The sequence below is a fragment of the Macrobrachium nipponense genome, chromosome 22 (assembly GCF_015104395.2).
Source record: "Macrobrachium nipponense isolate FS-2020 chromosome 22, ASM1510439v2, whole genome shotgun sequence".
Classification (NCBI taxonomy): domain Eukaryota; kingdom Metazoa; phylum Arthropoda; class Malacostraca; order Decapoda; family Palaemonidae; genus Macrobrachium; species Macrobrachium nipponense.
The window spans coordinates 50959232-51021633 of record NC_087213.1 but is presented as its reverse complement, the minus strand read 5'-3'; the positions used below and the strand labels follow the sequence as shown (position 1 = coordinate 51021633).

The 62402-nt window shown below is 41.0% G+C and overlaps 2 protein-coding genes across 2 annotated transcripts; one reads left to right on the top strand and one right to left on the bottom strand.

Moving 5' to 3' along the window:
* Positions 1 to 7651: 7651 nt before the first annotated feature.
* On the top strand, positions 7652 to 42105 carry LOC135198393 (dynein regulatory complex protein 8-like). The gene is made up of 4 exons (XM_064225934.1): positions 7652 to 7801; positions 38390 to 38513; positions 39927 to 40074; positions 40681 to 42105. The coding sequence occupies exons 1-4, from the start codon at positions 7699 to 7701 to the stop codon at positions 40858 to 40860; spliced, it is 555 nt and encodes a 184-aa protein (XP_064082004.1). The 5' UTR covers positions 7652 to 7698; the 3' UTR covers positions 40861 to 42105.
* Positions 42106 to 45930: 3825 nt separating this feature from the next.
* LOC135198267 (uncharacterized) lies at positions 45931 to 46611 on the bottom strand. The gene has a single exon (XM_064225837.1). It carries the CDS (start codon positions 46609 to 46611, stop codon positions 45931 to 45933), a length of 681 nt encoding a protein of 226 aa, XP_064081907.1.
* Positions 46612 to 62402: the final 15791 nt, after the last annotated feature.

Here is a 62402-nt window from a genome sequence, read left to right as displayed (position 1 = left end):
CCTAAGTGTTTGGAGATCGTAAGAAACTCTAACACTCTGAATGCGCTAGAAATTCCGTAGAATTCTAAGCATCTGCGAAACCCCCACCGAATTCGTCAAACGATATCGCTGGTGGGTCCTCTCGATTCCCGTAGAAATCGAGAATGGGGCAGGATCCCTCCTCAACGACCGGGGCTTACGTCAGGTAGGACCCGAAGGTCCCCCCTGTAGCGCAGTCCCCAACGTGGGATCCTACAGAGAAATCTACTGTAGGATCCTTCCCTTTCCCTCGTAGCCGTAAGGAGAGAGGGAATGGGGAGGAATTGGATACTCGCTCGCCTTCCCAGTGGAACTAGCAGTTGGAGAAGAGTAGGAGCAGCCATCGCCTTGCGGCGATGGCCTCTCAGAGTCTGGGAAAACGTATCGTCAGGAGAAACGTTTTCCCGAGGAGGGTTACGAACTTCACTGTAGGTAAGGGTCTGCCGCCACTGTGAACGTCGTCTGGGGTGGGCTGATCGACACCTGACAGGAGAGCCGATACCGTCCTCCGACTCATTCCAGTCCTCGTCGAGGTCGAAACCTCTCAGGAGGACCGAAGGAGTATTTAAATACGGTGTCCGAAGACACGTAAGAAACGCGCTGTCGCAGTAGAGGTAGGTGGAAGTAGCTTGATCGACCGGTGCCGAACTGAGAGAGCCTTCTTGTCCGGAGACGAGAGACTCTGGTTCAAGACAGAATCGGCAAGCTCCGATCGCGGCATACCCACCGTCGGTTTTGGGTTCCCTCTCGGGCCCCAAAACGACTCGAGCAGAGACATGGGCTCTGCTGGTGGGAGCGGCGATCCTTCCCCCCGGTCGTTGTGCTGACGAAATCAGTGCAATAACCTGGGTAAAGTTTACTCTGAATCTCGGAAGTTACAGCGTCTTGAGGAGTAGGACCGTCCAGTCCCTCCAACAGAGCAGCTCCCAGGACCCTCCTCCTTCAGAAGAAGGACCAGCAACAGATCCCTGACGGTTGCCTCCAATCACTTGCGCGTACGTCCTGGTTGTCCTAAGACCAACCTGGCACGTGCGGCGTTCGTGACGGATCGTGATCGGCGCATCTCTCACGATCACTCCTATATACCCGTCGCTCTTCCTGGCGTACGCCGAGGAAGTTGAAGTATCGGAGAGACAGAACTGACGCTACCCACTCTCCCCCCTGACGGTCGCCTCCAATCACTTGCGCTACGTCCTGGTTGTCCTAAGACCATACGTGCACGTGCGGCGTCGTGACGGGATCGTGACGGCGCACCTCTCACGATACTCCTAGCTACCTCGTCTTCCCGGTGTAGCCCGAGGAAGTTGAAGGTAGTGGAGAGACAGACCTGACGCTCCCCCCCGCTCGCTGGCAGACCAGCGTACGTGGGGGGCTGCAGCCGATCACCAACCCGCGTGGGGATCGATCTGCAGGCCTGGCCGTGCCGCTCACCTGTGGCGAGCGGCTCGACTGAGCACGTCGACCCCGGTCCCGTGCGTCAGACGAGCTGCTGCTGGTCACCGTATCCTCCGCCCGGTCCCCTGTGGGAGCGGCGGTCAGGTGACTGCAGAGCTCGCTTTCGCCGTGAGACCGGTGACGTCCTCGCGGCACGTCAAACCGCTGGTACCAGCCGAGGCTGGTACCGTCGGTCGAGGGGACCTGGGGGACCTCTTCCCAGCCTCCACCCGTGGCCGGACCAGCGACCGTCACGTCCACCCGAGGTACCGGCTGGTCGCTGCGAGAGCGCCGCTGGCCTGGCGAGAGTCACCTGAGCGGCTCTCGACAGTCTTCTGCTCCGTGCCTCGGTCATGACGCTGAGCGAACTCGGAGTCTTGAACTTTGGTTGCACGGTCACCCGAAGGAGAATCGTACACTCGGAACTTCTCGCGGACGAGAAAGCCGAGCCGGTACCTGGCTTAGCAGCAGAGCTGCCAAGACCAGGCTAGGGTGTACCAGCGGTAGCCAGCACACCCCTTGGTCCCCCGTCTCTTCTTCTTCTCAGAAGGGGAGACGGGCCCCGTTCCCGAAGGAACAGGAGGACCAGCAGAAGAACCCCCCCGTCACACCGGAATGTGACGAGCCCTTCGAAGTTCCCGAAGGAGTCTTCTTAGGGGAATAACAAACCCGGTTACCCAGCTGGTCGCTGCGAGAGCGGCCGCTGGCCTGGCTTGAGAGTCACCTGAGCGGTTTCTCGCCAGCCTTCTGCTCCGTGCCGTGGTCTTGGCGCCGAGCGAACTGGCGCCGAAACTTTGGCTGCACGGTCTCCCGAGGGAGAGCGTACACTCGGGATCTCCCGCGAACGAGAGACCGAGCCGGAACCTGGCGTAGCGGCATCGCCGCTAGCACCAGGCGAGGAAGTACCAGAGCTAACCGATACTCCTCTGGTCCCCGTCTATCTCTTCCTTACGGAAGGGGAGACGGGCCCCGCTCCCGAAGGAGCAGGAGGACCAGCAGAAGGACCCCCCCGTCCCACCTCGGTGGGACGGGCCCTTAGAAGTTCCCGAGGAGACTTCTTAGGGGGGGGAGGCAGCCTTCTTCTTCTTCGGCTTATGGGCCTTAGAAGTCGAAGGGGAAGAGGCAGCAACAGACGAAGACGAAGATGACACCCTTCCTCTTCTTCGTCAGCTCACGCAGGACAGTCGTCAGGTCCTCCATCCAGGCCAGAGTCGGGCCTATTGCCGAAGCAACACGGCCCGACTGCACCTGTCCGGAAGGACCTGGGACTGGGGAAGACACACCATGGGCAGGACCAGCATGGACAGGCGCGGAACCAGAGCGACAGGAACAGCAACCAGCTCAGGAGCGGCAGGAACAGCGGCAGCGGTAAAACACAGAAGGGACAGCCAAGCCATAGTAGCGGGAACCACATCAGCGACAGGTACGGCAGGCCCAGCCATCGCCTCGTAGAATCATCGGCAGCCAGCGTGGTACTGCGGTCGGTCCAGGGGCGAGCTGCTGGAAAGCAGGAAGTCTGGGGCGGCAAACACGAAAAAGAAAAACACGGCGGCGGCGGCATACCCCTCCTCGTACGGGCGGCGACCGCCCCTAGAAGCGGCAGACGGCGTCACCCGACACAGCATGGGGAGTGTAGACCAGCGGGGGGAAGCAGCAGCATAAGCGGCCGTGAAGGGTTGTAGTGGAGACCACTCCAAGGTCACCGCCCCAGACCTCGCTAGACTCTGCAGCAGATCGGTGGATGCTAGGCACGCCCTGCAGCCGCAGTGGTCCATACCTGTCCAAGGTCGTCTCCCACGGATGTAGCACCTGCGGTAGCACAGACAGATTAGTAAGAGGGGTTCCCTCGCGCACGGGGGGGGAGACATGCCCCACCCCGACGGAAGGAAGGAAAGACCCCAAAACAAAATACGAGGAAGCTGAGCGGGGGGGCAGGAAAGAAGACGAAGAATCGGATACCAAGGGAGTCGCGGGAGAGCTTTCCGACGACTTCCTGGCAGACCTTCGCTTCCCCTACCCCGCCACAGCGAGTGAAAGTAATTATGACAAATGAAACAGAATACCTGCAACTTGCGATTTCACTTCAAGAGCAACTTAAAGAGGGAACAAATCATTCCCGTACAAGAGCGGAAACTTTGATCCATAATATATGATGCTATCGATAAATATATATGAAAATGAACAATACTGCACTTGCTATTTTCACTTCACAGCAATAAATCGTAAGGATTAATTCCCGGTAATAGCGGAAATTGATCCAAAATTAAATTTGATGCAATTAATAAATGAAAAGAAAACTGCATTGCGAATCCACTTTCATTGCATTCTATTCATACAAAATAAGAGGCTCTTGCCGAGCGCAATCAAGCTCTCGGCAACGAACGCACAGGGCAAAAATATAATGAAAAAGTGTACTTACATCTTTCAATTACACACTTTCGCCCAAAATACATGACTCGGCGCGAGTGCGCCGCCCTCGCACCGAGACATAATTCAAGGGTTCAATTCATGAAAAGAGCGGAAATCGCCGTCTCTACGGCGATAGTTCCATGTTGATTCATAATTAAGTAATGAAAATGAAAAACAGTGTACTTACAGTTTCATTTTCAAGTCAAACCAAACCATTAGTAAAAAACACAATATAAACAAAGCATACGACGATGAAGCGGGCAGAGAGCGATGACGAACACGTCCTTCCCCACACCCGCGGCCGAAAGCAAAAGTGATTCTTCACCTCTCGGGCGCGAGCGCGATCGGACAAGCAGTTAACTACCGTTCTCCCCTTGTTCGAAGCTTACGACCGTCCCAGCTGCCACTAGTTACCTTCCTATTGTTAAAGGACCGAGGGTTTGTATTACGTATCGGAACAATTGTTTACTTTACTCGTTATTTAGTTCAACTTTACTTTATTTAAAATTTTTAATTTAATTCATGTATATTATCCCTTTTTTGCAACCAAATACCCCCGAAAAATTACAGATATTTCTAAAGTAGATACAATCAAATTTTTCTAACGTTTTCGTACATCTGGCTGCCGAAAACCATAGAGGAACGACTACAGAGAAGTGCATAGAGGAACGACTACGGAGAAGTGCATAGAGGAACGAACTACGGATAATTGAATTATATATATTTTTTTTTGCTTTTTTGTTTTTGCTAGCACTTTTCATAGATTTCAGTCTATATTTAGTATTTGAATTTCTTTAATAACCGTATGCCAGAAATATGTAACCTTTACTGTTGCATGCTTTAATGTTTTGCATGCTAAGAATGGCAAAATCATCGTTGCCACATTAGTGGAGGCTTCACACATACGCTGTTTCATTATTATAAACTGTTTCCATGAATTCTAGTTGTCATAGTAATGCAATAATGATAAAATTGCTTTATATTACGTATATATACTTCCAATACATAGCCTAATTTCACCAATTTCAACGTTTTGTGTGTAGTCTTATACCAGTTTGGAGGGTCACACATACGAATACGAAGAGACAGAGAGAGAGAGAGAGAGAGCGAGAGAGAGAGAAGAGAGAGAGAGAGAGAGAGAGAGAGAAGGAAGGCGAAGGGATGAAGGAAAGGGGTGGCGGTGGAGGAGGGGGGGAGGGGGGTAGGTGGAGCTTTATTATGCGTGTTTCGTATCCATCTTCTGCATAATGGAGTTTTTGTCTCTTGGTACAAGGACAAGTGTCGTTATTCTTTACGTTTAGTGATTCACGATACCCTTATAAATTACGGCACTGGGTGTAATGCACTGTAGCAAAATCTCGTTCTGATACGAGTGTTCGTTACAGAAATAAGTATTGCCCAAAAACGTGCTTGCACTGTCTCTGAAACCCATAGTGGGTATGCTGCTTAGTTGTCAATCAAGTTTTTGGTAATCAAGTATTTTTTACAAAGCTAGCTATTGAATAAATTTGAATTTTTCTCAATCAAAACATATGCCCCTCAATGCTAACTTTCCACTTGTAACGACTTTCTGGTCATTGCAAATTCGGCCCCATAATTTCTTATGGTGCGAAAACTGAGGCGCATCGACCGAAATCGATTGCGTCACACTACGGCGATAATCCGGCAGTAAAACATCTTCATATATCCAAAAAGTAAATAATAAAGATATATATGCGCATTACAATTATACCAATTACATGAAGAGCTGATAATCTGCATGAATAAATGGTAAACTGTTCTGCAAGAAAGTTGAGTAAAGCAATTATTTACAATAGGTACGAAAGTCAAGATGTCGTGACGTCATAATACAGGACTTGAAAGAACGTTCTAATTCCAAAAAATAATTACTTAAATTTGAGTCAGAATCGAGTTACTTTTTCAATAACGAATATTTTCAAATTAATCATCATAAATATGTAAAGTATTGATGTTTTACTATTTATTTAAAAAATTATCAAAGTGCACGCTTCGTCGTCGTCTTCTACAAAACAGTTGTTTACTCGGTGAGGAAAAGTTTTCCGTTTGTTGTGATAAAAGTGCCCCAGTGTCTGTGGGCACAAATGGTGTGTGGATTTATCACAGGAAATAGTTAGTTTATTGACACAAGCGACTCCGTAAACATCGAGATGGCGTCAATCTTCTAGGTAAATACTTCGAGTTGTAAGTAAAAATGTTGAACGCGTTTTGGTGAGATTTGCAGTACGTTTGAGACCGTTTTCACTACCCTCTGTTTAAATCGTAAAATTTGGCCTTAATTTCTAACTTTGGAGAAAATACTTAGCCTACTTCGAAAGGAGAGTAGAGGTCTTTAGCTCCGTTTCTCACCAAGAAGAAGTCACGACCGATGCCCATCTCTGATGTCAGGACGCGTTATAATGTACTTTTTTTGGGATTGTACACGCTGATCGAACATGGTCCACTCTGGACCCTACAGTTATTTACCCTATTTACCCTAATTAAAGTTATTGGAAGTGCTACAGTTATTATAGGTAGTATTTGGGAAAGTGGTTGTGCAACCGTACAGATGATTGCCTGGCCGCACAGCAGTGTTTTATCCTAGTACCTAAAGTTTCTGGAATCAATTACACAAATGCAGTCTAGCCTACCCTACAAGTGGTTTTCGAATTGTATTTTTCCCCTAGAAAATCGGGGTACCCCGGATATTCTATGGCTTAGCAGATTATGTTACGCAATACGTGATCCTAAAACTAAGCAATATTACATCAGGGGAATCAAAGCTCTACGACAAGCTTCGTAGAGTGCACAACTACCTAGGATAAAACTTAGTCTGGGGTAGATGGGAGACGAATGTGAGGCTAATCCTCGGCAGCACTTCATGGCTTTTCTATGAACCTACTAGTCATTAATTCTCGACATACTGTGTTATCTACGACTATTTACAATACCAGCCATACCAGACGACCCTTGAACATCGCGAACTTACAGCAATATTTCTGAGGTTACGAGCGCGGGGTAGCCTATGTGTTGGTGTTGTTGATTATTCTGCCAGCTGACGAACCTCCAGCTCACCTGCCTCTTCTCAACTCGGATATCAGGATTTAGTTTTAGTACTCTGAAGCTTTAAGGAACTGCTTACGGAATTTATGATATTCGAAATTCAAATTAGAATTATGAAAAAAATATATGATTTCATTGTGTATAGCTATGTTATATTTTAAACATAAATAAAAATAAGGTATGCATAAGCCCATAATTATTTCCATTGATGAAAGAGTTACAATAATTATGAGTTAATTATGATATAATTTTATTAAAGATCCAAAATCGGATTGTAAACTTCAATGTTACTCAGTATTTGTGCGATGTGATTGGGAAAAAATTAACTGTCATATTTTACTGAATATTGCACGGGACTTACGGCATAAAAGAGCCAAACAAAATAAGTATGGTAAGCGTATTTGTGTTGATTTGTACATTAACCAGCGCCTGGCTTTGCGTTTTCACAAGGTAAACCTCTCCATATGCTTTATTTGTGAATTTATTACTGTTTCAGTAATTTCAGCAGTGACTTTTCAGCATAAACTTTATTGCAACAGCATAGGTATTTTGAGACGACTCTGCTTCAACACAGAGTATTTGTAAATCGTAATTATCTCTTCAATCTTTAGAAAATCATCCCCGTTTCACGAAATCATAATAAGACTAATATATTTTATAAATTTATGAACTAATTCAGTTGTTAAAATATTTACTATACAATTTTGCTCCCGTAGTCCCCACGCTGGTTATAGTGTGATTTGTTGCCATGGAAACAGCGTCACGCTAGTACGGACAATGTCCCTAGACAAGAAACTTACTGAGATATTTGCATTTTTCCAGGATAAAGATAAGAACGTGGTAGATGTAAAAGATATACCAACAATCATCAGAACTTTGGGTAAGAAACTCATCAATTCTCTCTCACTCTCCCTGTTCATGTGCGCTGCCAAAACTTATAGGAATGAAGTTAAGTTTCTCTATTTGTTTTGCACCTTCAAGACGCTGCTCATTTCAAATGTCTAAAGGATATGATAACTTCGTTTCATTATTCTCCAGCATCATTATTTGGGAAGATCGACACAGCATTCTAACAAAACGTATTGTTGTACGACAATACACGACATTTAACGTAGGCGTGAACAGAAACTTAAAAACTGCTTCAAGGCCATGTTTCATTGTTACCGCAATACTTATAATATTTCCTCTCCATGCTTCAGAAAACCAAAACAATCACACATGGCGCATAAAAGAAGACTAAAAACATGCCGTTGGTGTCATTGTTCTCAGTAGACTGCCATGTCATGTGTGTGCACTCTTAGCTGCTCTATATTATTAGGGATGAGATAAACATAATTCCTCTATTTGTGCAGTCTATTCGTATCTCAGTTAACGCGAAGTACACAACGGTATAACTTCAATCTATTCATCTATAATCGCAGGTCTACTTGAATCTCATGGCAAAACTATTTTACCTTCCGATGTAGTACCTTAGTGACTTTTCAACAGCGTCGACGATTTTCTCATTTGAATGTTTTTAGTTTTCTTTTTATTAGACAAGAGAAAAAAACATTAGAAGTCTTATGTCTTGAATAATTGATAATATAATATATATATTATAGATATATATATATATATATATATTATATATATTATATATATATATATGTGTGTGTGTGTGTGTTGATGTGTGTGTGTGTGTGTGTGTGTGTAATATATATATCTATATATATATATATATATATATATATATATATATATATATATATATATATATTATATATACATATATATGTGTGTGTGTGTGTATGTATGTATGTTTGTATGTATGTAGTATATATATGAATAATTTGATCACGAAATATATGAAAAGTGATGCTATCTATAAATATAGTGGCAAGACTGATCACAAGAATGAGAAACACAGTACAGATAAGCTATACACGGGAGGATTAACAAAGGGTCCAGGTCACTTCTTCGAATCGAAAAAATGCACATGGGCTAAATTTAAGATTTAAAAGCAGCCACCCACCGGCATGGTCACAGGTAATTTATTCAGTAAACAATACATTTTGTTTTAGGAACAAAAGTCGTATACAAACGGACAGTACAAAATTAGTAAAATCCCGAAGGCTAGATTAAGGCTTTAAAAGTGGTCAAAGTCAAACATACTGGCCAAAGACAAGTTAATTCGAAAAAAATACACTTTTCATTAGTAACAATATGAAATTTACAATTGTGATCAGACAATGAGTGAGAAACGGACATAAGTTATAAATATAGAGAGTATAAGAAAAAAATAATAAATAAAAACATGTGGGACTAATTAATTAGTAGTTAATTAATTTATTTTAAGGTCCTTTAGAAACATTTTACAAATATATGGGTCCTTATGGTATAATCCCAGACTAAGATTTAGTTTTTTTATCAGTAATTTGTATAATTGCTGATTCGAGTAATTTCAATCATTAAACCTATCAATTACAGAGCTATCACCCTAATTTATACAATGAGATTTTTTGCTCAGATGGATATATTGTGTATTTTGAAGTGTGGGCTGTTCTAACTGAATACATATTATGCTTTATTCGAACATATAAGTCTTTGCTTGATAGGCCAATATAACAAGACGGGCAATCCTTACAAGGAATTTTGAAAATGATGTTTGTATTAGGTACCAGACTATTCTTAATTAGGATACCTTTAATGGTATTGTTATAAGAGAACATAACATCAACATTAAAAGATTTAAATATTGATTTTATGGTTTGAAATCCACGGAAGTAAGGCAAGCTAAGTACAATGATAAAAAACCCTGTCTTAGTCTGGGATTGTACCATTTGGACCCATATATTGTAAAATATTTATGAGGGCCTGAAAATAAATGAATTAACTACAAATTTATTAGTCCCACATGTTTTAAGTTATTAATTTTTTCCCTCATGCTCGCTATATTTATATCAAAGTTCGTTTCTCACTCATTGTCTGAACCATGGAACTATAAACATAGAATGTACATGCGCGTATGGACGCTGATTATCACTGCGCTGCGCCATTAGAAAGGGTGGAGATGACGCTGAATTAAGCTATTAAAGCCTAGTCTTGCAGATGCTTTTTTTCACTCTGTCATCCTTAATTTTCCAACGATTTTAATAAAAGATATCCACAAATGCAGTTCACCTGGGTTCGCTTTTCAATTCAAGCTGAAGAACTTTATTGCTGAAAGTAACTGGACTGAGTATGCCTTCGTGGACTTCATGATTAATTTATCAGACAAACCAGTGGATAGTGCTACGACAGTGCCTTTGGGATATGGATTAAGCTTTGGTGTTTCTAACGGTAACCTGGACTATGTCGACATTTCAAAATAATTTTGTTAACTGGAAAAATTTAATCATAATCTATGCCCTGAGGGTATCAGTATTTGTAAAGGTATTGTGTATGGTGCTATGAGCAAGCCTTCTTCCCCTAATGTACCTGTAAGATTTCTCCAGGCTTATAAAGAAAAAAAAAAAGACGGAACAGTGCAAGTAACAAAGGCAAATAAGTAATGCGGTGGTAATATTGAATAAAAGTGACTGCAAATAAAATAATGACATGTTAAATGATACTGATACTTACACGAAACTGAGGTCTGATCCTACACAGGCAGTGAACTCCCATTCTAAAGGGCTTATATGTATGGCTTAGTCAAGACACAACATCAATAACCCCATCAGACCAATCATTAGTTCAGTGGGCTCAGTTACGTATAATTTATCTAAATGGCTTGTAAAATTTTTTACACCTTTAGTAGGAAACGTGTCTAACACGAATGTAAAAAACAATGTTGATTTTATAAACAAATTGAATAGTTTAAATTTGAATTTTGATTTTAATATGGTTAGTTTTGATGTTGTCTCTTTTTTTCAGAACGTCATGATATTCCCTTAGTTGTAGCAAACCTCATTAGTCTCGTAAGGTTATGTATCAAAGATAGTAAATTTTATTTTAATGGGAAATCTTTTGTACAAAAGTTTGGCATGGCTATGAGTAATCCATTATCTCTTGTCCTTAACAATATTTACATGGAATTTTTTGAGACAAAACTCTTACCAAGAATTTTGCCCCAAAAATTTATTGGTTTAGGTATGTGGATGATATTTTCTGTATTTGGCCAGTCCACGAAAATCTACAGGAATTCCTTATTCTCAATAATTTCGTACTTTCTATAAAATTTACAATAGAGGAAGAAAGAAATTGTAATTTGAATTTTCTTGATATAACTGTCCATAGAAATGATAGAAATTTCACCTTTTCAGTCTTTCGAAAATCAACTAACATTGCCTCTTTTTTCATTATTACTCTAATCACCAACAAAATGTTAAATTCTCTGTTTTTTCTGGGACGTTCCTAAGGGCTTAACGTGTCTGTAGCCTGCAGTTTATTGACGCTGAGGTTAAAACTATTTATGATATTGCTTTGAAACTTAAATCCCCAAGACTTTTGTAGATGTGGTATGGAAAAGAGCTAAAAACATTTTATTTAACAAATGTCAAACTTGAAATTAGTAAGCATAACATTCTAAAATTACCTTATGATGAAAGGTTTTTAGAAATTCTTAGAATTTTAAAGCTTTTTAACTTAAATGTCGTTTTCAGTAATACTAATGACAAGAGTTTAGTACCAAAAATTCTTCTAAAGACCTTCCCGACTGCATATATGAAATTCCTTGCAAAAAGTGTGATAAAGTCTATTACGGACAAACCGGTAAATCTCTTTCACAACGTCTCAAACAGCACCAATATTCTGTGGGAACTGGACAAATATCGAATGCATTATTCGTACATATGAGAGATTTACGTAGATCATCCTATTACCTGGAGTCAAGCAAGAGCCTCAATTCCATGTAATGACACAATTAAAAGGAATATCATTGAATCTTGCTTCATCAAGTCAAATCATGGAAATGTTGTAAATTTAAGTGTTGGTTTATTTAAAATCGATGCTTTCATAATGAAAAAAGTTGCAGATAAATATAAGCAACAAAATTAATATATTCAGTTTTTACATGTTTTGGACTATATGGATACGTAGTAGTTTTTGTTAAATCTATTTTTAAGTTTGTGACCGTGTGATATCCGGCAATCCTGGATTAGCTCTTTGATTTTTACCCTTTTGGCAATTAACCATCTGGTATTCGTGATATTTTTGTTTACCTGATAACTTTCTTTCCAACTGTATTTCATTCGATCCTTGACAATGTCTTAGTAAAGACGAAAGCGCTTGGATTTCTGCCTATCATTTTCCTGTGGTATTCTCTTATTTAATGAAGTCACGTACATCTACTGTTATTTTTAAGGTATATATAAATAGATTATGTATTTATCAATTTATATATATATATATATATATATTATATATATATATATATATATATTGCATACATACATACTATATATAGGTATATATATATATATATATATATATATATATATATATTATATACTATTATATATTGTGACAAAAGTGGCCAAGTATCTGGTTACTACACTTACCAATCATTAAATGTTACCTCACAACAGCCAGACACCTGAACCTTCATCACAGTAATAAACGACTGAATACTCTAAAGGCAAAAGTGATCCCTTAAACAACTTACCAGTATTGCAGAAAATCAGATTAAGTTTATTAAAACAGGTGTGAGGTAATCTTATATGTAATTAAATTAATTAAAGGGCATCACTCCATCAACAACTTTAAAAGTCTAAGTATTTCCCTGATTTCAGAAGTCTAAGTACTTCCCTGGTTCTAACTCACTTCAAGTAAATTGAAGGGAAACAGCTCAATTACCCTTCTGTTTCTACCTAAATATAATCATATAATTACTTACTTATACTGGTGAAAAAGAAAACACTTATGAAAATTTTAAATACAAAATTTATTATAAAACTCAAAATTTATAAGTGAAATTCACAATCTCAGGGAAATTACTGTTACTTGAAAACAAAGTAAAGTTTAATTAATTCTTCAATTAATGAAGTAAAATTAAATCAAAATTAATTTATCACAAAATTCAAGAAAATTGACTAATTTAATCGAAATTCAAAAGTGTTAGGCAATAATTGAAATTTGGAAATTAATTAACAAGTGCTAAACAACAATAAAACTTTAAAAGAATTCTAAGTAAATGCAAATTAATTCACAAGTGTTAAATTCAATTAAATGTGCAACGATTAAGTAATGAAAACAATTAAGTCAATCAAATTGTGAATGCAAATGAAAACACATCATAGAAAAAAAGTACTAATCACACAGAACATTAAAATAAAAACCCACACTTCAATAAGAAAATGGATATATGCACAAAAGAATCACTTCAATAAGAAAAAAAAGACACAAAACACAAAAATTTGCAATGTGTAAAAATTTTAACTTTCACCAAACCATTGTAACTATTAGTTGCAACTAATAAACTTAAAATAACACGTTACCTTGGTACCAATTGTTTCTTTCTGCTGCAGCTTGTTAAAAAAATTTCACCACACAATTCACAATATTTCTCAAAAGAAAAGGCGCCGTTAAACACTTGTACAATGTTTGTTCAGATTCCACAAAAAGCAATAATGCAAAATAACTCTAAGAAATCCGAAATCTAAAAGTTATAAGGGACCAATGATTATGTATAAAATCTTTACGTTATGTTAATATCAAGTATGGCGAGAGAGAGAGAGAGAGATCCAAACGGTTTGAGGATCTAAGTCTGAATGAATCTTCCTTTCTTATGGATGCTGTGCAGTGAATTTTGCACAAAACATTTTGGGCTTGCGAAAGATGGTGCAATCCCTCTAGAAGCTTCTAATATGACGTAACTTTACAGAAAAATCGTGAAATATTCACGTGGTATTCGACAAAGAAGTATGTGTCTGAAACCAGTCATGTACGTAGTATGTTCAACAACGACACGTACTCGATCAGAATAGAAGTCCCTTATCAAACGTGATGACAGGTTATGAAAACAAGATGGAGATCTCGAGTTCCTCTAATCAAATGTGCTGACATATTGCGGAAACAATTCTATCTTGGGATGGACAAAGTTAATCTCTCCCTTTCTACACTCTATGTTTTATTAACTTTTAAACTATGTTATGCGAAATCTGAACATACATTTTTAGATATCCTATAACTCTAAGCTAAATAAGGAATCTGAAAATGATGCAAAACTCTTTTCTAACATTTCATACAGTCAAAGAGAAGATATATGCATTATTAAAGTGGCAGCATATAATATAATAATATATATATCTATATATATCTATATATTATATAATATATATATATATATATATATATATGCCACGAAGGAAAAATAAACGAAGGAGGATCTGCAAGTTCTTTTGACGTTAAACGTCCTTTACTGAGCAGAGACTGACATACATACGGGAAAAGACAATACAAGAAGACTCGTATAACTGACAGACAGGGATTATAAAGAGATTAGTACCAAGAATCTGACACACCTGGAAGATGAAAAACCTTCCCAAACAAGCATAAACAATGGGTGCAATTAAAGGTTTAAGACAATCATCTCAGATACAAGGTCCACACAATTAAAGGATTATAGGTGACAACTATTCAGAACTTGGTAAACAAAACCATATTCACAATACATGACAGACATACATTACAACAAAAATAATAACTCTAAGGCAACTGATTTTTATTTAAGTCAGTAATTATATCTTTGAGGTCATTCTTAAACATGTTACAGATACAAGGGTCTAAATGAAAAAGGCCACGACTAACATTGAAATTACAATGAAAAGTAAGTTGTATTAAAGCAGATTCTAAAAGATTTCGTGATAAGACATCTCTTGACCTTACAATTACTGAACTACCATACCAATTTATTCGGTGGTTGTTTTCACTTAAATGAATGAATATTGCATTAGATTTTTGCCCAGTTTTTACAGAATATTTATGCTGGCTTAGCCTTACTTCTAGGCATTTGCTAAACTGTCCGAGATAAAATGAGGGACAATCTATACATGGAATTTTATATATTATGTTGTTGCTTTCTCTGGGGCCATTTTTTATTAACATTCCTTTTAGTGTGTTATTATAGGAAAAAACAAGGTTGACATTAAAAGCTTTTAACAATGATTAAATGGTTTCAAATCCGTTAAAATAAGGCAAACTGAGAATGTTCTTAGAATTTTCTTTCTGCGTGTTACTTACACTATAAAACTTTTTGCAGGCTTTATTACAACAAATGTCTAATATATGTGAAGGATAGCATAAATCTTTCCCTATTTTTCTTATGTATTCAATTTCTTGATCCAAATATTGTGGACTGACAATGTGCAAGGTCAAGAGATGTCTTATCACGAAATCTTTTAGAATCTGCTTTAATAAAACTTACTTTTCATTGTAATTTCAATGTTAGTCGTGGCCTTTTTCATTTAGACCCTTGTATCTGTAACATGTTTAAGAATGACCTCAAAGATATAATTACTGACTTAAATAAAAATCAGTTGCCTTAGAGTTATTATTTTTGTTGTAATGTATGTCTGTCATGTATTGTGAATATGGTTTTGTTTACCAAGTTCTGAATAGTTGTCACCTATAATCCTTTAATTGTGTGGACCTTGTATCTGAGATGATTGTCTTAAACCTTTAATTGCACCCATTGTTTATGCTTGTTTGGGAAGGTTTTTCATCTTCCAGGTGTGTCAGATTCTTGGTACTAATCTCTTTATAATCCCTGTCTGTCAGTTATACGAATCTTCTTGTATTGTCTTTTCCCGTATGTATGTCAGTCTCTGGTCAGTAAAGGACGTTTAACGTCAAAAGATCTTGCAGATCCTCCTTCGTTTATTTTTCCTTCGTGGCATATATCTTTATTTATGGATTTATCACGTTCCTAACTTTCGTGATTCAGTTATTTACATAATACATAACATATGAACATACAATACATATGCAATAATATATATCATATATATATATATATATCTATATATATATATATATATATTGTGTATGTGTGTGTGTGGAAATGCTAAAAACTTACCAAATTATTAGAAGTAACGTTGTCATCATGATCATTATCATCATCTGTAAGATTTTATGATTACTATTAGTATTATTGTTATCTTAACTTTTATTTTTATCTAATGTTACAGTACCATCATTATCATTACTAGCAAACATATGTATACAGAAATTATATATGAAAATTTTAAAAGTAATTAAGTCTATGGGCGAAAACAACCTCGTTTCACGGGCAAAACCAGCTCCGTTTCAGGGAATCCCTTCTCACCCCCACCCCCTATGGATGGGGGGCGGTAGGATGAAATCCCATTATAAACCATCTTAGGGATCCCCACTATAACCCTGCCAAGTTTCATACCCATCGAACCAGCTTTTTGGCAGTGATTGAATGACAGACGGACAGACAGACATTACGGCCATTATAGTAAGATTACAACTATTACTAGTATTGTTATCATTACTGTTATTTATGTTATTATTATTTAGTAGTAGTAGTAATACCATTACTAATAAAAACACAAATAACACTAATGATAACAGTACTTATAATAGTTGTAATAATGATGATGATGATACTATAGTGTAGATAAGAATAAAAACTACTACTACTACAACTATGATGATCATCATCAATTATATTTTCATTATTTCCATTACCTAAACATATTTACCAATATATTACCAAATCAATCTACCAAGACATTATGATGGGGCCAGATGCTCCCCCAATCACAGTGGGGGGTGGGGGGGGGAGGCTGGTGCATTGCACCTCCTGCACCTCAAGTGGTTCCGCCACTGGTTGGTTGAATATGGGCGACTAAATAATGATGGCAATAACACAACTCGGCAAAACGTATTTGATATATTTATCAAAAGCATCAGATAACTGTTGGCTAATGTGCGTCTGCCTGCCATTTTTTAGTTTGCCTTTAACGCAAAAGTTCAGTGAATAATTAAATGTGATTGCCATGACCACGGCGTATTAAGCAATAACTGTAGAATTTATATGAAATTCTTAAAATGAGAAGGTTTGTTCAAATACGCAAATAATTCATCTTACTCTGTTACCCACGAGAATTCCGATATACAAGCTGCTCCTGCCTTCCAGTCTACACAGTACTCATGGGGTGAAACCATCAATCTTGAAAACGAAAGGATATCATCTGAATTAGTTGGATAACTACAATACTTTAAAAAATATAACCATGTTTATGTGAATAAGTGCTTGTGCCCTAAACATCGGTAAGCACATTTAAAAAAGTCGCATAGCCAAGTTGTGCTTGTTTTATGTAGTGCATTATAGATATACATATATATATATATATATATATATATATATAGATATTATATATATATAATATAAATATATATATATATATATATATTGATCTGAATTAAGTCTGGTGGCTCCTGCAACGGATGCTTCTTTAGTTCTGACCACGACCAATCTGGAGACCAGTCAGCTTAAACAGATACAAAAACAGCGGGGCGGGGGGTTGCTGAAGGGCAAACACAAGTTAAATACTGGATTAATTGCTGGGAGCAATGAACACGTGTCCAGGACATGTGGGATGATTCGCAGCGTGCAATTTCTGGCCTAGAGAAGAAGGACAGGGAAAAAATCCACTTCCACAACAGGAATTTGAAATAGACCTGCAGTACAAACATCGTATAAATATGTGTGCGGCGGGGTGGGGGGTGGTCGATTATGAGCTAAACATAAATCGTAAGATTCCTCAGAGGGCAGAGAAAGATCGAATAACTGCTCAACTCTCCACTGTACTGAAAAGGGGAGGAATTTAGTACAGTCACTTTTCTAAGGAACCGCAGCTCTTAATCAAAAGGTCTTCCTAAGGGAAACAGCTGTGGCAATCAATGAATCACTATGGTGGGTCGCTCAAGCACCGATTCGAGAAGAAAATGAAACAATAGATTGCCACCACTCTTTTGCATGTTACTTTTCTCCTGAGATATACCTTCATAAGATGGAGGCTTTTTAGGTGGTGGCCCACAGCTACGCGAGTTCAGTCGTGGAGCCAGGTGGATGCCCGCATGGCCAGAGGGCTACTTGATCAGGTGTGACCTGACTCGAACTGGGGTTTGGGAGAAAGTGAGGTCTTTCTTTCCCGGGCAGCATAGGCGAAAGAAACAAAAGAACCATGAAATGCATCAGTGAGAGGAAAAATAAAAAAATCAGAGGCGTGTGCTTTTTAACGTTACTTTACATGGAGGAAGCAAAAGGGGTTTCATAATATCTCTCTTTCTTAATAGTCATTTCAACCCTAAACGGGATGAAAATAATGGCAAGAAAACTTTGCTTTCACCAGATATAATTTTCTCTCTCGCCTCTGAGGCACTTAAACTACTGTAATTTGTTACATTCATTTAATACTAACATTACTCTTATTATCAGTATGACAAGTTGTCCTTAGGTTTTTTTAAAAAGATACACGCTACTCATTAACAATTATTTAAATTCCTCTCAGGAAAGTTCCTTGCGTATAAGTGAACACAAACAAAAAGGAAAGGAAAACTAATACAAACACATTGAAAATTATACTGAATATTATCTTTGAGCAGGCATATTATTCCCAAAAGTTAACTAATAAGCTTAACAATTATTTTAAAGAAATAGAGAATAACTAATTGTAAAATCTAAGTAAGCATATAATTTTATCTTACTGAATTCTTCTTACTCTAAGGTGTTAAGTAATAACTTAGTTCTATCAAATCTGAACGCCCTTTCAGCATAAAACATTTCATGCGGTTAATTTGCCCAGAGGGGCATTACAAACGCACGTCCGCAAGGGTGTCAGGGCCCCTGCGGTTACATAATACCTACATATATAACTCTAGCCCGGTGCAAGGCAGACAGAGACAATAAAATAAGATAGAACTAAATAGTGACTGTCGATACAAACAAACATAAATAATGAATCGTGGGGATTGATGTACTACACATTAAAATAAATGATTAACATCAAATTCTCAATGCCAGGTCCGCTGGCGAATGGGCGCTGCTTAAGTAGAGCATACAATAGAGAGAGGTGCCTAAGAGGCGAAAATGAAGGAAGGAAATCATAAAGAAGAGGGTACGTAAAGTACAAAAGGAAGTTTATGATATGGTAATTCATATTTCATTAAGAGAGAGAGAGAGAGAGAGAGCAGCTTAGGACAAGAGTGTTCACTGGCTTAGGTCAAGAACAATAACAACGCTGTGTTGTTTACATATGAAATTCGTATTTTAAATATTTTCATTGCTTAGAGATGAAACATCAATAGTGATAAAATATTCTCTTGCATACTGTTATAATATGTGTGATAATCATTGAGTCAACTATTAAACTTGTATTAACACTGTACTCTACTAGTAAATTACTGTGTAATGTTATAAATGACTCTGTAATATCATTATTATTATATGTTTAGACTGAAGTAATTACTTGGCAATTTATAAGAAGTTACTGCAGTAAATGAGTAGAAATGAGAGAGAGAAATGAACCAAGCACCTTATACATTATAATGTAATTTGGCATTTAATTAGATAATTAACCTTTGAAATGTAAGCTTCTATCCTAATGTCTTTTTTGTAGATTTTCCAGCTTACCTTCTGTTGTGGAATAATTAGCATTGATATGAGTACATAGCAACTTCCGAAGCTGGTGCAGAAAGGAATGAAATTACACCCAGTATAATGTGTATTTGGGCATTATGCATTATGTTAAATAAGAGTAACAGTAAGACTTTGACATCTTCTATCATAAAATTAGAAGCAATCTATTATAATGCTCATAGTGGGAAACTGAAAAACAATTCCATCTTTGTTTTCGTAATTGGATGTGCAGCCCCTAACAGTACAATTGCCAAGGATGTTTGATTGCCGCAGCCAGAGTTCTGCACACAACACTGGCTCGTTGCTGATTGACTTTGTTCCATGTAACGGACCCAGCATTTGCGGGCTAGCTACTTTTTGCAGCAAGTGAGGAGACGTTTTTTTTTTTTTATCAGACTTTGGAACTGACCACGTGGCATCGTCGTGATTATGGTATCACGTGTTCGTTTCCCACTAGAGGACATCATAATTTCTTCATATTTCTTTGAACTTGGATCTTAAGGCTTCGTAGTGACAAGCGTATCCAAAAAATCGCGAAGAATTCAAGAAGAGAGCATTGCGGCTATTACAGTATATTATATATATATATATATATATATATATATATATATATTAAATCACATACATAAAACAAACAAAACTCGAATGCGTGACTTTTTTTAATGTGCTAACTGATGTTTAGGGAACAAGCACTTATTCACATAATCATGGTTATATTTTTGTAAGTATTGTAGTTATCCAACTAATTCAGATGATATCCTTTCGTTTTCAAGATTGATGGTTTCACCCCATGAGTATTGTATAGACTGGAAGGCAGGAGCAGCTTGTATATCGGAATTCTCGTGGGGGTAACAGAGTAAGATGAATTATTTGCGTATTTGAACAAACCTTCTCATTATGAGACTCATATGTATAATCATATCTCTAACTATAATTCAACAGTGCACTATGGAGACGAAAAGGCTCATGAAACCTATATACACGTTGCAACGTGTATGCTTTTATGTCCTTTATTTTCATATATATATGTCTGTGTAATTACTTTTTAATTATTTAATGATCACAAACCATGGCACACGACTTCAGAGTTATTTGCTGTAAATTTTGTTAACGCTCAAGTTATACCAAGGACTAATCTAAGATCGTTAGCAATGTATCAGAGTGACTGACAAATCAATGAACGCATGTAAACATGGTTATTGGCTTTCTAATTCTTAATTCGTTCAAAAGTTATTCAATGGCATTCATTTATTCTTATTCCATAGATCTGAATAAGTGAATACCAAACTCTCATCGCTCGTACAATGAATCATGGATGACAATTAAAGTCGAGAGGTCCATTTACCAAGGAGAATGTATTTGATTTGTATTTTCACCCGTTAAAAACGCAAAGCTTTTTTATTTCTTATCAATATTCTATTTAAAAAATGAGACAATCAATTGCAAAAATGATCTGAATAGTACGAATTTCTTTAGTCTAAGTGCGGTCGGATGAACGCAAAGATAGACAACTGGGACGTTCCTATTTTAGGAGCAAGGCTTGAACTTCGCCCTACCTTTAACCTTTTGTTGCCTCCTTGTTAAAATTAGGATGATTTTTCCTCCATAAGCGCCATTGACTTTAGAAGGAACGAATTTGACATTGCTCTCAAAGGTCAGTGATACTTTCCAAGGAAAGAGAAACTCGTTCGAAACACAAAGCAAGCAAAGACCGAGTGTTAAAACACATTTTCAACGTAAAGAAAAATTCATTTTTAGTCCAAGTAAGGCTTGTGGTTTTAGCAGCCCGTGACTTACTTTCACTCACCTTGGTACCTTTCACGTGCTTTAACACAGATAGCGTCAGTGGCCGTAGTTGTAGTTATGTACTAGACATTTTGGCGGCCTCAAACCGCTATTCACAGGTCTGCTTGCGACATGTTTTCACCTATCTATTCAGTTGCAGGTCGAAAGGAATGATTATTATACAGACTGAATGCTTTCTAGTACTGAGCTCGTTCTTGTCGTAATCTAAAATCATCAGCATGGGGTGACTGACCTCTCCAGCTCAGTCCCAATAGGCTACCCTATTAATAAGGTCATCGTGGTTTCTTTGTAGTAGGTTTCGATTAGTCAGCAAGCAATGCTGAAGTCAGTAGCACTGCAACTTGTAGTAAAACTGCTTTTCAGCGAGTTGAATGGCTACATTTTCAATGAGAAAGATTGTACTTCGCGGTTATTCGCCGCCAAACTTTAATCTATTTTAGTGAGTTATATAACATAAAGATAAAAGTAGTGTCACATAATATTTGCTCCCGTACTTTTTTTCTCTTTCATTACTCTGGGGATTTTGTGCTACTACTGTTATGTGCGCTCTTACTGCAACTTAAATTGCTGTTATCATTGTCATTACTAGAGTTAACAATAGTTGAGGTAACAGAAGTAAAAGCGTTGGTTCATAGTCAGAGCTATGAAGTGTTAATCATGAGACTTCATTTGTTATGTTACGTCAAGAGCCAACCTCAGATCATGAAAAACACTCGTGCTTAATTTGTTGACTAGAGCTGAGGGCTCAAAACATCACGAACATTTATTACATCTATCTACCATACAGGTTCACACTTATAGCGTTATTGAATATAAACAAAAATTTTGATTTTTGGAAACTCATTTGCTCAGGAGGCACGAACCTTGAAGGTCCCATTATCCTGAATTTTGATAATTAAGCACTAACATTGAATTCGTGGTTATGATTCGTTCGCACTTGTCTCGGTTATTCTTAGACTAGAACGTCCTTCTCCAGCGAGTAATGATTTATTTCATTTGATTTAATCTCCTTTGTTATTTATTGTATTTGTTTTCCTTGGTCATTTCTCTTTTATAGTTTATTCGTTGCTTCTCAGTTTCTGATGTCTGGGTGCTTGGTTGTGTTAAAGCTTTAGGAGAGTAGTAACTAAGGCTATGCGAATTCCCAAAGCATTGCTCTTATTGAACTTTATATGATATGTCATGCATCGAGTGCCAATGAAGGGACTGGCAGTTTGAGATAAAATACAGCAGAAGTACACTACGTTGTTTGCTGACACTGGAGAGAGAGCGAGAGAGAGAGAGATTCGAGAGATGAGAAAGAGGGAGAGAGAGAGAGAGAGAGAGATGGAAATAAACCATGGCCAAATAATAAGTCGTCTCTCTACGATATATATTAATATATATATATATATATATATATATATATATCTATATATATATAGATAATATATATCTTTTATATATATATCTATATATATTGTATATATATATAGATATATATAGATATATATATAATATTATATATATATATATATATATAGTAAAAATCTCTCACACAATACTTTCAAAAGGATGGAAAGTAAACGTATTATGCCCACCAGAAATAAAATTCACTAGGGTGATCAAAAGAATAACAAAATTACAGGAGCTCTCACTGGCTCCATGGCACTGTATCACTACTAAATGTTATGTAGGAGTACAATATCAAGAGCAAATGTGCCACTGGGTTGCAAGCAAAACACTCAATCTAGTGAGCAAATATGGTGCAGAAATCAACGATAGAACTCTTAAGACTAACACATAAGATGGAGCATTGTAAGCAAGGGTTGCTCTCACTGAGATTTTGTGAACCTTGTCCCAAAAAATGGCATAGGCAGTAAGTGTTGAGCGGCACTGTTGAACAACAGAAGATGACACACAACAAGGAAGTCTTCACAAATCTGCAAAGCAGGTAAAGTTGTAACACATGGGATAACACGGGGAAGCTTACATAACTGATCAATACTTAAATAGAAGAATGAAAGATATGGGAAATATCAAAATACTGAATGAATGCTGCTAAATTACTCGATTACTGTAAGCTTGACCAACAAAGATCTTAAGAACACTTTCACGATGAACAAAAACATGTCACAAATGCACAGTAAAAAATCACTGGAGGTCTCTGAAGGAGACAGGATAATAGGATCATGGGAATCGGAGAACAGGTGGAACAAGGAATGAGTGCAAAGACTAGTAAATGAGGGCCAACAACCAACTTCCAACTCACATTACCCGAGTCCGTGGACAAGACTCGAGTAGAGTTGAGCCAGAACATCAGAGGAAGGGCTTCATTGCTTGCAGTTCTTCACCAAGAAATAAGATAAGAGAGCACTCCGGATTCCACCTTGGGCAGTGTTCAGGTAACTTCAGGGTGACAGTTTCAAGGTTTCAGGATCTGACGAGCAGAGTCACAGTTGCAGACGGTATAGTAAGAGTGTAAAATAGCTGGTGGGATCTTTGCCAAGACAGCAGTATGCTATGGTGGATTGCAGTGTTGAAAGGCTAGGGCAAAATGCGATTTGAGAGGGCACCCAGGTCCTTATAAATACCCAGTTCGGGAGTCACCGGAAGTGGTGTTGTTGACGTCTGTCAAAATAGGGGTGACATCTCTTGTTCCTTTGTTCTTGCTGCTAATCACTGTAGGAACCTGAAAAGGTCATTGGAAAGTCGGCAGAGAAGGTTATGGAGGAGAGAATAGGAAGAGGTGCTAATCAGGTTCAAGAGAGTTTCCACTCGTGGGAGGAGATGCAGGTCAGTCACGGTAGACCACCTGTGTGAGGGTGTGAGACTTAACGAGTTTTACGGGTCTGACCCCTCCAAATGACTTTCGTGAAATTTGACTGGGGATTTGAACAATGGTTCAAAGGGGGCGAGATCCCAAAAGATCTTCCATCTTTCTCATAAAGGTAAGGCGCTTTTGGCTTAAAGCTGGTGTCTGAATTGGATTCAGGAATGGTGATGGCCATGGCGGGTGTTTGACAGGCAATAGATGAAAAACGAGAGGACATAAATGGACATTTTTGCGGGAGGCTGATGGCCCAGTCGTGTTTTTATACTCGAGAAATTAAGGCAAAAGGGGACAGTCAATGAGTCAAAACATCTCAAAAGTCAAAACAACACTTTTTGTATTACTCTACATTTCCGTTCTGACTCAAGAAATTCTCCAAGATCAATTTCTCCATTTCTTCCATATTTTATTTTATGTTTTTAAGGAGGAAAAGTTAAAACAAATTTCAGGTAAGCGTTTGTCACAATATATATATATATAGATATATATATATATATATATATATATTATATATATATATATGTATATAAATGAATGTGTACATGTTAATGTTTAATATGTGAATTTCTAGTGGATTTAGCATACGAAGTTCAGCGCTTCATTTTCCGGTATAACTTGCGGTGCTTAATAAAATTTAAGAAGGTCATGCATTTTTTTTTTTTCACTACAGCATTCGACTTCTTTCTTGAAATAATTCGCTGGAACTCAAGTGTATATTTGTTACACTGACCACTGCCTCTTTTACCCTCATTTTTCTTCAGCGGCCTTTTGATTTTCAAAGGTTCCAGTGAGTCGCTGGTTCATAGTTCTTCGTTTGTTTGTTTGTATGGTGCTTTTTTTACATTGCATGGAACCAGTGGTTATTCAGCAACGGGACCAACGCCTTTACGTGACTTCCGAACCACGTGGAGAGTGAACCTCTATCACCAGAAATACACATTTGTAACACCTCAATGGAATGCCCGAGAATCGAACTCGCTGCCACCGAGGTGGCAGGTCAAGACCATGCCGATCACGCCACTGAGGTGCTCCCTAGTCTTCGTCTATCACTGCAGAAACAATTGCGGCCAGCCGGGCACACCATGCTTATGCAGCTAGGCGCGAGCGAACTGACTCCCTAGAGACATCACAGGTTGGCCACTTATCGTCAACACATTTTCCAATAGTTGTTCCAACATATTTCATTTCGTGCCTTGCGTAGACAGTCAGTTTTACTCATTTCGACTGTCTTTTTCTCACTGAGATATGTATGGCTTGTTAAGTTTATCAATAGTACTTCGATTATTCTGGCTGTTTTGCCTTTTCGCTTTGAATTCTGTATATGACCATTACATTTTCCTTTTAGAAAGATCTCTTCATAATAAGTATCATGCATTGTTTAAATCTGGCCGCATCCGTTACTCCATATTATTCTATAAAAAGATATTTATTCATTTTTGAGCACATTACCAGGCCTTTGTTTATAAACATTGTCATGTCTTTATCTATGAAAACTAGCGTCTTCTAAGCAAAACTATTTTTCAACCCTAGTTGATTTGCTCAGAAATTCCTCCAATTTACAGTTAGGAGATTCTAGGGCCTTTAAAGATATGGCGCGACCCCTTCTTTACTTCAATGTCTTCTGTGAGGTTAGATCTTCTGTAACAATCACACCACTCATCCATGCAGTGAGCACAACTTCGCATGTAGTGCATTGCCCATACATTTTTGTATTGGATGGATGCCATTTTCTTTTTCTATTTGACGAAGTAAAGTCCGGATTCACAAAAATACACGGAAATTTATACCTTAATGTGAGCAGCACTGAAAAATAATACACGGAAATTTATATCCTAATGTAAGCAGCACTGAACAATAATGGCAAGATTATTAAAGAAAAATATAAAACCTTGATAAGCATCAACGTTCTACACGACGTTTCCGGTATTTTCACTGAAGCAGGAAATGAATGTATTTTCACTGAAGCAGGAAATGAATACTACTCCACTTTGATATGCAACGGAAGTGCGGTTGGCTGGCTGTACGCTGTAATAGAGAAGCAGAAAAGAAAATGAGACTTCGTGAAACTTCAATAGCAGTATAGTGGGCTATTTGGAAGACATTTGAAATTATACACACGGGAACAAGAGATGGAAATTACTTGAGCTGTCTGTTTACAATCAATAAACGAGAGCACTAAGGCCGAAATTGCAAGTTCATGCTATAAAAGGTTTCACTGCTGATTATAAAATTTCAGTTCCAGTAGCATAAGATTCGAGAGGGCATCCTTCTGAAATTTGTGTAGGTCCCTTTGAAAAATGGCCATAGTATATTCCGGTCCGTATGTAGGCTACCAAATCAATCTTTGCGCAACTCCTCATTTTGTGAGATATGTTCATATCTATGCTTCTAATTGTCATAGAAATATGATTTTTGTGTCTGAATATATGATTTCAGGGCCAAGGACTCTCTTAATACTAATTTCAATACTACTGGTGCGTTTACGATATTGTTATGGATGAGAAATTTATGAAAATTACTTGTCGTTCACATAAAGAATGCATTGCAACATTATTATTATTTTAACATTTGTTTTCTCCGAGTCTCTTCACTTCAATTATTCATTATTACTATGATAATACAATAATAATGTTTATTATGTACTATCTAATGCTTAATTTTTATCTTCAGAAGTACTCAAGGAAAGTGAATCATAATGGATCCTGCACTAAATATCGAAAAGTTAAATGTAGTGCCTAGTGCAGGGCTCTTTAAACTATGGCCCGCGGGCCACATCCGGCTCGCCAAACAAATCCCTGTGTGGTGGCCTTGAAAAAAATAATTATCGCACGACTGGCATCGCTGAATTATTCAATGCTGAAAATCTTCCAACTCAATTTCAAATGGAAATTATTGATCTCCAGGCAGATGACAGACTGAAAGATAGGTATAATGAAGGAAATCTGATTGAGTTTTATAAATGCCTGCAGCCAGATCAGTTTCCAAATTTGATAAAGTTTGCTTGTAGTTTTGTGTCATTTTTGGTACAACATACATGTGTGAACAAACATTTTCCAAAATGCAGTATGTGAAATCTAACTATCGAGCAAATTTGTCTGATGTTCATTTTGAAATCAATTCTTACAATTGGCTCATCTAATCTGGAACCTGATTTCAATGAAATTTTGAAGTCAAAACGTCAGTATCATTCGTCACACTAATTTGGTTGCATAACACTAAAGGCAAGAATTAATTTAGTTTACCCTGATTTTTTCCAACAAGATATGTTTTAATTTTTTCATGTTTATACTCTAATATTTGAGGAAATTAAATTACTGGTACTGATTTGTTTTTTTTCTTTTTTTTCTTTGGCCCGGATAAATGTGGGAAATATATAATGTGGCCCTTACATTGAAAAGTTTGGAGACCCCTGGCGCCCCTAGTATAATGACAGACTTTTCTAAATGTATAATATGTCAGAAAACCATTACAGTTGAAGGCACACTACAAAAGGTTAGAACTTCAGACACTCTCGTAATGCCATGTAAAAAAGGCAAGATTCGGTTGCTCTGAGGCTCAGTGGACAAATATCTTCAGAGAAACTGATGAAATGGCACGGTGACTGCAGAGGATGGTATACCTTGTAGAAAAGTTGTGCCCTGGTAGAGAAAAGACGCAAGCAGTCATCATATGAAAGGTCAAATGAAGAAGAATCAAGTTTTTCATTAAGTGACTCTAAGCAGAAGTTTCTCATGTCTCATATATCTGCTTTCAACTATTTAGGCCAATGTGTTATAATTTTTGAAAGTATTTTTCCTAACTATACAAACTTGAGGTCCTTTACAATAGGATATACTTGCGGCGCAGCAGCCGTATACAGTTGTAAAATCTTGAACAAGGTGGTTAGGCAGTAACTACTGGCCGGTAGGCGGGGAGACCCGCCTGGCTGGACGTAAACACTCCAATTTACTTGCGGCTCATGTTTCAAATTGAGGGGTGGCATGAGGTGGGCAATTAGTGTAAAGAGCCTCAGGTTTGTATAGTTAGGAAAAATACAATTTACCTTCAAAAATTGTGATTTGTTCCTACATGATATACAAACCCTCGGTCCTTTACAATAGGAAGACTCACTGTTTGGAGGGAAGTCTCTAGAACTGACTGGAGTTCAGCACACCTGGGCTATTCCTCCTGGTTATAAAAGCGAGGAGGAGTGTCCAACTTCTGACATGTTAATCGGAGTCTAAAGAACGGCAGGATCAAAAGTCAAACCTCTGAGCCTTTTCGTAATGAGTGAGGAGTTGTAACTTATACAAAAAGCAGAGAAGAATATAAACAGAGTCGGAGGGATTAAGGCAAAGAATGAGACATTCGCCCCTTATTACCCACATCTTCCTCCCCTTGCTGTGGGAAGGAGCGGGATTGCTTTTGTGATTCTGATAAGAAAAATAGAGAGGAAACTCGACGGGGAGGGGGAAGGAGGAGAGACCAGTCACTCTCACATCCTTCTTACCACTAAAACTGCACACCATAGGAGAGAGATGCAACTTGTCCTCTTGAAGGAGCTGGGTAAGCAAACAACTTGTTGAGTATCCACCACAGGTCCAAGAAAAGGGAGTTCTAAGGACCTGTGGGCAATTACCCAATGGAAGAAAGATATAATGTGGTCCTCATTGGACTACATCTATCTTCAAGGCCGACATATACTTTGGAGTAAGATGAAAAGGACCAAGCTACTGGCACTAGAGCGTACAAGGGACATAACTATCTGGAGAGGCGAAGTTCACAATCTCGAAGGACTCGAAGAAAGCCATGTCCTTGGACACTTCTCCACTGGCAAGCCCTTAGTGGAGAAAGGAGAACTGACATCCAATGATGGGTGTCGAGTCCCTGCAGGTCCAGCAACCCATCAATAGGACAAAGAATGATTGATCTGGATCAATCAAAAAACAAAGTCAGCGCCTAGTAGCGTGGTTGGTATGGTCTTTGCCTGCCACCTCAGTGGCCGTGAGTTCAATTCTCGGGCATTCGATTGAGGGGTCAGAGATGTGTATTTCTGGTGATAGAAGTTCACTCTAGATGTGGTTTGGAAGTCACGTAAAGCCGCTGACCCGTTGCTGAATAAGCACTGGTTCCATGTAACATACAAGTACGATACAAAGAAACAAACAAAAAACAAGGTCCAAGGTGTAGGGAATCATGAAGGAATTGACCTGTTCCAATAGATACAGAATGATTCGATACCGGAAATGAAGTCACGACCTGATAGTCTGCCTCGGACGGGTGATGCTGAAGATGATTCATGCAATCCATCTACCCTCTTCGTCAATGCCACAGAAAGACGGGATGCAGGCCTGAAAAACAAAAACTGTCGAATGACTCCCTGAGATGGGAAGACAAAGAAAAAGTTTATCATCAGTAGCAGAATCTCAACCAAGGAGAAACAATACTTACGTGAAAGACTAGAGCGAGTGTGCATCCATGTCTTCTGCAGTCAAATTGGAAAGAAGTTATTTTTCATGATTCTCACAGAGAAGTCCTGTCAATGACGCCAACCAAATAGGATGGTACTAATTCCTGAAATTTACAGAGGACTGAAAGAGAATTTCAGCTATTTCATTGCTGTTCGGCACAAAAGGCCTGTGCTTGCAATGAAGGCTGAAAGTCTTTAGTCATGTAAAATACAGGAATGTACTACCTGCATGAACCACTCCTCGGCACTGCAAAAGTTGGAGCAGGGGGGGAACTTGTTTCTATACCCTGACAGCTGCATTGCCAGAGTGAGCAGCGCTGTCCAGTGAGCAGCACTGTCAGGGAGAGCAGCGCTGTCAGGAATGCATTTGGCTAGAGAACCTGCTTGTTAACCAGAACGAGATGGAATGAGCTCTCATGCTCAGTGATAATGTCAACCTTTTGGGTGTGGTGAAACAATACCACTAGTTGTCTAAAAATAAAAACCGGCAACTCTTGGAAAGCCCGAAAGGCTGTCCTGAGTTTCAGGTTAATTAAGGGAAGGTACTGTTCATTTCGGTTATATACCCGAGAGCTAACTTACAGCTATGCACCTGTTACTCAGACAGTGCAACTGATAACAGAAGCATGCTGCGAGGAGAATATATAAGTATATTCTTAGGATCCTGTTAATTGAGCGCCAGCCTAATTCTTCTTCGGTCAAGAGAGAAAAAGAATAAGGAATAGTAGCAAACCTCCTTCATTCTTTAATGAAGAGAGGGATGGAGAAGCTGTCCTGAAGGGAGGTTTCTACTGTGATAACAGGACACCGAAGATGACTAGTTTATGCTGAACTGGCCATTCCTAACATGAACACTGGAGTGGTGGGGTTCAGCTTCTCAGTGATATCCATCCCGAACAGTTTGAACATATGTTCGGTGAGATCCTAAGATCGAACCATGAACATAGTCTCTCGTATTCGAACTCTGGGAAGTAGACTCCGTAGAACTCCTCCCATTGTATCCGTGAAGTAGAGAGAAAAAAGAGGAGGAATGGTTGTTCTTGTCTACTCTTCTCTAACATGCAATGATGTCAGCAATGCACAGAGTGGGAAAATGTATTTGCCTCAGCAAAAATGCTTCCTGCAGGGAGAGCAGAGGTTCTCACTCAACCAACAAAGCATTCTCTTCATACAACAGGTTTGTTTGTGCAAAGGTGAGGAAGAGTTGAGTGAAGTTAAATGCGCCAAAAACTGGGGAGAACCTAACATGTCTTGCTACATATTTATCCCCCATGATCAAACCTCATGTAGAGGACTCCCCAGAGAACCTCCTCTAGCTCCTCCAGATGTCTTGTCCTGAGGAACAGGACATCAACCTTGGCACCTGAACGAGAGCCATCCCTGGCTTTCACAGGTGTGTCCAAGTCACCAAAGTTGCTCAGTCCCTTCTCTCACTCTGCGCTGCTTGTCATGATGGAGAGAGGGCTCTCCATTAGTGACTGCGGAGCTCCTGGGGATAGCATCACAGTTCCCGCTCCCAAAGAAGCAGGTGAGCTGATGAGAGAGCAAACTACTTCCTCCCTTGGGGAGGATGCAGAGAGAAGCCATCTTCCTCTTCTTAGGTTGGGAAGCCATTGAAGAGGGAGATAAGGAGGCGTTGCACAACAAAGATGATGACCCCTTCTGTGATGAGATGACACCACGACTGCAACACTGGGAAGGGAGGGTGCTATATCATGGCAAGGAACTGCACTGATCAAGAGCATAGAGTTTGTTCGGTGAAGCCAAGCACTCGATTTGGCAGACCTGAGCTGGCCGAGCCGAGTCTGGTGAGCTGGGCAGATCACCAACACATAATTATGAGTGGTAAACCTCACCAAAGAACTAACACTTCTTCCCAATTAACTATTCTCTTTCGAGGCTGAAGCTCTCAAAAGAAGAGTAAAGGGGAATTCTGTGTCTGCTGTCCTACGTGTTTGGACCCTAAGGTCCAAGACACGAAGACGGAGCTTGACCATTCACCCATAAGGTGAAGGCATGTAGCACCAAGTCCTGTATAAACCCAAACTAGACTGAAGAGCGAACTCCTCTGTACTGGTAAAGGCTGGCTTCACTATCCAAGCACTCGTGGTAGCGAGCACTGGAATTTGTAAAAATCCCCACACCTGGCGAGATTCTTAACTTGTAAAGACAATAATTGGGCAAGTCTCTCGCCCTGGTACTTGCCTACAAAAAAGCCAAGCACTCGACAAGCACTACTGAAAACAAGGGATCCTGGTGCTCGGCAAGACTCCCGATTCTTGTAATAACAAAATTGGGGATACCCATCTCGCCCAAGTGTTTGGAAATCACAGAAAATCAAACACTCTGAGTACGCCAGAAATTCCATGTATTTCAACCACTCAGCGAGACTCCCGACTTTTGTAATAACAATTATCGGGCAAACTATCTCGCCCGAGTGTTTGGAAGTCATAAAAGACCAATAACACTCAGAAAGGGCCAAAAATTCCAAGGAACTCAAGCGCTCAACAATACTTCCGAAATTTGTCAAACAATCATCGGGGAGGGGTCCCTCTTCGACTTCCATAGAAATCGAGGAGGAACAGGTATATAAACCAGTCCTATGTGTGAGCATTTAAGACTGGATTAAGGGTGTAATTCAACAGAATATGCACTTGAGGCTCTCAAAACCCAAGAACCCACAGGGGACTGTGAATTGGAATCTGCCTAAAAGACAGAAAGAACCAAGGAGAACACAGGTGTTTGAATCCTAAGAATCAGAACACCAGGTGTCAAGACAGTGAGCAGATGATCCTTCCTCAACGATGTGGGTGTGTGCCTGATGGAATGTAAGGCCCCCAATGCTGAATCTTGTGAAGAACACCGCAGGATTCTTCCCACTCGCCTATCCCCTCCCGGTGTTGCCCAAGGAAGTAGAGGGAATAGGAGAAGAGGATCAGATGCTCTCATTCCTCCTCACAGCGGCGCTGTCAAAAGGAATGAGCTATGTCCTGTAATCAACCTGGTGGTGGTGGTGACAGCGACGTGAGTCTAGGAGAGCTCAGTCACCTTGGTGAGAAGCTTTCCTGAGGAGAATGCAGAGGCTCTTGTGGCACTGTAGCAACGCTGGTAGCAGGAGAGATAGCAATGCTGGTAGGAGGATTAAAAGCATGACTGGAGGCGGCGCTGGTAGCAGGACTGGTAGCAGCGCCACTGACAGCCATGCCATTGCTAGCAACAGTGCGGCTTGGCCTGGTGAGAACATGCATCGTCCTCACGACACATCCCAGTCCTCTTTGAGGCAGAAACCTTGTGTGAAGAGGGTTGTATAGAGGACCCCTTCTTAGTTTCTCCAGATGTCCTATTCCGGGGGACATCAACATCAACCCTGGCACCTGACTACAGCCAGTTCTGGCTTTCCCAAGTGGGTCCAAGCTGCGGCTTGGTCCCTTCTCTTGCCCCACTGTCATGACAGAGAGAGGACTTCTTGTCATTGACTGTGGATGTACGACGAACCTTGGTTCGAACTCCCTAGGCTCCCAAGACACTAGACCCTGGGGACAGCATCATGGTCCCACTAACGAAGGAGCAGGTGAGCCAACAAGAGAGCCAACTGCTTTCTTCTCGGGGGAAGGATGCAGATGCTTAGAAGTCTCGTGACGAGACTTCTAAAGGGGTCAGAGAAGCTACCTTCATCTTTTTAGGCCGAGAAGCCTTTGAAGAGGGAGGTGAGGAGATATGAGATGGCGACGAAGACAAAGACGAAGACAACACCTTTGGGACCTCTTCTTCCTTGGCTTCTTCTTCGCCAACTTCTGCAGGACTTCTTCTAAAGGATGAAGCACAGTCATCACTGAAGTGGAGATAACAACCACAGGGCAGTTGTAGACGCTGCCAGTGATGAAATCCTGGGATAACAGGAGCAAATCAATACCATTTTCCAGCAGGGGAACCGTATACACACTTGAGGGTTAATGTCATGGCAAACAGCGTGGCTTGGCCTGTTGACAAATACAATTCCGAAAGTTAGGACAGCCAAAACGAGGAGATATCCAACCACCCACTGCTGTAATACACTATTGCTCATTGTTAGCCTGCAGAAAAAAGAAAAATTGATTAAGAAGGATACTCCTTTCGCATCAAAGGGCACTGCCACCCGAAATGAGAGGAGATCCCTCAAATATCAACACCACATGCACCATCCCCCCACAACTTCTTCATCCAATAAGCTAGCAAAAAGGGGCAAAGGAGATGGGGGAATGTCAGGAAGTTTCCCTCGGTAACTCTCCAAAGTGCAACATAAATGTCAATAAATATACTGTCATGCTCCCACATTAAAGAGCGAAATTAAGTGATAGCAGCGTAGATACAACCTGCTGCTTACCCTTAACACACAAAGGGGAAAAGCAGCTAGCAAGGCTTATCACAAGAAGTGGGTTTGTATATCAATTATGAATGTTAATTATCTATTAATATCAAACACAGTACATTCAAAACATATAAGAGAATGACTCCACCGGGAAACTCGTGATTAACAACCAGTCAGCAAGAGCTCTCAAAGATGGCAGCAAGTAAATTGTGGTAGTTACTGCCTAACCACTTGTTCAAGATTTTACGACTGTATCCAGCTACTATGCCGCAAGTATATCCTATTGTAAAGGACTGAGGGTTTGTATATCGTGTAGGAACAAAGTAAATTTACAATTCGCAACAAAGCTAGTAAAGTAATGACTGGAGCTAGACTAAAACACTAAAAAAGAAGGCAACTGAACTGGGTGACAGAAAGATGGTGTTCAGGATTCAAGCATTTAAAGACTCAGAGGTTGACCAGTGGTAGTAGACATATAGTATCACAGGAAATGTATAGATGCTTATATGGTGAGAACTGTCATACAATATTGCCAGCCTACCAGATAACAATCATAACATTCACCCCCTTGTCAAAACTACTCAAACCATATGGCGGGGTTAACGGATACATTTGGGCTCCTCAGTATTGGACATTCCTCACTTGGAGCTGAATTTGGAAGTGGTAGAATATCTTGCCAAACAGGTTCCTCAGCCTCAATTGGAGTATTGTCCAATGATTTCTTTAGAGACTGCAGAACATTATCCACAACTTCTACTGGAGCATTCTGGAATTCCTCATTAACAGGTGTCTCCACAGGAGCTAAATGTTGCTTAGATACTGCAGTTGTGTCACCGCTCTGGTAACGAATGTGGGCATAATGAGGGTTTGCTTGAAGGTATTCTACTTCCTCCATGAGAGGATTTGTTTTGTTAGCTCACACATGACGTTTCAAGAGGACAGGCCCTGGCTGACATAACCATGTGGGTACAGAAGTTCCAGTAGAAGATCGTCGAGCTTAACCCATTAGTCTCTCATGGAGTGTTACATTAGTAACAGTACACAATAGTGAGCGTATAGAGTTATGAGTACTAATTAACTACAGTGAGAAAATATCTGTTCTTGTCAGAACTTTTAAAATCAATATTCAGTCGTTTAAATGGTTGCGTAGCCTTTATGAGGTGTGTCCTCTCAGGCTGGTGAAAGTTTGGCTTACACCAAATAAGCGTAGGTTCCTTTGAGTTGCCCTTCCTGTACAAAATTATCCATGATCCTCTGGAAACAGGTTACTCCATTGGTGATGCCAAAAGGGACTCAGGTAAATTGATATAGGCCACCATCTGCTTCAAATGCTGTATATGGCTTATCAGCACGCCTTATGGGAACTTGATGATAAGCACTCCTTAAGTCTATAGTACTGAACACGTGATACTGAGCAATCTTATTTACTGTATCATCAATGCGGGGTAAGGGGTACCCATCGAGCAGTGTGAATTTGTTAATAGTTTTGGAGTAGTCAATAGCTAACCTTGGTTTCCTGGAGTCATCCTTTACCACTACTACTTGTGCACGCCATGGTGAATTGCTTGGTTCTATAAAACCTTCTCTCAGTAGCTTCTGGGTTTCCTTCCTAATAAACATCCAATCCTCATAAGAATACCGTTGTGACTTGGCTGAGATAGATAGGATAACAGTCAGTTGTAAGGTTAGCGAACAGCTTTGGTGGGTCCACCTTTAAGATGCTAAGTCCACAAATGACCAGGGGAGGTAGCTCACCATCATACTTTATGGTAACACTTCCATGCAATCGCTGGAAATCTTGTTCGAGAATCACATCTGTGCATAACTGGGGCAGAACAGCTAAACGTACATTGTGATAATCCCTGCCACTAACCCTGAGATCCACTTGGCCAAACTCTGCAGTCCCGGTTGAAAGGGAAGTCGATGCCACAGATACTTTACCTGATCTGGTGCTATGAGTGATTAGAGAGAGATGCTGAACTACATCTGGATGGATAAAGCTTTCAGAGCTGCCACTATCGATAAAATCATCTTTTTCAGTTCCTTTAATAAAAACTTTTACTACTGCTTGCGAGAGGGTGCTTGGAGAAGCACTAGTAGTTGGTAAGTTAATGCGGCATACCTTAGCAGAGTGTTCTCTCTGTGTAGGACATTTCAGGTGGGGATGCTTTGAAAAACTACAAAAGAAACATTTAACAGTTTCAGCAGCTGTCACAGGAACCAGCTCCTCAAAAACTTCTGGATTAACAGATCTTTGTTCAGGTGTTGCCACACTTACCACTTGACAAGGTGGGTGTGTACAATAAATCTCAGAATGCTTTCCAATAAACGCTGCCTTATTAATGGAGACTATAGGCCACTAATAAATGCATCCCTAATAGACTCCTCACAGTACTGAAAATTACATTCTTTGCTGAGTAGTCTTAAAGCTTGAAGATATTCATCTATGGATTCTCCAACTTGCTGACGACGGGTAGCCAGACGATGTCGTGCAAACACTTCATTGGTAGGTTTAACATATTGTGATTTTAAAATCTTAATAGCATCCTCATATGTAGTACATTCAGAAATATTTCCATAAATTTTAAGTGACAAAAAGTTAGTGAGAAGACTTAGCCTGCTCGAACTGCAGTACAATATTGCCAGCCTACCAAATAACAGTCACAACATTAACGAATGAAAACTTAGCAGTTCAGATTTTCTCTTTGCTGATGAAAATTCTGGGAATCTGATGTGGAAAAAAAAGTCCAGATATAGGGAACTAAAGTGAACAGGGTATGAACAGCATCTCACTAGTCAAGATGAAGAATGAAGAACACAATGAGAAAATCTCTAATGCCACTAAGAAACTGGAACCAGAACAAAACCATTGGGGAGAAAGCAAGTTTATTCCAGTATTTGACAGAAAAAGTAAAGAAAATAAGACACCAAAATGATAAAGAAAAATGAGAGATACCGGTGAATGTGACTGCACATGACAAATGGAGGCAGAGAAAACATTACGTGTAGGCTCAAACTTAGATCAAAGAAAAATTAAATTAAATAGTTAACATTTAGCTGTAGGGCGACAACTATCTCTTTCTCTCTCTCTATGTATATGCACGTGTGCACGCGCACGCACACACACAAACACACACACACACACACAAACACACACACACACACACACACACACACACACACACCACACACACATATATATAATATATATATATTATATATATATATATATATATATATATAGAATAGATATATATAATATATAGATATATATATATATATATATATATATCTATATATATAGATATATATAGATTATATATATATATAATATAAATATATATAATAATATATATATATATATTAATAGATATATATATATATATGCACGAAGCTGCAAATGTCCTTTAATATATAATTTACACTACCTCGGAATTAATATATTTTCATATATGTTAACTGAAGGGGAATTTTTTAGCAGATAAGAAATTCGTCGGCTCATGGGCTCGAATCATGGAATCAAGAATTAAGGACATACAGTGACAGCTCTTTACCCACTAGACCATCAAGAAGGTAAAGAGTTGTCATGGCGCGTCCTGAATTCTTGGTTCCGTGGTTCGAGCCCATGAGCCGATGAATTTCTTATCTACTAAAAAAATTCCCCTCCGGTTAACATATATGAAAATATATTATTTCTGAGCTAGAGAAAATTATATATTAAAGGATATTTGTAGCTTAATACATGTATATGAATCACAGTGATGTGATAAAATTCATATATATACGTACATTTCTGACCCATATTAGGACCAAACCCTGGTCTTTCAAAGGAAAGGCCAAGCTGTTACAAATTCACCCGCACAAGCCATAAAAGAACTTGAAAACCTAAGTACTCTGTACCTGAGGTTTTTACCTGGCAGGCTGCCGCCTAACATACCAGCGAATTTTACCCAACTTCCCGACTTAGGTAGCGAATCAACTGGTAGGTACCATTTCATTCGAATGAACCCCTTCGTGGTGAATATGATGGAAATAATGAGCACGTGTTTCACAGAAACGCTAGCAACTGACTTGCAGCCGAGGTCGACAAGTTGGGTAAAATTCGCTGCCTGTTTGAGAAAACCTCAATTAAGGAGTACTTACTAGGTTCCAACTTCTTTAATGATGATTTGTGTGCATAAATTGGTAACACCCTGGCCTCTCATTTGAAAGACTGGGGTTCCGGCCTGATGTGAGTCAGAAATTTATCTCTGTAAAACACTTGCGCATGTGATCGCTATTTCTAATATATATATATATATATATAATATATATAATATATATATATATATATATATATATATTATCAAGGAGAATGTCACTACTGTCTCTAATCAAGACCACCGAGATGGTCTTGCTCTAATCCCATTTTTTTCCTCTCACTCACAGGTCTGGTGCCAACGGAAGCAGAAATGAGGAAGACTGTTGCTGCTATGGTTGGGGAGGAGAGCGAAGACACTGTTCATTTGGCTGCTTTCCTCACCATTGCCAAAAAGCTCATTCTCGACAGAAGGTAAAGGGTCTGTTGTTATTGTTTCTCTCAGTATTAAATTTGGACGTTGATGTAGATTCACATCAACCATGCGTTTGATGTCTAGGCCAGTCCCTTATGACGTTCCTGATTGGCTGTTGATAAGCCAATCATAGGGCTGGAAACTCTCAGTCTCTCTCGAGAGTTCACATGGGTAGGATATATGTTCCACCTCTCCTGAGTGATACTTTTGAAAGACGTATCCCTCAGGAAAGGCGGAACATAGATCTTACCCATGTGAACTCTCGAGCGAGACTAAGTTTCCAGCCCTGTGATTGGCTTATCAACAGCCAATCAGGAGTGTCGTAAGGGGCTGGCTTAGACATCAAATGCACGGTTGATTTGAATCTACTATAGTCATCATATTTACACCTCGTCACTTGCTTTCAATAAGCCTTCATAATTGTCTTACTGCCGATTCACAGAATGAATTGGATTTGTTTTCATAGGTTCTAGATATGATGCAAGCGATATCAGAGACTACAGAAATAACTGGTCACAGACTCACAGTAAGTACCTCTAGCCCACAGAGATTTTAATAAAAAAAAAATAAATAAATAAAAATAAAACAAAGAAGCACGCATTGTGTTTCAATGAGAATTTTACTTTTTCTGGATTAGATATGGGTTCTGATTTCTGGAAAAACAGAGTCTTCTAGTTAACATTTCTATAAAAACTTTTATATACTATTCTGAAATTACAGAATATCGTAACTAATGTCCCGGAGAGAGTGTATTTATCTTTACAAGGGATAGCTAATTAGTAACTAGCACATCTGCTTGCAGTCATAACTCTTCATGAGTTTCAAAAATGAAAGTAATTAACTAACATTTGTTGTTACAGGGCACAAGCTTATTTCGTTGAAATGATAACTGATAAGCAACTTATTGATAGTATACTTTCAGTTCAAGAGCCCTATGGATAGTAGACCGATGGAGTTGAAGAAATTCGAAGGTTCTGATTACTAATCAGCTTACGTTGGCATTCCAAGGGATTTATCGATCCAAGTATCTATTTATTTATAGGAAAGTAACGTTATGGTTTGTGAACATGTTCTGTGATACTTGAAGAGGAATTACAATCCTCCATAAAGAAAATAAGACGAAAGGATAGTCTATTATGAACAGTTATTTCTGTATAAAATGTAAGCCACCGTGTTCAGCTAGAAAAAAAGAACAAATAAAAATCGAAACTAATTTTAATTTTTTCGAAAATAATTTATTCCGAATACTAGTTTGCACAACTTACGATGCATTACCTAATTGCTACATAAATTGTGAGTTTCGCCAAAGCTTAAAGGAAGGGGAATGCGTCTCTCCCTTAACAAGGCCTAGTAAATGTCAAGGCACATTCTTCCTACAACGGTAAGCTTTGACGCTTTTTTTAATTTTTCAGATTTACCAGTAGCAACAAGGACGAGCTGAGTCGTGCTCTATCAGTTCTGGCTAAAGAGGGTAAGAACCACCTGGCTGAATTTCATCCAGTGCCAGAAGCCAAAGGAGGGGGATCAGGGGGTGGATACGGAGAGGGCAAACGGACTGTGGTGAGTAGTACTTATGTGGAAAGAAGGGAGATGATGGGCATATTTCACTGAACGCTCTCTCTCTCTCTCGTCGTTGCAAAGTCAGATGACACCAAAAAAATCAGTCAAACTCAATACCCGAACGTGGTACACGCGGTCGACCTCGAACCTGGAGAAGAAATCAAGAATATCTCGATTTAACCTTGTTCTTCGACTGCTGTGGGTCCCAGCTGTAGGTGAGAGAGAGAGAGAGAGAGAGAGAGAGAGAGAGAGAGAGAGAGAGAGAGAGAGAGAGAGAGCCGTGGATGATCAGGGTTCTGTGAAAACGTTTTGCTTCTTATATCAAAAGGAGGAAAACCTCCACGAGGCGATCCACCAACATGAATCCATGCATCAAATGCTCTCTCTCTCTCTCTCTCTCTATTTTTCATGAGTCAAGCACCAGTTCTAGTGAATCATGCTTATTCTAGAATTCCAAAGATAGTGGAACAAATTCCGGAAATCCAAGATAAAGTTATGTTTATTTAGTAGTCATTTCATCGAGTTTTTATTTTTTATTTTTTTACCCGACTATGAAAATTTTCTTTTGGTGTTCCATAAATTTAATTTTCTAACGTTGTTTTTCAGTTCCACCCTGCTGGTAGTTTAACCCGAGATGACCTGATGCGTCTCATCACCCTCGAAGGCGAAAAACTATCCCAGGAAGAGGCGGAGGAACTGATCCTCACTCTCCCCATGAAGGACTCGGAGCTTGTTGACCTCGACCAGTATGCGGCACAGCTTGTTCCCCCTCCCAAATTTTTGTAACGCTTCTCCATGTAATATATTTACATGCAAGCTCAAGGCTGGCCTAATCTAAGACAATGACCATATGTATATAGATGTAAGCGAATACCACAGGAAAATGATAGTCAACACAAGATCAAGAATACCAGATGGTTAATTGTCAAAAGGGTAAAAATTAAAAGAGATAATCCAGGGTTATCAGATATCACGCGGTCACAAACCTAATCAGACTGACTTTAACCGAAATTACAAAGTTTCTTTACAGTCCAAAACATGTAAAAACTGAATATGTTAATTTTGTTGCTTATATTTATCTACAACTTTTTTCATTATGAAAGCATCAAGTTTAAATAAACCAAGACTTAAATTTAGAACATTTTTATTATTTGACTTGATGAAACAAGATTTAATGATATTCCTTTTAACTGTGTCTTTAAATGGGATTAAGGCTCTTGCTTGACTCCAGTTAATAGGATGGCCTAAATCTCTCATATGTACAAATAAGGCATTCGATATTTGCCCAGTTCTCACAGAATATTGATGTTGTTTGAGACGTTGTGAAAGAGATTTACCGGTTTGTCCGTAATAGACTTTATCACACTTTTTGCAAGGAATTTCATATATGCAATGTTCACATATTAAACGTTTAACTTGGGTATAAAACGTTGTATCAGTGATAAATGGGACTCTAGCAAAGAATGGCATTCTAGGAGCAGTTGGTCAGTTATTTTTGTCTATTAATTTATCATTCAAAAACTTGCTTACATATTTGAAGAAAACCTTAGCTGGATAGTAGTAATCAATGAAGTATTGTTGTAAAACAGTAATCTCAAGGCGAAATTTGGACCAACCAGAGGAGAGAGAATATTCTCTGTGGAAGAGGGTATATAAAGTGTTTACTTTAAAGCTAAAACTACAAAAGCTGTAAAAATTTGTCCGGTACAAGTCTTTTTTCTAAAAATTGAGGTGTAAAAACCGTCTGTATTATGTAACACTGTAAAGACGTCTTTTCAATGTTTTTATTATCATTTCAACGACTTGCTAAGATCCCAGATATATCAATCAATGTAGAATTCTCTGGCCTTACCTCCAATATAAGTATCATGTGTACATACAGACTGTGTCTGTGTATATTATCATTTATATGTCTGTAAAGAAACAAATTGTTGGCCTCAGCGTTCGGACCTTTGTTGACCTGACCCAGGTACTACATGTCTATCTGCACCTGTCATTGTATACCCCGCGCTCGGGCAATAAAGCATCAGTACCCAGATACCTGTCAATCTATGTCCTCACAACTGGTAACCTCCTGGATTGGATGGTAAACACAGCAGTTTTGGCATTGCCATTAATGGACTCACTATGGCTGCTTACCTTCAGTCTAGGTATCAGACATCACTAACAAACTCATTATGGCGCACCTTTCCAAGTGTGCTCTGGCGTCTTCGAACAGTTTGGCTCCCACCGTTAACGACACTACATTAAGAAGTCATTAATGGAACCACACGGCGTCTAGTCTCGACTTCTGACAAACCTGACACCATTCACAGACTAAATATGGCTCTTTTGCATTTTGGTGTGTGAGGCAGCCGCGATGACAGAGTCTGTGGTACACAGTTCTTCCGACAACAGTCAGATCCTCCCCAACACTCTCACATCCACGAGAGTATCAATCAGCCATACAGTCAAACTGTCACCATTCTCACAACAGAATACGGCATCATGGTTCCTGCGGGCAGACATCCACTTTAGGGTGGCAGGATTACGGATGAGGGAGCCAAGGCCGACATCATCATGATGATGCTTCTGGAGGAGGTCTTCAACTGCATCACCCCACGGTTGGACACACAGGCTGGATAGATAACCTATGGGGACCTGAAGAATGAACTTGTGAGGGTCATACTCCCTTCCCATTCCAGTGAGGGCCACCTGAGTCCTTGATCTCATCAACCAGCCCCTGGGAGACACAAAGGATGCCTAGGACAAGCCAGTTGCGGGAGATTTTCCTACGACGCCTTCCACAGGACATGAGGGCTCAGATCACCGAGGCGGACAGGACCCAGAAGTTCCACAAGGTTGCCAGGACCTCGAGATATTCAGCGACGCCTTCAGCCAACAGCTCAGTGGTGGAGGAACCTGATGAGACGGACGTGAATGCAGTCTATCGGAAGAAGGGGCCCCCGCAGCAGCAGAAGAAGAATAATTCACCCTAGTGCTATTATCATAAGAGGTTCAAGAAGGATGCCAGGAATTGCAGATCACCCTGTTCCTTTCCAAAAAACTAGGATGGCAGCCACCCACAACAGCAGCCCTCCCTGACTGGTGTTTGCCCCATGGCCTCGATGGCGGCTGCAGTGGAGGAGTTCCCAACACCAGTGACAGGCAAGTCCCTGCAGGAATTCACTGGCATGGTGAACTACTACCACCGATTCACACCAGACTTTGCCTGCATCATGTCTCCCTTAACGGATGTCTTAAAGGGGAAGCCAAAGATGCTGAAGTTGGAAGGCCCCAACAACGGGCCTTTGAGCTAACAAAGGCATCCCTCGCTGAAGCAGCCACATTAGTATACCAGGATCCCGACGTACCTCTGAGACTCACCACCGATGCCAGCAACATCGCCTGCAGAGCCGTGTTGGAACAGATTGTGAATGGTTCCCCTCGACCACTCACATTCTTCAACTGAAAGCTCAAGCCGCCTGAGACCTGTTACAGCATGTTTGACAGGGAACTGCTGGCCATCTACCAAGCCATGCAGCACTTCAGGTACCTCCTAGAAGGCACCATCTTCACCATCATGACAGACCACCAGCTGCTGGTCCACGCATTCATGAAGGGGGAAGACTCATGGTCAGCAAGACAGCAATGCCACCTAGCAGCCATCGCTAAGTTTGCCTGCACCATCAATGCCCCTGCCAAGAGGAACCCTGTGGCTGACGGCTTGTAAAGAATCGAGATCAACTCCATCCACCTGGGCATCGACTACGAAGATCTGGCATGGGAACTGCCAATCCTGAAATGGAAGCCTACCACACTGAAGTGGAAAGACATCCTTGTGGGCCCATCCAGCTCTATGCTCCTCTGTGGCACCAGCACAGGCCACCCACACCCATTGATACCAGCTTCACAAAGGAGACAGGTGTTCGATGTGATACACGGACTGTTTCATCCATCAGGATGAATGACGATGCAGCTGATTGCGGAAAAATTTGTGTGGCACGGGATCAGGTAGGATGTATGGGAGTTGGCCAAGAGGTGTGTGGCTTGCCAAACAAGCAAAATCAGCTGACACATGAAATCAGGCGTGGGGGAATCCTGCAACCCAGGCAACAGTTTGGACACATCCACATTGACGTCGTGGGGCCTTTGCCTCAATCAGGGGATGCCAGATACCTCCTGACTATCATCGACCAGTACCAGTCCACTAGGTGGCTTGAGGTGACTCTTATGACAGAAGCCACTACTAGTGCGTATGAGGAGGCCCTCCTCTCAAGCTGGATCAATGTATTGGACGACATCACCACAAAATGCGGTCCTGCCTTCCTGTCCAACCTGTGGGCCTCTTTGGCTCACCTAATGGGAATGACGCTCCACAGCACCACTGCATACAACCCCACAGCCAATGGGATGGTTGAGAGGACCCACTGCTCATTAAAGGCTACCCTGATGGCACACTGCACGGACGAGAACTGGAAGTCACAGCTACCCTGGGTCCTGCCGGGTCTACGCACCGCACCGAAAGCAAATGGCGAGGCATCACCCGCACAGAAAATCTACGGTGAGGCATTAGCTGTACCTGGCAAATTCTTCCCCACAGATGCGGCCAAATCAGATATGACAATTCCATGGTTGTGGGAAATTGCAGGAATGTTCATGCCCTGCCTGAAAACCTTCTCCGACAGGCCCAAACACTTCAAACCCATAAAAGGCCAACTAACCTTAAGAAACCCATTAACTATTCGGTCTTTATTTACATATAGAGAACAACTGAGCCCTCTTTTGACTTCCAGTGCAGTCTATTTATTTTCGTGTTCCGAATGTAGTTTGGGAAATTATGTCAGGGCCTTATGTAGGCTTCTTAAAGTCTGCATTGACTGCCACAGGGGGGTGAGTTATAGTATAGGTGTCCGTTGTCTTCACCAAAATTCTCGAACATTCGAGAACATTCAAAGAAACGTAAATCTAATATGGAATACAAACACTTTAAAATCTTCTCCTCAACAGCTTGCTGTTTTCGAACTGCTTTCCACTAAAACAATAGTTCCAAAACTAAACAACCAAACTACCGGGCACTACACTTCTTTACCTGGCATAACCCTATGTACTTGGGACCTTTCCTTCTTCTGGTCACTCGTCTTCTTCCCTTCTTAGCATTGTAGGTTTTCATGAATTTTAGATGTATGTAGGTTATTAGGATGAGTCTTTTTATTATGTTTTATGAGTATTAATCCTTTTTACAGCTGTGATGATGGGGCTGGACTCCAAATGTCACTCAATAAAGCTTTGCTAGTGTGAGGTCACAATGAAACAGAACTGGGTACTGATAATTTATTACGTTGTTTTAGATTTAGCTAGTCTTATGCCGGCACGGGCTCTTGCTCCTAGAGTGGCCTGTAAAGTAAATAATTTATTACCCGGGCACGCGATATACATAGCAGTGTGCTGATGGAAATGGAGTGCCTGACCCCCAAGTCCCACAGCTTGCACACAGATGGAGAAGAATTTGTGTTTCTTAGCAGTCAATAAAATGATAATAACAAAGGACATAATGTACATACATTGAAGAATTACATATTGGTGGAAAGGTCAGGGAATTCTACATACAAACAATGTGACTTTTGCTGCTTAGCTAGACGAGATGCAGGATTGTGATTAGTGGGTAACGAAGGTCTTGACACAGGTCTTTACAATCTAGATGAGATACAAGATCATGATTAGTGGGTAAAGAAGGTCTTTACAAGTACTCCCCCAAGACCATTATTAATGATTAATAATGAATAATTAATTAATGCATAATTAATAATTGGAAGATTTGTACAGTTAATCACAATATCTTGTTGGTATCAGGAGCCGTCCCCGAGTTCTTGATATCTAAGGTTGTTGGGTGGTCTCGACTGTTGGGTCATCCGGTGGGCCTACTGGGATGTCTTTCGTCCGGCCCCTGGGACAACCTTGACTACACCTCGGGACATTGGTTCCTTCACTTGAGGTCTTGTTTCGTGGAGGAATTCTCGGACAACTGCCAATCTCTTCCCGGGTTTCTTTGTCCATTAGCAAAGCTAGCTTTACTCTGTCGACGGATACCCAGTTTTCCTGCCCATGGATGTCGACGAGGTAGGCCTTGGAGTTTCTTGTGATGACATGGTATGGGCCTCTGTATGGTATGGACAGGGGTGGGTGGCGGGCATCATCCCTCAGGAAGATGTGTTTGCAGGTTTCTAGGCCTTCTGGTGTGTAGTCCTGTGTCCTGTCTGTGAAAGTCTTCCAGCAGGGCACGAATTCCTTTGCTATTTCTCTTAGTCTTCTGAGGGGCGTATCTTGGTCATCTGGTTCCGTGGGGAAGAATTTACCCAGTACTGCCAGTGCTTCCCCATAGACTTTTTCGGCAGGGGATTCTTTGCTGTTTGCTTTTAGTACCGTTCGAAGTCCAAGCAGGACCCAGGGTAGCTGTGCCTTCCAGTTTTTATCGGTACACCATGCCATCAGTGCCACTTTTAACGAATGGTGGCCCTTTTCCAACATTCCGTTGGCTGCAGGGTTGTATGCTGTCATGTTGTGGAGTGTTGTCCCCATCAGGCATGCCAAGGAGACCCAGAGTTCTGACAGGAATGCTGAGCCCCTATCCATAGTGATGTTGTCCGGCACACCGAAACAGCTTATCCAACTTGATAGTAGGGCTTCAGAGCAGGTGCTTGTAGATGCTTCTGCCATCAGTGTTGCTTCCAGCCATCTTGTAGACCTGTCTATGACTGTAAGGAGGTAACTGGTGGCCCCCTGATTGTGGCAGAGGTCCTACGACGTCCACGTGAATGTGCCCGAACCTTCATGGTTGAGGGAAGTCTTCGATGCCTGATTCTGTGTGCTGGGTGATCTTGTTTGTCTGGATGGTATCCAGTTCTGTGCCCATTTCTGCACCTCCTTTTTTCTTCTGTGCCACTTGAACTTCTCGGTCATCAAGTGCGTTGTTGTACCTCCTGTTGGATGGGAGAGTCTCTGGATGATGTAGAATACCTATGGCCTGTGCTTGTGTCACAGAGAAGTGTCGATCCCTGCTCTCCTACTGGGACATCCCTCCACTTCAGTGCAGTGAGTGTTGTGCAGTAGGCTGGCGTTTCAGGGTCTGTGGCTTGTTCCTTCGCCAGGTTCTCGTAATCGATGCCCAGGTGGACTAAATTTAATTCAATTCTTGACAGGGTATCATTTACTGGGTTCTTCTTCCCAGGGACGTAGCTGATGGTGCACCCGAATTCGGATATAGCGGCCAAGTGCCATTGCTGTCTTGCCGACCACGTATCCCCCACTTTTGTAAAAGCATGTACCAAAGGCTTGTGGTCTATCAGGATGGTGAAGGGGCTGCCGTCTAGGAGTTATTTGAAGTGCCGCATGGCCTGATACATTGCCAGCAGTTCCCTGTTGAATGCACTGTAGCAGGTCTAAGGTGGCTTCAACTTGTGGCTGAAAAAGGCGAGAAGGTGGGGGGGACCTGTCCACTATCTGCTTCAGTACGGCTCCACAAGCAACGTTGCTGGCATCGGTGGTAAGTATAAGGGGGCCGGTGGAGTCCTGGTAGGCTAGGATGGTGGCTCTGGCTCTGGCTACCTTCGTCTGCTTGAGTGCCCTCTGCTGCTGCGTTTGCCACGTCAGCGTCTTCGGTTTCCCCTTCAGTACCTTGGTTAGGGGATACATGATATATGCGATGTCTGGCACGAATCGTTGGTAGTAGTTGACCATGTCGAGGAACTCCTGCAGGGACTTCATCGTCTTTGGTATAGTTAAGTTGTTTACTGCCTCTACCTTGGAGGTCATGGGACAAACACTGTTCCGGGAAGTCCACATTCTCTACGCCGAAGGAACATTTGTCAAATCTGCCACATAGCAGACGCAGAAAGGTAGGTCCCCAAGGATGCTGTCCATCCGTTGTTGGAATGTGGCCCCAGCATTCCTGAGGCTGGAGGTGGAGTAGGAGAAGGTGTATGTTCTGAACGGCGTGATGATGGCTGTCTTCGGAATGTCATCGGGATTTACTAGCACCTGAAAATAAGATTTACAAAGATCCATTTTAGTAAATATTATGGCTCTGTATAGGGATCCTGTCAGGTCCTGCATGTTTGGCAGGGGGTAATGGTTAGGCATTGCACCAGGTTCAATCAACAATAGTCCCCACAGGGCATCCAGGAACTGTCTGGCCTCTTCACCATGTGAAGGGGGGATGGCCATGGGCTTGATGCCTTCTTGCAAATACCCATTCTCTATATTTCTGCAAATGCTTGTTTAGCATCCTGGAGCTTCTTGGGCAGCAGGCGGCGAAACTTGGCATGTGTCGGTGGGCCCGAGGTGGTGATGTGGTGGTAGATGCCATGCTTGGCGTGTATTCTCAACACCTGGCGTAGCTCCGGCTTGAAGATGCTTGGGAATTCGTGTAGGAAGGTGCTGTATTTGGATGAAGCAGCAGCACATAAAGAGGGCATTCCTGGGCCAGCAGCAAGCAGGCGGGAGTGGCAGGTTTCAGTGTCTAGAAGGCGTTTATGGCCGATGTCCACCAGCAGGCTGTGTTGTGCCAGGAAATCGGCGCCCAGTAGAGGGAACCTGATGTCCACGATGACGAAGGGCCATTCATACTTATGACCCAGAATGGAAATTCTGCGGGTCTGGGTTCTGTAGCAGCGGAGTGAGGCCATGGCGTTGGGCAGGCAGTTGTGGTCCTCTGTTGATAGTGGAAAGACAGACTGCATGGCACCCGTGTCTACCAGCATTTGGTGCCCCGAGATTGCGTCATGGATGAATAATCCCACTGGTTGGGATTCCCTGCTGTTTGTGGCCACTACTGTTATGGGTGGCCGCCCTCTGCCTTATTTGGGAATGCACAGAGAGCTCTGCAGTTTCTGGCATTTTCCCCGAATCGTCGGTGGCAATAACACCAGGCTGGATTTGTCCACGTCCTCTGTTGCTGTGGCGGCACCTTTTTTCTGTATATTGTGTGTGCATCCCCCTCTTCGACCTTGTCATCTATCAGGCTGCAGGCTGCGGCTTGCTTGGAGGCCTTGGTAGCCTCGTGGAGTTTATGCATGACGTTCATCAATTTCTCCATTGGAAGTGTGTCTGCCTCCATGATTTGCACCCTCACCTCCAGAGGAAGGTGCTGCACGAATATTTCTCACAATAAGCTGATCACCCTTCTTTTGCTATATTCGTCGCAGTCTGGCAGCATCAGGAGACCTCGTAGTTCGTTCCAGGCGTCCTTGGGTGATGCGTCTCCATGGGGCTGGTTCATCAGGTCCAGGGTGCATTGGGCTCTCTCTGGGATGGGTATGGAGTAGATCTTGGTGAGCTTCCAGCAGAGGTCTTAGTATTTGATCTTTTCCAACTGCACATCTAACCAAGGTGTAATTTTAGTAAACACTTCCTCGGGCAGCGTTGTCCGTGACCTTGGCTATGCACAAATGTACATTGGCCCGCAGGAACCATGAAGCAGTGTTTTGCCACGAGAATGGCAGCAGCTTTATCGTCTGAGTTATTGCGGTTTTCGAAGGCGAGAGGGGGATGCAGAGGATCTGTGGGTCCTCAGTTTGATTTTCGGATTCTGTGTCTGGCATTTTGACTCTCACTAAAATGGAAATTAAGCCCGGTATTTAGCCCATTAATGGTGTTTGGGGTTTGTCAGAAGTCAAAACTATATGCCGTGTGGTTCTGTTAATGACAGTTAATACAGTTGATGTGGGTCGTAAACCATTCAAACATGCCAGAACATACCTGGGGAGGTACGCCATTATTAGTCCATTAGTGGAGTGGCTGGTTTCCGAAGAAGGAACTTTCTGAAGCCTAGACTTTGTTGTGGTATGGTTCCAATAAAGGCTTCTGAAGGTAAGTGCGTCTGTAGTGAGTCTTTTAATGGTAAAGCCAAAACTGCTGTTTAACAACACTCCTTGGGTCACCAGTTGTGAGGTTTCAATGAGACAGAACTGGATACTGATCATTTATAACCAAGGCACGTGATATACATAACAGCGTGCAGACGGAATGGAGTCCCCGTTCCCCAAATCCCGCAATTTGCAAACAGATAGAGAAGAATTTGTGGTTCTTAGCAGTCAATAAAATAGTAATAACAAAGGACACAATGTACATATGTACATTGATGAATTATATATTGGCGGGAAGGTCAGGAAATTCTACATACAAATGTATAAATGTGATTTTTGCTGCTTAGCTAGATGAAATACAGGATTGTGACTAGTGGGTAACGAAGGTCTTGACACAGGTCTTTACAATCTAGACGAGATACAAGATCGTGATTAGTCGGTAAAGGTCTTTACCCTAAGTATCTTTTTTGACAAATTACTGAATGAATATATATATATATATATATATATATATATATATATATATATATATATATATATATAATATATATATATATATATGTGTGTGTGTGTGTGTGTGTGTGTGTGTGTGTGCGTGGTATATATAAATATATATATATATATATATATATATATATATATATATATATATATAATATATATATATATAAATTTGTTTAAAAAAGATACTCAGATGGAACTAATAGTGTTGAAAGGTCTGAACTTGTAATGACACGTAAAGCTTTTCCAGAGGTAATAAATGACCACAGCATTGTGTATACCAGCAGATACTATAAATATTTATTCAATGATGTACAAATGCTATGTCTCTCTCTCCCTCTCTCTGTTACTTTTCTACCTGATATATAATTACTGAGACATCAGCGGCCATGATAACTTGTTATCGATAACTTGTTAAGTTATCAATAAAAATTGATAACTTAACAAGTAGTTTTGTTAAATATTTATCAGGAATGTGACAATAACCACTCAACTGTCACCTCCGGTTCATTTTTTGGGTAATCTTGTGATGTCTTTGAAATGTTTTGGCCTGTTCACATTAGCGAACATGGCCATTGGGTACTTCCAACTGTTTATATTTTCTCTCGCTTCTGAAGCAGTGTTACCAGACAATTGCATCGTTTTGGCTCCATACTAGGTCGGTCAGTATAGTGGAACGGGTTAAGGGAACAGTGTTTGCCCGTCGGGCAGTGCCTGCTAAGTTTGGACAAGGCCTTAGATCAAAGTTCATCCATTTTTCCAAAGTAAACCAAAAAATGAATTCTGTTTTTTATTTTCACCGGATAAAAAGCTTCACGGAAAATAACAATGAATTATATAACAGAGCCTCTTTTCTCATGGTGTATAAATACATTCCTAATGAACACAAAACTAAAGCTAACACTAATCTCTCATTACGATTAGAAATACAATGTTCCAATGTCATGTAAAGAAAAATAATGCTTTCTTTGGCAATGGGAAGGATTCGTAAAATGCCAATTACATTACCCTCCACACGAGAACTATTCCCTCTTTCACATCTGACGTCACATACACATATTTTAAATACATATAATCTATTCAACTCTTACCTGGAGTACATAGTTTAATTTTTATTTTTTCATACATCAACTGCCATGGAAGTTGGTGGTTAGTAAAGCCTCACTGCCCGGAGTACACAAGAACCAGACTTTAGCTCTTTATAATGGAAATATTCAATCAACTGGGTTGAAATCCTGGCTTTAGAGGTTTCCCACTATGGTCGCTAATCGCGCCAAATTTCACTGAAATCCATTCAGCTGCTCTGGAGATCCAGATATCGATTTTTGACATTCAGGGGATGTGGTAGGGGGTGGGTGGTTGATGGACCTGACATACCTGTGGAGCAATAACGGTAAAAGATACAGCCATGATATTTAGTTTTTCTGAAAGCTTGTATTCTGGAGGGGTGCCTTTCGGGATTTATTTTTTGAAATAATGACATTTTGAAGTCACAGTATGCTATTCAAATTACCCACCAAAATTCAAATTCCTTGATGCTCAGGTAAAGATTGTGCGAATCAGGGTTGGTTTTAAGTCTATTTGACCAATTTGATCAAATTGAGGCCCGAGCCATATGGGGGCACCATTCTAGAGTGACTGTTTGAAGCCTTTTATGCATTCTAAGAGGAATAAACCTCTAGCGAAAGCATGAATTGAAGAATGAGAACGTATTAGTCCTCTCATTATTATGCATACTATATTAACAGAAAATTTTCACTTGGAAAATCATTCTTATATTAGGCATAAAAACTCGTCTTAATTTCCATATAATAATAATAATAATAATAATAATAATAATAATAATAATAATAATAATAATAATAATAATAATGACAAATATACTGTAGTAGCTTATCTCTGAGTGCAAGATGTTGCCGTCTCAGGTGAAAAGAAAATGGAGTTTTGAGAGAGAGGAAGCTTGAATGTTGTTGTTTTTTAATCTTCTAATCGGGCCCCGCAATTATTCCTAGTACTGGTCCTGGTGTGAATAACAAGTGGTGTTAAGAGAAGTTGGCTGAGTTACTCTATCATCTTAATTAAAAATGATCACACATGTTGAATTTACCTGCGATGTTTTGGTTTTTGCATTGTTGACCTACTCTAAAGGCTGGATCAGACGTCAGTGAATCGAGCCCAAAACTATCATAAAAGCCATATTACAACTGAATTACGATCAAGACTTCATGTTTCCTCACACTGTTGCCGAGTTTCATGATGTTCACCAAGTGATTGCGATAACTAGCTGCTGCACTTAAGGCTGGATCAGACATCGGTGAATTGGGGCCCCCGACCATCATAAAAGCTGTACTACTACTACTGAATTATGACCGAATTACAATCAAGTCTCCATGTTTCCTCACACTGTCACGACACCCGCCAAGTGATTGCAATAACTAGCTGCTGCACCTAGTTGCTATCGAGCACAACAACTGTCAAAGGTCTCCATGTCAGGCTGACCTATGAAAGATTTCTCCTGACACATGAGTGTCTTAATGATCTTTTGAATGAAGTAATGTGATTACAGCAGATGTAATTAGCAATTTCGAGGTACAGTGTCCATTACGACATACGTGACGTACTCGGCAACCCCTCAAGTTGCAAGGAGGGGGTGCGCAATAGCCACATTGCGACAAATGCATTTCTAGCAATGAAAGGCAGCATCCAAGATGCCAGGTCAACACTCTAGCTTGACCTTTAGCGACCTTCAGTGCTTTCCTTGCTGTGTGCTTTTGTTGTGGCCTTTGCTTTGTTCAACCATCATGCCCCAAAACATTGTGAAGGTGGTGAGGAAGAGGGTGGTTTCGGAGCCAAGTACATCTTCAGCAGCCACGGTTCAGAAAACAAGTACAGCTGCCCCAACAACCACCCCCAGCCGCGGTTCAGAAGACCCATGTCAGTCCTATTTCAGTGAAGATTCTTTGTCTCAAGTATCATTGGCACCAACTGATGTTAAGGAGGAACGAGTCGTGGAAACAATCGCAGCTGGATATCCTTGGTGCCGACGATGAGTCTATGACGGATGCCAAGAGGGTTGGCAAGGGAGCTGAACAAGTCTGTAGGAAGAAAACTCCATGTGTCTTTCTGTCATACTCCCAGTAGAGGATATTGAGGGAATGGCTGCAGGAGCACCCCTTCCTCTACCACAGGGGCATTGTTACTCGAAAATAATAGAGATGAAAAAAATAAAAATATGCAAAGTTCAAGCATCTATTAAGTGAATCTGAAGCAAAATGAAGTAACTCTCAACAAGGTTAAAAACTATCTTGAATTAGTACATTCCCTGGAAGACAATGATGCCGCCCAGACGTTTGGTATCCTAGGCACTGGCTACCCATCCCCTTATACTTCAAGTACCTCGAATTCTAAAAAATAGAAGAAAACTATCAATCAAGGAGATCAAAAAAATTAATAGCTGTGACAAGATAAAGATATGAATGTTTTCATTAAGTTAATAGCACAGTTAATTAAAGGATCTCACAAAAATATTAAAAATCGATTGACAAAGAATTCAGGAAACACGTGTATTTTTTAAGGCTTGATGAAAGCACACTAAAATAATAGGGCAACTTCAAAGTCTTGTTCGGTGTGCCAAACGGAATGAGAAATACCTCAAAGAATGCCTTGGGCTGGTTTGTTCAGTTGAGTAATCCATTAATGTTCAATAATGCATCCAACAGCCACCAAATTGATACCATCTTGATTGCCAGTTTCCTTGGACGTAGCAAAAAATCCCATGTCCAGCCCATCAGTAATTATGAAAGTAGGGATGATTAATGTGAAGTCCCACAGGATTCTCATGATCCAATTTATCATTACTGTAAAACAGCCGATGACTTCATGCAATACTGAAAGTAAGATTCACATTAAAATGAGGATCGGTGTCTTGTGCTCACCAAATGGCTTCAATTTGTTGCTGCCGGTTGATGGCTGTACCACAGTTATTAGCTCCAGCTTTGTTTTGGAATTCTGTTTGATATTTCATCATGTTTGGTGGAGTATTCCTGGATTGTATAGCCTTATGGTATATTAAGATAGAGTTAGGCTCTATCATTACCGATTTTTTACATTATTTGATAAATTCTTTTTGCTTTATGGAATGATTACAATGATTTTTGGACTTTACTATCATGTCAGACTCAAGTGCTTCTAGCTCTCAGTATTGCAGCAAGGGCTGTAATACACGATTTATGAAAGAATCTTACGATTCTTACTCTGTGCACAGAATGAAGAGGATGGATGTGTTCAATAGATGTAAGATGTAGTGAATGTATGGACTGGGACATTAAGAAATGGAAGACTTTAAAATAACACTTAAGTAAATCGGCAAGGGATAGGGAAAGGAAGGCAACTGCTGGGCGAATTAATAAGTCATTAGCTAGCCAGGAATCCCGTAATGATGATAATGTTAATGATGATGATGTTGATGAACCTGTAATTTCTTTGACCCTGCTCCCGGTTCTCTGTCTGAACCCACTCCTTTACCCAGCTCCATCACTTCTGAACCCACCATCATTGCCAGCCTTGAGAATGGAATTGACAAGAGATTTGAGTTGATTATTGAGTGTCTTTCACAGTTAGCCACATCTGTGATGGTCCTTGTAGACGATAAGAGTGTTATGCATCATCCGGTGGCTCCTAGTGTCAGTGCTGTGTCCGTTGAGCATCCAATAATGCCTAGTGCACATGCAGTGTTTGAGGAGGTGAGGTGGCTTGCTGGCCTGGCAATTCTCTTAGGCAGAGCTCAATGACATACTCCACTAAACCTGGGAGGAGTCAAACTGGTAGCCTAAGGGAGGTCGGTGGGGTCTGCCCACGGGTAGTTCCCCCCTCTGCTAAACCTGTTGCAAGTAATCAGGTTGCAGCCAAGCACCAATGGAAAGGCCTATCACTGGATGTGTATCATCTTTCATCGAGTTCAGATGAGTTTTCTCCCAGACATCAGTGGCATTTTTCGGATGTACCACGCCCACTGAAAAAGCATGCAATGGATGTCTCAATCCCCTCCATTGCAGTGTAAGAGAACCAGAAATCCTATTCCTAGTCCTCGTCCTTCTTGGTCATTGGGATAGCCTGGAACATTTTTTCTGTTTTTCCCATTGCAGTCAGAGTATGGCTTCCTAGTGCCTGTCCTCTCGTAAGCATTCCTTGTCTCAAGTAGACTCGTATCCTGAGTGTCTGCAGATGCCCAGGTCTTATCTAGCGCCCGAGCTCCTTTTAGTGTCAAGAGTTGACTTGAATCACTTTCAAGTAGTGTCTGAGCACCCAATAGTGCCCATTTGCTCAGCAAATTCGGAGCACCCGTTGTTGTTGGAGCACCAAAGAGCACCCATCTGTGTAAGGATGCTCAGTATGTGATGGCTTTCACAGGAGCAAAGCACCCTGTAGCACCCGCACACCCTCCTACTTCCACATGTTTTGATTCTGAAGAAGACTCATCTGATATTTCCTCAGTAGTGGGAGCTCTTTCAGTTACAGCCTTCCACCTACTGCTTCTGGTCATCACTCACCCTCCCTTCAGGCAGCTTGTCCTGTAGGCAAGTGCCTCTTAAGATGGATTCTATTCAGAGCAAGCTGGATAACATTTTAAAACTCCTTAAGAAGGCTCCTTCGGCTCCTCAACTGCCGGACCTAGCCTTTTCTCCAGTTTCCTCGGATAAGGATGATAATAATGTACTCCCTGAGGATAGTACTTGCCCTTCAGTCTACGTATCCTTGCTTAAATATTTATTTGCAACTTTTCCTGGTTTCTATTCTGCTACTCCATTGGCACCTCTTCTGCTTTTCTCATGGAAGCTCAGTCAGCAGATCCTTCAATGCTTCCTAAGGTAGTCCTTTCTGCCAAGAAAGCCCTGAGTGAGGTTGATGGTTGGCTTTAGGAAAAGTGAGATCAGGGCAAAGCCATCTTTTGCTTCCCGCCTTCCAGATTGTCCAAGAGTTTTATGCCAACGGGGAAGCTCCTCTGGGAGTGTTTGCCTCCTCGCAAGGGGACTTCTCCGGTCTTGTTGATTCATCAAGGCGATCCACCTTTAATTTGGTGAAGATTATGTTTAGCTCATCGGATTTAGCACGCCTCCTCAAGAGTACATTCAAAGTGTTCAAGGTGTGTAGTTTTATTGACTGGGTGGTAGGAGATCTCACTTGTAAGGTTCAGGACTGCCCTGTCCTAACTAATGAATTTTCCTCTGACCATTTAGGGGTCCTGTTGTGTATTGATAAAGGGGTCAAGTATAGTTTGCAAGAGCTGGCTTCCCTATATACAGTGGGTGTGCTAAAGTAGAAGGAACTTTGGTATTCCTACATTTCTAAGGGCGTGACCTCCCCTCCGAAGTTGGCACTCTTTTCTCAGCTCTGGACTGTCACCATCTTTTCTCACAAGACATAGTTCTGGTGAAGTGCTTCCTCTTGGAAAGTCAAGGTCTTTGAAGGTCCCTCCCGAACTTCATCATTTGGAGAAAGTCACTTGCCAATCTTCTCAAGAAGATCCTAAATTCACAGCCACCTTGAATGAGATGATGTTTACCCCAGATGATCAGGTGTCTGACGAAGCCTCTGCCCGAGATATGGCCTGGATTCTCTCTCGCATCCATGGCTCCAACAGTGATGATGTGCCAGCGTCAATTGGGTCCAACCAAGTTACAATACAAGACAAACATGAGCTCTGCACAATCAGGTATTTGCCTCTCCTCAACGTCCCAGCCCACGTGTATGACACGCTGTGGATAGTTATGATGCAATGCCTGAGGATTTCCAACATTATAAATCCTGGCCAGTCCACAGTCATCACTCTGGACCAGTAACTGTACTGTAAGGCCAAGGAAATACAGTGGGCAAACAGTAATGAATGCAAAACGAAATTCTTGCTACTTGGAGGGTTCCACATTGTCAAGAATTTAATGTGTATGATTGGAAATAACTTTGCAGACTCTGGCCTTACTCAGGTGTGGACAGAGAGTTCCATCTTTGGAGAAAATACAGCTCAAAATAACATGCAGCCCAAATCGTACAACAGGGCTCTTCGTGCACACAAGCTAACATTTGAAGCTGTTTGGAAAACACTCTGGCTGTATGGGCCAAAGATCACCAGGTAGAAGTTGAGCTCTAAACATTATCAGTCCATGTCGTAGAAGCTTTGGAAGCACACAATGAGCGAGATGTGACCAGCAACAAAGTCAAAGCACTGAAAGATGCAGTTCAGCACTCCAGAATAACAAGACTGTTGGACGACTTCCAAGAGACACAACCACCCACTTCCAGATTTTGGGTGATGCACATCAAAATGATCTCCATCTTGTTGCAGTTCCTGTGTACAGAGAGAACTGGAAACTGGAACCTACATAAATGGTCCTTTGCGGCAATGTTACCCTGGTTTGCTCAGTATGACCACACAAAGGTACACTTGCTGGGGAGCAGTTTATCTTGCTGACATTATGATCCTTGAAACAAGCCACCCCGATGTTCACCAGGACTTCATGAATGGAAATTTTGTGGCCAAGACAACCAATAACACATTCAATCAGCTATCAACAGATCAAGTCTTAGACCACGTCAACAAAGTCAGCAAACTTGCTGATGGTCTTGTAAGAATAACGAGATCAGGAGGAGCAAGAGACCAATGGTGCCTCACATTCAACGAACGGAGCAGAATTGTAGACGACACAAACGCCATGTTGGACATGCATGCTACAGATGAAGACTACAACCCTTCCTTTGTAAAAGAAGCCGGACCCTCAAGATTAAAGAGGGACAAGGAAGATGTTCAGAAGTTTGTGGACCAACTGAAGAGATTCAACATTTTTCAACATCAAAATCCAACTGTCAATAGCTTGGCTACTTGAGATGTAGCTTCTCCTCAAATAGCGGAATGTCTTCTGACAGCATATGCAAAAGGGCAAGACAAATTGAAAGAATTTGTGGACTTTCGTCTCATCATGGAAAAAGTGGGATTCCATGACAAGCTCAGACAGTCAAAAAGTCTGACGCTGAGAAGCATGTATCAGGTCCAGAACAAAAGTTTGCCTCTGACACAAAAACACATCAAAGTAGACTATAACCTCTTTCAACGCTTGCTTGTTTTGAAAGAAGCTGGACGCGAGGTGGACCTGAAGGAAATCCTCAGTCACGAACTTTCACTGGTTCCCCTATCACTTGCAGACACATCCGGAGCAATGCAATCCACAAACAAAGAAGCTTTTGGAAATATCCTTCAGACAGCAAATCTGAAAACTTGTGTAATCATCGATGGTCAGGCACTTGTTCAAGCAATCGGCAAACCTGCAAAAGCCCATAATTTTGGACAACTCGCAGACCGGTTCATCGCCTCTGTCTTCAGTCACTTCAGTGACACTTGCTCCAGGGTTGACGTCGTGTTTGAGAGGTATAAAGCAAATACCATCAAGGACACCACTCGGATTTTACGGACCCGGAAAACCCGGCCAATAAGTTGCAAAGTAGACAACAGGGATGTGCCATTACCCATCAACTGGAGGTAATTTATTGACCTCCCAGAGAACAAGCAAGACCTGTAACACTTTTTGAGCATGGAGCTCATTCGTCAAGCAAGGTCGACTCAACCGAATCGTGAAGTTGTGACATCTGGCGGATTCCATGACTGAACGGCTGTTGAGTCCTCCCGTGGAATGGACGTCAACTTCCTCAAATCTAACCATGATAAAGTTGATACTATTACATGCCAAGTCTGTGACAGATCTTGGGTTTGAGGATCTTCATTTGTTCCAGGGACACAGACGTCCTTGTTCTCCTCGTTCACTTTGCCAGTGACTTATCTGGAGAGCTTTGGTTCCAAATGGGAACAGTGAAGCAAGGGAGCTTTGTTGCTGTGCACGCTGTAGACCTTAATCCAGCTCTCCAGCACAATCTTCCAGCATTCCATGCCCTCTCTGGCTGCGACACAGTCAGCCAATTTTGTGGCACTGGCAAAACAATAGCATGGAAAACGTTCATCAAGAACTGTCCCTTACTAGACGGGCTCAGATGCAGCACACATACCAAAAGAACACTGACAGATGTAGAGAGCTTCATCTGCAGACTGAAGTCTCACTTATCCCTGTTAATTCAAACCCCCATACACTATAAGTATCATTCATTCCCTCAAAGTCACCTGTATTACACGCTTTATCAACCGCTTGCACCCTACCACTAACCCCCTAATCATGCCGTTCACACTTCTTCCTTCCGCTTCCTTTCTCTACACTCTTCCACTTCCTTCCATACTCAACCAACACTAGACCCATTTGTTCACTGACACTCGGCTCATACTATTTACCCTCAACCATCCACTCATCGCATTCTCCTAAACATACTGTGGTACTTCCCTCCACTTATGGAGCTGGTTATGGTGTGCCCTATCCTCATCCATTCCCCACCTACTCTCAATTACCCCAAAACATAACTCAATCCACTTGGTCCCACTTCCAAAATCTCAAGAGGCCATTCAAATTTCTCCCTTACCTTATTCACATCCATTCTTCCTATCTCAACCACCTCTTTCAACACTTTATCCCCAATCTTAAAACTTCAATCCTTTCATTCGCTTTCTTCCACAAATCCCGATCACTCTCTGATACACCCAACTGCGGCCTAACAATCCTTTCAAAATTCAACTCAAATTTACAAGGAGACATACCTATACTCTTCTGCATTGTAGTGTTATATACCCCCACTACATGTCCTACATACATATATCCCAATCATTGTTGCCTTTACTCATCATTCGCAAAATCTCAGTCATCGTTCTAACAGTCCTTTCAGCCAACCCATTCGCACTGGGCATATATGGAGTAGAATACACATGCACAATATCCCATTCCTTCAACATTTTTTGAAATTCCCATCCCACAAACTCAGGTCCATTATCACTCAACATTTTTGCTGGCTTACACTCACACATAGGCAACATCACTTGACCCACCATTTGCGCAACAGTTTCACTCCTCTTATCTTTTATGGGAACCACATAGGCATATTTACTCATGTGATCCACCATCACAATCATCCCCACGTGTCCTCTCGCAGTCCTTGGAAAAGAAATACAATCAATCACAAGCATTTAAAATGGCTCTTTCATCTGCAATCACAACACAGGCAGACTTGCATGCACACTCTGATACTTTCCCCTCTGACAGTCTTCACACGTAACAGCTACATCCATACAAATCTTATTCAACCCAGGGGCATACAATCTCTCTCATGCATTCCCACACTTATTTTTTCCCATATGCCCAAACCGATCATGCACCAGCAAACACATACTCACAGCCGACTCAACAGAAAACACCAACACATACACTTCCCTGTCATACACCCCTTCCTGGTGTAAAAAGTACACTATTTTTTTTACACACTATAAAGTGTTTAGCAACCCTCTTATATACATCCAACTCACATGGCCAATCTTCCACATGCACTCCTCCAAAATGCATTGTCACAACATACTTTTCTCCTGGCACTTGTCTTGCATTTCCTCAATCTCTTCCTCACTCAACACTCCTGGCAATATCAATCATCCCACAAAGTTCGCTACAATTACATTACTATCTTGAATCCTACACATTTTCCTTCTTGATCATATACACTAATGGCCGACGATTCGTCCTTATGACAAATTTTACCCCATACAAAAACACTTTCAATGCTTTCACACAAAACCTTATTGCCACAAACTCCTTCTCAACCACCAAATACTTCAGCTCTGCTTTATTAAAGGCTTTACTCACATACGCAATTACTCTCAATTGTCCCTCCCCATTCACCTCTTGCATTTGCACCAAGCATCCTCCCATACTAAACTTACTCGCATCAGTATACAACTCAAGCTTACTCGCATCCTAACTATAGTCACAAAAAGCCAAGGTAACATCTCTAGCAGCCTCCTCTTTCAATCTCTCAAAAGCTCCCACCATTTGCTCATCTCACCTCAGCTTATTACAATTTTTCTTCCCTGCCCAATCAGTCAACGGTTTCCCTATACCCGAACAATCTCTAACAAACTTCCTCCCGAACTCAATCAAACCCAAAAAACCCCTTAACTCATGCACGGTCTGGGGACGTGGAAACTAGCTTACTTTTTCAACAAACTTTTCACTCTTCCTTACGCCACTTGCACTCACCTTATGACCAAGAAATTCCACTTCCCCAGCCAACCACGTACACTTCTCTAGCTTCACTTTCACTCCAACATCTTCCAACCATTCAACACCTTCTCAAGCAGTTCTATATCCTCCTCAACAGTCTCACTTGCAATCAAAATGTCATCTACAAACACAGTCACCTTCCTTCTATCAAAACCAGCCAAAACTACATTTATCACACTCTGGAAGGCAGCAGGCACATTAGCCCATCCAAAACTTAACCACTTGAATTGATAGTGACAGCTACCACTCCAAAAAGCTGTAACATGCCTGCTCCCTTCCTCAAATCTAATTTCGTGAACACTCTCATCCCATGCATCTTATACTCACACAATCAGACACCACATTCATCGGGAATTGCTCCTTCACAGTCACTTCACTTACCCTTCTGTAATCCATACACATCATCAAACGTCCATCTGGCTTACGTACTGGGACTATTCCAAGCACTCTCACTCCTCTTGATCACTCCCACTCTCTCAAGTTCCTCAATCTCTTGGGTAATAGGCACAGAGAAGTGTCGGGGACGCTGATATATGGGGGTATCATCTTCCAAAACTATCTTGAATTCGGGAAGCTAGATCCCCCAAAATCCTTGTCACTACGACTCAACGCACCCAGCCTATCCCACACCATCTGCATCAACCACTTCCATTCGTCATCACTAACATTTTCATCCACCTCAATTCTCTCTCTCAACTCATCATACTTCTACTCATCACTTTCTTTCATGCTACCTGTCATCACCTGCCATACCTTAACATATCTTTCCTCGTCCACATTCATCAATGTATAT

Coding starts and splice junctions, on each gene's coding strand:
- LOC135198393 (XM_064225934.1), top strand. CDS start 7,699: ATGTCCCTAGACAAGAAACTTACTGAGATATTTGCATTTTTCCAGGAT. Junction 38,514..39,926: donor AAGCTCATTCTCGACAGAAG/GTAAAGGGTCTG, acceptor TTAATTTTTCAG/ATTTACCAGTAGCAACAAGG. Junction 40,075..40,680: donor GAGAGGGCAAACGGACTGTG/GTGAGTAGTACT, acceptor GTTGTTTTTCAG/TTCCACCCTGCTGGTAGTTT.
- LOC135198267 (XM_064225837.1), bottom strand. CDS start 46,611: ATGACAGCATACAACCCTGCAGCCAACGGAATGTTGGAAAAGGGCCAC.